The sequence below is a fragment of the Ostrea edulis genome, chromosome 4, assembly GCF_947568905.1.
Source record: "Ostrea edulis chromosome 4, xbOstEdul1.1, whole genome shotgun sequence".
Lineage (NCBI taxonomy): Eukaryota > Metazoa > Mollusca > Bivalvia > Ostreida > Ostreidae > Ostrea > Ostrea edulis.
In genome coordinates, this window is record NC_079167.1 from 74,884,945 (window position 1) to 74,945,091 (window position 60,147).

Sequence of the window (60,147 nt, forward strand, 5' to 3'; positions counted from 1 at the left end):
CGCGTGAGAATACCGTCTTTTTATATATAGTAACACTCCCTGACTTTGGCGTGATGAAAACGTTCCTTTGCTAAGTTGGACAATATCAGGTTCTGTATTCTGCCCGGAAAGTAACCTCTCGGCCGAGGGTGGCATTACCCTGGTCTAACTGTGAATTGGGACCATCGACATCCCTAAACTTTGGCAGTAACTCGGTGTTTTTGATCTCACATGCTTTCATAACCCGTGAACTGCCATCAAGGTCAAAGAAGAAAGTGTCACTGAGGTTAATTTCATGAGATAAACCAACCATGTCAAAGGCTTGAACATGGTCAGCCTCGATTGCTCGTATTCTGTTTATCGCTTATCTAATAACACAAGCTAGATATAAGTCGTCTTCATCATCGGTCACAATATTAGAAGTGCTTTTCTCTCAAACTATGGGCTCTGGAACAACGTTTGCCACTAGCTAAATTGTTGCATAGCAATATGAAAACGCATTGACCAGGAAGAGCAAGAGTAGGTCGAACACCTACGATAACTGGTCCAGCAAAAAATCTGATTTCAAATAAATTCTTTGTAGGGGAACATCATGACGCCTAGCTCCACACCCTGTAAGAAAACTGACCCACCAGTAGAAGTCTGTTCATACAAAGCCAACACATTGTCAGGGCAGCACCAGTATCTCTCAAAATCTGAACAGGTTTAAATTCACTGAGCCATTGAGTGAAACAAATCCGTGAGGCTATGAGCTTATAATCATCCATGGAATAAACAGTACTCTACGTTTAACCCTGAACTTAGGAGTGCCAGAAAAAAACCCTGAAACTTAGGCTTGCTATTACTAGTATTTCTAAATGCTGTGCAAGCATGTGACTGGTTTTTCAAGGTCATTTCTTCTTTTAAGTTTAACACACCCACTAATCAAATGACCCTTTTCTTACAATAAATACAAGTGATCCTACAACAGAGGAACCTTCAGAACATCTTGACCTTGGACCAGACATAGCATCACTACGAGGTGGAGACTTAAGCAAAGGGAAGGCTGAATCTCTGAAGCACTCTTTTTATCGGAGTCTGAACTTTTCGATAAACTACTAGTTTGAGATTTAGCCAAAAAGGTCTTTTTATGAGAGAAAGTGTAAGTGTCTGAAATAATCGTGGCGTCCTCAGAGTTCTTTTAATGTGTTCTTGACGAACTGTTCTTCTAGGATGAGTTGACGGAGATTATTGAAATTTTCATTGTTTTTTATCAAATGAATCCTCTTTTTCTCTGGCTTCGACAAACATTAGATTATCACAGATTTTGTACTTTCTTCACTTTAGTATGTACACTTCGGGTACTAATTCATAATATATCAAGATGGCGGCCTTGACCTTGTTATAGTCTGAACTCTCAGCTTTGAGTACACCTCAGCCGCGTTGCCAATAGGCACACTTTGCAACGAAGTTGACCAAAGAGCTCGCGGCCATTTCAATTTTTTTTCCCGACTTTATCAAATAAAGGAAAATATATATCCCTCAAAGGCGATTATATTTCACTTACATAACCGCCATAAAATAGCTGAAATATTACCAAAACGGCGTTAACCCAAAACAATCAATCAATCAATTCTTTCATTTTTGCAAGTTCAATTTTGAGTTGTAGATTTTTTTTTAATTAAAAAGCACATGTCTCAGAAATGTTCTATACGAAACATAATCTCTAACCAAAAGTGTACACTTAATGCAATCAACTCCTTTTTCAAAGCATCAAAAGTTTCAACGGCGGACGAGTCAAGAAAATCTGAGACCGACAACACGTTGAATTCTGCTGTATCAAATTCAATCAATCAAATAAACTCAATTCAACTCTGCAAAAATGCAATAATTCTTTATCTTGGACGAGCTCCCACTCTGTCAGAATAAGCCCAAGCCAGCAAACATCAAGGACACGATTCAGGGATTTAAAAATTTATTTGCAATTATTTACAGTAAAATATATCAATGAAAACATACACAATAATCAATGAAGGTGTTACAATTGCCCTGAATTCAGTTGAATGCATAATGACCATTTTTATTATTTCTGGTCAATGATGATGTGAATCAGAAAATCTATGGTATCATTTTAAAGGTTCCAACAAAGGAAAATGATTCACCGAGAGGTGTTCCAAAATTCCTAATTATTCCACAGATTATCACTCAATTGGTATGGAATTGAATTACATGAGAAAAGCTTCATTTCTGCGAATATATCAGACAGTTGAACACAAATTTATCTTTCCGTGAATAGTTGCATAGAAATATTACTTAAAATGGGAAAGTCCTCTCACAAATATAGGCAAATTTCAATTCTTATTTATTCATTTATTAAGGTTCTTTTCTGTCAAGGGTAGAGAACCCAAGAAAAAAAACATAAATGAAAAAAAAACTTGACAACAAATAAGACTAACACTCATACTATGACGCCATTCAGATTGTGAACCGAGAATCGGGACAAAAAGTGTGACTGTCTATCGGGAATATTCTAATTCAGTTGGTTTGAAGACCCAATACACTTTGTTTACCTCACCTGATAGCTATTGTCTGTTTTACGGTGTGTTTGGTTATTGTATGTACATGTGCGATATTTATTTGATCGTAACTGGAAGACTATTACAAATAGCTATATGTGTGTCTCCCAAGAAAACAAATAACGAGATCTCCGGTGCTAGAAATGGCACATCGCGCTCTGATTTATCTTTATTTGTTTAGCGTGTGTGTTTAATGTAAAAAAGTATTTAGCGTTTACAGAATGTCATTCAAGTCCAATACATAAATCTTGATGGCATTTCAGAATAAAAATGACGAAAATTTGGGTTCCAATATTGATTGTTTCCCACGCCGGAAGATTTCGGAAGCGCCGTGCCAGCTTCGTCGTTTTCTGATAATGATTTGCTGGGAACAGGAAAAGCGTCATCCCACAGACTCCTCAAGTTAGCTTTTGATTTTTGCTTAAGACGTCTCAGAAATCTGATCGTTTGACATATGTGTCAAGGAAAATTACTGAAATCTGGCTGCAGATTCGTTTTGGATTTAGAATGTTCTCATAAAGCTGAAATTTAAAAAAAAAACGAAAATGGGTTTTGAAAGAACAATAAAAATCCCCTAGGCGCGATTATTTTGACTTTCAGATTTGGTAAAAAGCACTTAAAAGATTAAAATGATAAATCAGATTTGTTTACAAATATGGCACCGTATGTACTCCTGTGTTGGGTGATTGTGGCCTTCACCATTTCTAGTAAATTCTTCTATATCATTAGGTCAGCCACCGGTCGTGATAGCTCAGTAGTAGAGCGTTCTCAACGTAACCGGGAGGTCGTGAGTTCGAGACCCGTTCATGTCATGACCGAGTCAAACCTAAGACGTTAACATAGGTAAGTGATTGCTCCCTCGCCAAACGCTCCGCATTTAGATGTGAAAATCACGGGTCTTTCTCCGCCATAATACATTCTTTGTCATTCTCCGCCATAATAGTTTCTTTGTCATTCTCCGCCATAATAGATTCTATGTCATCCTCCACCATAATGGATTCTTTGTCATCCTCCACCATAATGGATTCTTTGTCATCCTCCACCATAATGGATTCTTTCTCCCTCCCTAGCGATAGCTCCTTTGACATCATTGCCTCCGCCCATCCTAGTGAATCCTTACCGTCACCCTTCTTAAAATAGATATTTTGGTACTATTATCTTTATCTTTCCAAGTAAATCCGGTAGGGATTCGGGCTAGAATAGGTCCCCAGTTCCCCTTGCTTGTCGTAAGAGGCGACTAAATGGGCAGTCTTTCGAATAGGCCACAAAAACCGAGGCCCCGTGTCACAGAAGGTGTGGCACGATAAAGAACCCTCCCTGCTGAAAGGCCGTAACCGCCAAGCATAGGCCTAAATTTAGCAGCCCTTCACTGGCAATGATGAGTAAAGCGGGAAGTTAAACAATATACAATCAATCACAAGGAAATCCTTGATATCAATACCTTCACCCTCCCTATAGTAGATACTTAGTACATCCTAAATAATATGTCCTTCCTAGTAGATCTTATAATGATCATCTTCGTCCTCACTAGGAAATCCTTTGATATCATTATCCTCACCCGCCCCAATACATTTTTTGATATCATTACCTTCACCCGCCCCAATACATTTTTTGATATCATTATCCTCATCCTCTCTGGCAGAGCCTTTGGTTTCATTACCTTCACCCGCCCCAATACATTTTTTGATATCATTATCCTCACCCTCTCTGGCAGAGCCTTTGGTTTCATTACCTTCACCCGCCCCAATACATTTTTTGATATCATTATCCTCACCCTCTCTGGCAGAGCCTTTGGTTTCATTACCTTCACCCGCCCCAATACATTTTTTGATATCATTATCCTCACCCTCTCTGGCAGAGTCTTTGGTTTCATTACCTTCACCCGCCCCAATACATTTTTTGATATCATTATCCTCACCCTCTCTGGCAGAGCCTTTGGTTTCATTACCTTCATCAACAGGAAAAGGTTATTCTGAATTTTAAATGTTGTCTGAAAGCAGTCGATATTGGCTTCAATTTGTCACACCACGTGTTCATCTCCGTGTTTGTATAACGTGACAGAATATGGAGATATCGAGAGATTCCCGAGTAGTGTAGCTGAACCATCCAGGCCTCCACAAGTATGACGTCATGTCCATTACTGAAGTGATGTGGCAGGTGTAAAATTCTCGGTTCCAAGTAAATTTCATTACAATTTGAAGTATGTTAGGTCAACAGGCGTCTATTGACATTTACGTATAATCACTTTATTTGATATGCATGTAACAGAAAGTGTTAAATGTACTTGCATGTGATAGACGGAAGATACCTCGGCTTTTTAAGGTTCTTGAACTTTGGGTTTTTTTTCTTTATTTTGTAAAGCACTTGGTTTGAAGAATGGTGATGAATTATATTAGCAGACCTATGGTAGAGGGGTGCACCCAACTTCTGTGGTTTAGAAATATCCGGTATTTTTGCTAGATGGGGGACCCAATCCTTTTTAGCAAGAAAAAAGACCATCAAGTTTGCATTCCTCATCCCGTTTTTAAAATTTCTGGATCTTTACTGCTATAAATCTACTAGATATATGTATAGTGCAAGGGTTGTTGCTAAAGGATAGCAATATGCAGATTGATATCCTTTAGCAACAATCCTTATTTCATTTATGTGATTAACATTTAGAAGTTCACCTATAACAATGTGATGCAATAGGTCATTTGGGCTGAACCTACCATCAAGAAAGAGAACCTCACCACAAGGATTTTTCAGTGGGTGAATTATTAATTGTAGTTCTCTTTGGGGAAATAGCATCGTATATAGCTGCAAACCACAATTATCAAGGAAAGTCTAACTAATATTGCACAGAACCTTGAGGTGCTCATCTAATTACCAATGGTGACACACTATTTGCAAGACTACATGGTTTTAGAAACTTGGTCAAGTGTCAACTGCACGAACACATTCATGCAAAGTAGTACATGAAAAGAAGAGTGGTAAGACAACCTTAAAATATCTTTATTTTCCCTCTACAGACTATATACAGGTTTATAAATACAATTTATCTTCACTTGCCCCCTCAAAGCTATATACGGTTAAACTATCTTCATTTTTAAACTGTTAAAAATATCTTCGTTTTTCCTCTCCAAACTAAATACGGCATCAATCCAGATTCTATACGTTATCAATACAGACTCTATACGGTATCAATCCAGACTATATACGTTATCAATCCAGACTCTATACGGCATCAATCCAGACTCTATACGGCATCAATCCAGATTCTATACGTTATCAATACAGACTCTATACGGCATCAATCCAGACTCTATACGTTATCAATACAGGCTCTATAGGTCATCAATCCAGACTCTATACATTAACAATCCAGATTCTATATGTTATCAATACAGACTCTATACGACATAAATCCAGATTCTATCCGTTATCAATACAGACTCTATGCGGCATCAATCCAGACTCTATACGTTATCAATCCAGATTCTATATGTTATCAATCCAGACTCTATACGTTATCAATACAGGCTCTATAGGTCATCAATCCAGACTCTATACGTTAACAATCCAGATTCTATATGTTATCAATACAGACTCTATACGACATAAATCCAGACTCTATACGACATAAATCCAGACTCTATACGGCATCAATCCAGACTCTATACGGCATCAATCCAGACTCTATACGTTATCAATCCAGATTCTATACGTTATCAATCCAGACTCTATACGTTATCAATACAGACTCTATACGCTATCAATCCAGACTCTATACGTTATCAATACAGACTCTATACGGTATCAATCCAGACTCTATACGGCATCAATCCAGACTCTATACGGCATCAATACAGACTCTATACGGCATCAATCCAGACTCTATACGGCATCAATCCAGACTCTATACGGCATCAATACAGACTCTATACGGCATCAATCCAGACTCTATACGGCATCAATACAGACTATATACGTTATCAATACAGACTCTGTACGGCATCAATACAGACTCTATACGGCATCAATCCAGACTCTATACGTTATCAATCCAGACTCTATACGGCATCAATCCAGACTCTATACGGCATCAATACAGACTATATACGTTATCAATACAGACTCTGTACGGCATCAATACAGACTCTATACGGCATCAATCCAGACTCTATACGACATCAATCCAGACTCTATATGGTATCAATCCAGACTCTATACGTTATCAATCCAGACTCTATACGGTATCAATCCAGACTCTATATGTTATCAATCCAAACTCTATACGTCATCAATCCAGACTCTATACGGCATCAATCCAGACTCTATACGGCATCAATCCAGACTCTATACGTTATCAATACAGACTCTATACGGCATCAATCCAGACTCTATACGACATCAATCCAGAATCTATATGGTATCAATCCAGACTCTATACGGCATCAATCCAAACTCTATACGTTATCAATCCAGACTCTATACGGCATCAATACAGACTCTATACGGTATCAATCCAGACTCTATACGGTATCAATCCAGACTCTATACGGTATCAATACAGACTCTATACGGCATCAATCCAGACTCTATACGGCATCAATCCAGACTCTATACGTTATCAATCCAGACTCTATACGGCATCAATCCAGACTCTATACGACATCAATCCAGACTCTATACGGTATCAATCCAGATTCTATACGTTATCAATACAGACTCTATACGGCATCAATCCAGACTCTATACGGTATGAATCCAGATTCTATACGTTATCAATACAGACTCTATACGGCATCAATCCAGACTCTATACGGTATCAATCCAGACTCTATACGGCATCAATCCAGACTCTATTCGTTATCAATACAGACTCTATACGGTATCAATCCAGACTCTATACGGCATAAAATGTTAGGTACAGATCCATTCAGACTCAATTATTACCAAAAGCATAAAGCAGATTCTATGTTAACTTTAGCTGATTCTGATTCTGAATCCTAAGTATTTGTTGTTACCTTGAAGAATTCTATCGAACTGTACAGTAATCACGCACTTGTTATAATGGACGAAACCGAATTTTCCTTCACATAAGAAAAAATTAAAAAAAAATTGACAGTACAGATACACATATACATCATGTCATGTATAAGATATCTTTATGTTGATATACATATGATATGAAATGATAAAAGTGCTTTCTTCTGATTTTCATTTTGATGGTACATGTATTTACATCCAGTAACGTGCTTTGAATGGATATTGCAGGTCTAAAAAGTTAGTCTGAATAATTTTGCAAGTTTAGTATGGGCAACTACTTAATAAGGTAAATACCCTAATGCTCTTTCTTACGCCCATGTATAATAATCCAACCAATCACATCCATCGTTTGAAAACTGACATGCGCAGTATCATTACAAGACCGACATATTGCTACCACGCTAACCCTCGTAGAAGGCAGAACAAGGTGAGTTGAATGGAGTTCATATGTCACAATACACCTGTACATCATATAAGAGTGGAAATTCCCTCCGTTCGGTTACAACTCGGGTAGCTCGAGTTCGTACTGTGGTATGAGTCCTCCAATCCACTCCAGATGCAATCGAGATCCACTCATCGTCTGCGCCTTTACTAATCCACGCATTTTCTTTATACGCTATCATACTGTATATATATTTTAACTATCTGAAGACCGTTGAATTTAATGAATATCTGGCTTCACATGTTTCATCTCCGTGCAATCAGTTTTCTGGCACTGGTGAACATGTTGAAATTACTATCGCAGTGTACATATACATGGATTAACATTTGCAAGCCTGCTGTTTTTCCCCATGGCTTTACACCTAGCTCTTGAAATAAGACAAGACCCGTACCGGAGCAAACTATACAGTTATAAATATCGACCCTTCAACCAGAAAAGATACAAAAATCGGACAATTCGATCACAAAAAAATAATAGCATTATTTCTGCATAATGATTTTCAATTTGTACAACTCGTGTATGTAATTTACTCTGTTGATGATTTCTTTGAATAACAATTACTTGTTATATTCAAGGAGAGAAACGAGTAAGTTGTGACAATTTGTTTTGAATGTACATCAATAAAATATGTTCAAAACAGATAACATATAGGAAGTTCGAAGTCACGCGAAATTATATTATGATGTTTTGTACAACACGTATGTAATTTTACTTTGTAGACAATCATTGGTTATATTAGAACTAACCTGTTATTTTCGATAAGACAATATAGTTAAAGTGTACTTAGTTGTGTTTGATGACAATATAGTTGTGTTTGATGACAATATAGTTAAACTGTACTTAGTTGTGTTCGATATTGTACACGTATCAACCCAAATGTACTGAAATTCCCTGAATCAATGTCCAATGGGAAATCAATTTAAAAAAGTGGTGTGTGTTTATTTTGAAGATATACAAATTAGCCTGCTGTCCGCCATTTATCACTTGATCAGCGAGTTTTCACATCATTTCTTTCTATATTCAATATATTCCCTCTGACCTGTACAATCTTTACTGTTTTGTTTTAATTTGATTAGCTGTACCTTATGTACCATTGTATTTATGGTTTTGGTGAATAGATTGAACTTTTAACTTCTTGTACTGTTTCCTGAGGCTATCGAACTTAAATGTGGGAGTCCCACATACTGATTAATCATTACAGTGTAATTAAAAGTCTAATCGCCCAAGAAAACATATGTACACAAAATAAGGGGATATTTTGAAAAAAGAAATTCCCCCGACTCGACTCTCGTCTGGTTAAAATCTCCGAAACGGGAGGACAAGTGCGAGATTTTTTTTTTTTTTTTTTTTTTTTTTTTTTTTTTGCTAACAATGCGGGAGGCTGTCGTGGAATACGGGCCAGTTGGCAGGCCTGACAATGTGTTGTGAAATTGTATATGTACAAGGTATATATGTATAGTGTGTTTTAATGCTTCATAAATAACTGTTGACTTTGAATTTCAGACCGCGTTCTCTTTAAACACACGCCGCATTTCAAAGGTCTCCAATTTCAAAGAAAAACCAAAGGTCGAGGACACGGTTTTGTTTCAACAAATGCATGCACTTTAATTTGAATGATTGACCATCGTCGTTTTATTTCATGGACACTATCCATTGTTCGTTGACGGTCCAATGACCACGTGAATAGTAAGATGCACAATTTTTTTTTATATTTTTTTTTTTTTTTTGGTTGATATGGATAAAATTTTATTAAGTTACATTGTATTTGAAATAGATACATGATATAAGAATAAATCAACATGAAACTATATTCTATTCAAACAAGCTGTGTTTGATACTTTTCCACAGCTAGAGAGCTACCGGATCTACCGGGTCGTATACGGTAGTCCAGTGAACAATATCAAGGTTAAAAAGGCAGCACATGAATTCATTACCCAACACTTTAAAGCACCTTCATTCTGCGTTGAACCTCGCCTTCTCTCTCGAGTCTACAGGCGTTGAACCTCGACTTCTCTCTCGAGTCTACAGTCCTTTTCAGCATTTTGTGTCTGTTCTTAGTCTGCTTTAGCAAGGTCTGGTTTGCTTTTTGTTAGGTTTATATCTGACTGGGAAAGTAGGTAGGCAGACAAACTCTCCCTCTCCTTTATTTCTTTTTCTTCTTGTTATTATCATTTATTCCGGGTTTTTTTGTAATTTATCTGAACTCTTATTAACAGAGACAATTTGTTTCTTTGAAAGCGAGAAAACTACGACATAGATGCCGAGAAGTTCCGAATGATATCGGTTTTAGAAATTTGCATAAAAAAGTGTGAAATTTCAATCGGCATGAGAAATCAATTCTAGTCTGACATGTATATATGTAACCATAATAGTGGTTAGTACTTCTAGTCTGACATGTATATATGTAGCCATAATAGTGGTTAGTACTTCTAGTCTGACATGTATATATGTAGCCATAATAGTGGTTAGTACTTCTATTCTGACATGTATATATGTAACCATAATAGTGGTTAGTACTTCTATTCTGACATGTATATATGTAGCCATAATAGTGGTTAGTACTTCTAGTCTGACATGTATATATGTAGCCATAATAGTGGTTAGTACTTCTAGTCTGACATGTATATATGTAGCCATAATAGTGGTTAGTTCTTCGCTTTTTCAATGTACATGTAGAATTCATAGTTTTCTTTATAGTCACTGCATCAATTTAACAGTCTTATCTATAGCTCTACATCCGTACATCTCTGTATCAATATATCTATAGTTCTACACTATATCTATAGTTCTACAATATATCTATAGTTCTATATCCGTACACCTCTGTATCAATATATCTATAGTTCTACAATATATCTATAGTTCTACAATATATCTATAGTTCTACAATATATCTATAGTTCTACATCCGTACATCTCTGTACCAATATATCTATAGTTCTACATCCGTACACCTCTGTATCAATATATCTATAGTTCTACAATATATCTATAGTTCTGCAATATATCTATAGTTCTACATCCGTACATCTCTGTATCAATATATCTATAGTTCTACATCCGTACACCTCTGTATCAATATATCTATAGTTCTACAATATATCTATAGTTCTACATCCGTACACCTCTGTATCAATATATCTATAGTTCTGCAATATATCTATAGTTCTACATCCGTACACCTCTGTACCAATATGTCTATAGTTCTACATCCGTACACCTCTGTATCAATATATATATATAGTTCTATATCCGTACACCTCTGTGTCAATATATCTATAGTTCTACATCCTTCGTTATGCTCTTTGGAGAATTTTTCACTCATTGGGAGACGTCACCAGTTGTAGGTGAAGTACCACAAATCTAGACCTATGTTTAGCGCTCAGGGCTTTAGCATTGAGGGCCCTTTAGTGTGCCAACGCCTGCCGCGACACGGAACCTCCGTTTTTATAGGTCGGTATTATGGTATGGCGTCGTCCGTCCGTCTGTCTGCATCTTGTGTAGAGGTTACAGACCGAGCCGTAAGCTCAAGGATTTTACAACTTGGTACATTTGATCACCATGATGAAAGGAAGATACCTATTATTTTGGAAGGTCAGAGGTCAAAGTCCAAGGTCGTAGTATCACTTAGTAGTAAAACCTAGTAGGAAACTCGTGTGGGCAGGATACAAACCCAACAGTAAGTTCCAGGATATTACAACTTATAATATTTGATCACCATGATAAGAAAAGATGCCTATTATTTTTCAAGGTCAGAAGTCAAAGGTCAAGGTCACAGTATTACTTAGTAGAAAAACCTTGTAGGCAGGATACAAACCCAACCGTAAGATCCAGAATATTGCAACTTGGTACATTTGATCAACATGATAAGAGGAAGATGCCTATTATTTTTGAAGGTCAGAAGGTTATAGGTCAAAGGTCAAGGTCGCAGTATCACTTAGTTAGAAAACCTTGTAGGCAGGATACAAACCGAACCGTAAGCTCCAGGATAATGACACTTGGTATATTTGATCACCATGATGAGAGGAAAATGCTTATTATTTTTCAATGTCAAAAGTCAAGGTCACAGTATCACTTAGTAGGAAAACTTTGTAGGCAGTATACAAACCGAACTGTTGGGGCTAGGACCGTCAAACTTTGTACACATACTTTATGCCAAGCGGAGGATGCTTATTGTTTCTTAAGGTAAAAGGTCAAGGTCGTAGTAGCAGGATGCAGACCGATTCGTTGGGGCAAGGACCATTAAACTTGGTACACATACATCTTATGCCAAGTGAAATTATTACATAGAGAGTACATGATTTGTCTTGTTTTTTCGATGCAAAGAAAGTATGCCACACCCTGATGATTGCTGATACTACTTGAAGGCAAGTTCTACAAATCACGGTGTAAGATAAACGCCCTATATTAGCTTTTCACGGGCGTATTATGTACCATTGGCGGTACTCTTGTTAAGGTCATATCCGTGATTTTCATTTCTAAATGCAGAGCGTTTGGCGAAGGAGCAATCACTACCTATGTTTACGTCTTTGGTTTGTCGGGCCCATGACACGAGTGAGGTTCGAACTCAAGACTTCCCGCTTACGAAGTGACAGCTGAGCTTCCGCGACCGGTCAATAAACTGAAAACATGAATAATGGGAATATTGCAAAAATAACATGAAAGAAACGGTTAAGACAGACGGTGAGCTGGCTGAATCTGGGGTCCAATGTCAACTGCTCCGGAGATTACGTGTAACCTATCATAAGAACTAAGTATTAATAGCTAACCTTCAGGAGAATCCCTGTGACGCTATACGTAAAATCTTGATATGATTGGGTTTTAACCAATGAGGAAATCGTCACTTCTGAGTGCTATAAACCCGCTGGTTTACGCGTCACTTTATTAGTGATTGGCTGCTGACTGGTTTACGCGTCACTTTATTAGTGATTGGCTGCTGACTGGTTTACGCGTCACTTTATTAGTGATTGGCTGCTGACTGGTTTACGCGTCACTTTATTAGTGATTGGCTGCTGACTGGTTTACGCGTCACTTTATTAGTGATTGGCTGCTGACTGGTTTACGCGTCACTTTATTAGTGATTGGCTGCTGACTGGTTTACGCGTCACTTTATTAGTGATTGGCTGCTGACTGGATTACGCGTCACTTTATTAGTGATTGGCTGCTGACGAATTGCTACGAGTGAGTGTGTGTAAGGCGCAGGGTCAGGCAGGGATTTCTCGAAAAAATCTCAAACTTAAGTTAGAGATTTCTTTTATTTGAGCAGTCAAAATTTGAGCAAAATCACAGACTTAAGTCCAGCTTTTGACTTTGGTTTCTAGGCCAGGTCATTGCTAGATATCTAGGCCAGGTCATTGCTAGTTTGCAAAGGACAATGCGTTTTACTGTCAGTCGGTTTTGAAAAAATTATATGAAAAATTTGGGTAATAAATTTGTATTTCTACAGGGAAACGTATTATGAACTGAAGATGCCGTAACAGCATGATTAATATCCTCGTCTGTATAGGAGACCGATCATTGGAGTGTCAGACGAAGTAATAATGAACGACTGGTTCACGACGATGCATATCCGCAAGCTTAGGTAGCAGGGGACATTTTCGCACTATAGGCCCGGTCAACTTTTTAAAAAAAAAAATTGGAAATACCCCAAATTTGAAGTAATATTACATGTGTAAAAATATATACAATAATTTTAGGATGCATGCCAAATGTAGCTGAGTGCTTAATAAAAATGTTGATATACAACATGTAGGTGGCACCATGATTCCTAGCATATAGATGGATGCAAATACGAAAGTAAGACACGTGGTCAGTTGCTGAAGAAATTCCGGTGAAAACATGCAGGGTCCATCAAAAGGTCTGTAGCTGCGAGGGAAGGTGAATTGCCCCATATGAAAGGTAGATTTTTGAGAGGGGCAGATAGGGTTCTTGATTGTGCATAGTGTCTAAATCCCCATGTTTGGTACTGTGATGGTGAGGATTAGCCCAAATGAGAGAAAATCAAAGCAAAAATGGGGAACCTGCTCAGAGCATGTTTTGTGCACCAACACCAGTATTTATAAATTACATGTAATTTAGGGTCATAATTTATTAACTACACTAATATGAAATACAAGTATTGACATAAAAGGGAAATATGATTTTTCATTAGTCTGTCATAATCTGACTTTGATGTATACCCCCTATCCACATGTTTCAGAACCAAAGAAACTGTCCCCTGCCACCTTAAGTCCCACGCGAATCTCGCGGATATTTTACGCACGCGTATAGAAGTCGATTCTACAGTATAAATGTGCGTGTTTACCAGTATGGGAGAACCATCTAACACAATCTCTGACCTCTGTTGATCTGAAGCTTAACCCTGGGAATTTAATGCAATAACTGATAACTAATATAATTATTTAATAAACCAAATCCTGCCCTTTGTACGATGATAGCAGTATCATACTCGAATTCCACTATCTAGTTGGAAGAGCATTGGCATGATGGTATCACTGTAATGGGGAAGTCACGGTGTTTGAGAGGGGAGATGGAGAAACAGATATTATTGATTCGACATATATCGACATGAGTTGTTAAAAATGTACTATGATAGGGGTGGGGTTCTGTTAAGGCGTTTGCACTTGTATAACAATTGTATATCATCGTGATTAAACAATATTGTTGTCACTGTAACAACTGCTTGTAATATTGTGGATAAAGTTTGGTTTGTATTTGGGGGAGGGGGGGGGGTAATATGTTTTGGGGGGTCTTTTGGGGAGGGGTTGTATTTTTTTTTATCATATAGGTATGATATTTCAGAGTTCATATTGCAGATAAAATTGTCTTTTTGGATAATATAGGTAAAGATATTTCAAAGTTCATATTGTACATAAAATTGTCTTTTTTGGATAATGCAGGTATAGCAGGATTCATGAAGTCAGATACTGTTTTTTGGAGAATTTTGTCGTCTACAAATCTTAGTGTATTTATTTCGTGCATTTCTGTGTTTGTTAAGCTGTATAAAAAACAAGAACAATTCTGTATTAAACAATGTCAATTTTTTAATGTAATTGAATGGTATTTTTCAACTCAAGGAAGTCATACAAAGTGTGCTAAAAAGAAACTGAAATGGATCAGAATACGGAAATCGAAGAACTCAGCAAAATGGAACAAATCTCAGACAAATACCCAGCAAAGTGGAACAAATCTCAGACAAATATCATTACCTTCCACCTTTTTGTATTGAAATTTGGGAATAAAAAAGAAAACAAAGTTTTATGCACTCTGATACGATTTTGATAAATTGGGATAAGAAATGTGGCTTCAATCTTATATGCACGGATGGGCCTTAACACACGAATGAACAAACGGACAAGTTATAAAAGGATAATAAAACAATACATGTACTTGCAGGAAGAGAAGCATAAAAGGAAAACCAGTCAAGTTTATATATTTGTTTATTTCTTTTAAGTCCCGTAGAGAATTTTTCACACATTTTGAGACGTCACCAGGTATAGGATTTAGACCTATGCTTGACGCTCAGGGCCGTATCAGTGAGAGTTCTTTATCATGCCAATGCCTACCGCGACACGAAACCTCCGTTTTTAATATCGTATTCGAAAGACCGTGATTCTAAATGCCGTGTGTTTGGCGAATGAGCAATCACTACCTATTTTAACGTCTTAGGTTAGACGTTGCACGAGTGGGGCTTAAACTCATGACCTATTGGTTACGAAGCGAACGCTCTACCACTGAACTACCGCAACCGGTTACAAATGTACCTCAGGTGAACATTATTTATCATACCTGTATATGATGTTAATAATGATTATCATCTAGTTGTCATTTTGTAAATTTTGAATTAACTGGGTAGCAGTGAATGCAAAATTTTACAAATCCACAACTATTGCCCCCCCCTCTCTCTCTTCTCTCTCTCTCTCTCTCTCTCTCTCTCTCTCTCTCTCTCTCTCTCTCTATATATATATATATATATAAATGGGAACTACTAGTATATGAAAACTGATAATATATACGGTGTGACCGTTGGACCGAGCGAAGCTTGAAATGGTCATTGGCGTTCATAATTCGATTAAGTACGGTAAATTAGAATGCACTTTAAAATATATATTTATTTTATACATGAAATTCCCCTTGTGCTAAACACCCATGCAGTAAGATCTAATTATTAAAGGGAGAATGTATGAGAATAACTACAGAATCCGCCTATTCATTTACCGTGGGAAATATAACGCTAGCCAACGTAAACCGTGCATTGTGATGTCACGGGACTGTTTGTGAAAGATACGTATTCACAAAGTCTTTACATCACGGAGATGTGTGTGAGAGGTACGTACTGTAAAGGGGGAAATATTCGCTTGGGTTTTACTTTCGCTATATTAGCGATTATATTAACGATCACGAAAATGAAATCATCGCAAAGTGCTGTTCAAAGTATTTGTAAGTAAACACGAACTATTCGAAGGGGTTTATCCGCGGATATACAAATTTGAAATTTTTGAAATATGGCACTTGGCCCATAGACCAGTTATACACGAAAATCAAAAGTATGAATGATCTTTTAGATTTGATAGGCAACCAGAGTAGATCAAAGGTAACCATTCTACTAATCGATAGTCAACTAGGCTAATGACAAACTCAGAATAGCGAGGCAACAGCAATCAACATGTCGAAAACGACCAAAGCCATAGCAGTATTATTAACACGAGCTTCAGGATTGATAACTTTATGGGGCATGTGTGTATTGAATGGTAACTATTATCAATGCATACAACGTCATAAAAAATAATAGAGTGGTTATAATTATGGAATAAGTCTTTTTTTTCCAGTGAGTACTGCTTTCAAAGAGTACATGTAAGTACAAATATAGCTTCGGGACTATTAGTTAAACGCAACTTTGAAATTAACTCATCATTTTCAAATCAAAAATATATATTCTTGCTCAGATGTTTTAACAAATTTATCAAGCATGTTTTGAAATAAGTTAGATTATGTTGGTAATGTGGTATGGTATATGTTGTCAAAGTATTTACAAAACATTCTGAAATTCAGCTTCATTAACATATAATTCGTTATTCACAGCTTTTGGTGGTGTTCATTTATTAAATCATAATAATTTTACAAATTTTTTTTTCAATTTATTTTAATAGTGTGCAAATAAAGAAAACTCTGTCCGGCGTCTGATTAGATGGAATAACTGTCTGGCGTCTAATTGGATGGAATAACTGTCTGGCGTCTGATTGGATGCAATAAGTGTCTGGCGTCTAATTGGATGGAAGAACTGTTTGGTCGATTTGGTATATGGCGTCTGATTGGATGGAATATCTGTCTGACGTCTGATGGGATCGAATAACAGTCCGGCCTCTGTTTGGATGGAATTACTCTCTGGGGTCTGATTGGATGGAATAACTGTCTGGCGTCTGATTGGATGCAATAAGTCTCTGGCATCTGATTGGATGCAATAAGTCTCTGGCATCTGATTGGATGGAATTACTCTCTGGCGTCTGATTGGATGGAATAACTGTCCGGCATCTGATTGGATGGAATAAGTGTCTGGCGTCTGATTAGATCGAATAACTCTGTCCGGTGTCTGATTGGATGGAATAACTGTCTGGTGTCTGATTGGATGGATTAACTGTGTGGCGTCTGATTGGATGGAATTACTGTCCGGCTTCTGATTGGATGGAATAACTGTCTGGTGTCTGATTGGATGGATTAATTGTGTGGCGTCTGGTTGGATGGAATTACTGTCTGGCTTCTGATTGGATGGATTAACTGTCCGGCGTCTGATTGGATGGAATAACTGTCTGGTGTCTGCTTAGATGAAATAACTCCGTCAGGCGTCTGATTGGATGGAATAAATGTCTGGCGTCTGCTTAGATGGAATAACTCTGTCTGGCGTCTGATTGGATGGAAGAACTGTTTGGTCGATTTGGTGTATGATTGGATGGAATGAATGTATGGCGTCTGCTTGGATGGAATAACTCTGTCCGGCGTCTGATTGGATGGAATGACTGTCTGGCGTCTGATTAGATGGAATAACTGTCTGACATCTGATTGGTTGGAATAACTGCCTGTCGTCTGATTGGATGGAATAAGTGTCTGGCGTCTGATTAGATCGAATAACTCTGTCCGGCGTCTGATTGGATGGAATAACTGTCTGGCGTCTGATTAGATGGAATAACTGTCTGGTGTCTGATTGGATGAAATAACTCCGTCAGGCGTCTGATTAGATGGAATAACTGTCAGGCGTGTGATTGGATGGAATAACTCTGTCTGGTGTCTGATTGGATGAAATAACTCCCTCGGGCGTCTGATTGGATGGAATAACTGTCTGGCGTCTGCTTAGATGGAATAACTCTGTCTGGCGTCTGATTGGATGGAATAACTGTCTGGCGCTTGATTGGATGGGAGAACTGTTTGGTCGATTTGGTGTATGATTGGATGGAATGAATGTATGGTGTCTGATTGGATGGAATAACTGTCTGGCGTCTGATTGGATGTTTTAATTGTCTGGCATCTGATTAGATGGAATAACTGTCTGGCGCTTGATTGGATGGAAGAACTGTTTGGTCGATTTGGTGTATGATTGGATGGAATGAATGTATGGCGTCTGATTGGATGGAATAACTGTCTGGCGTCTGATTGGATGGAATAACTGTCTGGCGTCTGATTGGATGGAATAACTGTCTGGCGCTTGATTGGATGAAAGAACTGTTTGGTCGATTTGGTGTATGATTGGATGGAATGAATGTATGGCGTCTGATTGGATGGAATAACTCTGTCCGGCGTCTGATTGGATGGAATGACTGTCTGACATCTGATTGGTTGGAATAACTGTCTGTCGTCTGATTGGATGGAATAAGTGTCTGGCGTCGGATTTGATCGAATAACTCTGTCCGGCGTCTGATTGGATGGAATAACTGTCTGGCGTCTTCTTAGATGGAATAAGTCTGTCTGGCGTCTGATTGGATGGAATAACTGTCTGGCGTCTGCTTAGATGGAATAAGTCTGTCTGGCGTCTGATTGGATGGAATAACTGTCTGGCGTCTGATTGGATGGAATAACTCTGTCCGGCGTCTGATTGGATGGAATAACTGGCTGGCGTCTGATTGGATGGAATATCTGTCTGGCGTCTGATTAGATGGAATAACTGTCAGGCGTGTGATTGGATGGAATAACTCTGTCTGGCGTCTGATTGGATGGAATAACTCTGTCCGGCGTCTGATCGGATGGTAGAACTGTCTGGCGTCTGCTTAGATGGAATAAGTCTGTCTGGCGTCTGACTGGATGGAATAACTGTCCGGCGTCTGATTGGATGGAATAACTGTCTGGCGTCTGATTAGATGTTTTAACTGTCTGGCGTCTGATTGGATGGAATATCTGTCTGGCGTCTGATTGGATGGAATAACTGTCTGTCGTCTGACAAGATGGAATAACTGTCCGGCGTCTGATTGGATGGAATAACTCTGTCCGGCGTCTGATTGGATGGAATAACTCTGTCCGGCGTCTGATTGGATGGAATAACTGTCTGGCGTCTGACCGGATGGAATAACTGTCCGGCGTGTGATTGGATGGGATAACTCTGTCCGGCGTCTGATTGGATGGAATAACTCTGTCCGGCGTCTGATTGGATGGAATTACTGTCTGGCGTCTGATTAGATGGAATTACTGTCTTGCGTCTGATTGGATGGAATAACTGTCTGGCGTCTGATTGGATGGAATAACTCTGTCCGGCGTCTGATTGGATGGAATAACTGTCTGGCGTCTGCTTAGATGGAATTACTGTCTGGCGTCTGATTGGATGGAATAACTGTCTGGCGTCTGATCGGATGGAATAACTCTGTCCGGCGTCTGATTGGATGGAATAACTGGCTGGCGTCTGATTGGATGGAATAACTGTCTGGCGTCTGATTAGATGGAATAACTGTCTGGCGGCTGATTGGATGGAATAACTCTGTTCGGCGTCTGATTGGATGGAAATCCTCCTAAAATGGAAACTACATACGTTTTCATGATATATTCTTGTTTAATATTTTTATGACATACACTGTAATAACACATTTATTGCCAATTCTTTTCAGTAATCATGGAGAATATAAGAACTCTACATCAATTTGCCATCTGACGAGGAAAGTATGTGTTCCTGTCTTTTGCGCTTTACCATTTGCATTTGGTGGTATAATAACCTATAAATGCATTTGGTGGTATAATAACCTATAAATGCACCTGCTGGTATAATAACCTATAAATGCACCTGGTGATACAATAACTTATAAATGCACCTGGTGGTGTGATAACCTATAAATACACCTGCTGGTATAATAACCTATAAATGCGTCTGAAAAGATATTTTTTTGACATAGAAGATAGTCGTTATTTATGGGTGGTATTTTTTTAACAAAGGCATTTCCATGATTGAAACAATCTTGTAATATGCAGTGAGTTCCTCACTTTCATTAGACTATTAACAACGGATGATGTGTAGATTTCATCCATTGAACTTTATTTCACCTTTTATTTACTCTAGAATTTGCAGTCTCACAGCCACTGAATCTATCATGTATATGCAAGATATTGGGCATAATTTAAGTTGAAGATGCAAAAGGTCGCCACCAACCGCATGACATAATGGTCACTGCGAAAATGCACACATGCATGTGTTTCCATTACAGCGTGAATAAAACATGTCGCGAGTATAGAAACAGAGAAATCATCAAAGGATCAATTTTTACAAAAATATCAACCCTTTTTAGCCAGCAGACGAGACGAACGGTATAAAACTGTACACAGTAAGAGGTTTGTAACCGTGTTACGACAACCTTCTAGTATATTACACTCCCGTGGGGATCGGGGTTAGAATAGGTCCTCAGTGCACCCAGCTTGTCCTAAGAGGCGACTAAATGAGGCGGTCTTTCGGATGAGACCACAAAAACGGAGGCCTGTGTCACAGCAGGTGTGGCACGATAAAGATCCCTCCCTGTTCAAAGGCCGTATTGCAGAGCACAGGCCTAAATTTTGCTGCGGTGAGCCCTTCACCGGCAATGGTGACGTCTCCATATGAATGAAAGATTCTCGAACAGGACGTTAAACAATATACAACTAACCATCCAATCTCTACTACAAATTTATTTTGTTGTTTTTTTTATGATTTTATCTATTTTATTATAATTTCCGTTCAATACAAATCGTTTTTGTGTTCGTTGACCCTTGGTACGTTTTGGTTCATGGCACATATAAATAAACGTAATTATCCTAGTTCTGATTTATGTTTTATTGCACATAATTTTGGAAATGAATTTACTGTAAGATTCGGTCATTATCGTTTGTTTTGTAGTTTCATATCCTACTAAAGCGAATAAAAATATCTCTCTATAGAAAATTTGTTTTGATGTTTTTCGTCATCGACGATTTTACTACGAAAAGTTTCCAATCCAATATGTATAACAGTTTCTTAATTTGATACAAATGATATGTCCTCTCTGTGTGGAGAAAATTAAAACTCCACAGCAATGCATAAAAAAATATCAATGCGGATGGGTAAGGGAAGTGATGCAGCTGTGGGTGATCTAACTGTTTTAGTAAAATTGTGAGCATTTCACTTCATGGTACAGAAAACTGAACTATATTTGATAAACTATGAATCTGTCAGTGAGCAGCACTCAAAGTAGCTGCGGAACTGTAGCTCTCTGAAAAAAATATTGTGACGGACCAGAGAGCTACAGATCCACCCCTTATTAAAACCTTCGATTTACGGCGCACAAAAAATGCGCACGATTGAGGCCTGATATCCTATTCCTGTATCACCGTCTCATAAATTTAATGTCAAAAAATTCCTAACATATTTTCCTACTATACTTGTGTCCAAACATACCTTCAAATATTCATTCAATCCCCATACGACTCGAAGACTCACGGTTTTTAATTATTTCGTCCGTTGACGTAGCCACATTGGGTAGCCAGTCAATTCGAATCCCGGTTCATTTCCATACTTACAAAATAACGTATAGATGTTGACCAATATCCCCACATATATTTTTAGTTAAATATATTAGATAATAAATCATCCCAGTTGGGGTAAATATTAATTATTCAAATAGGTAAACTCAAGGCTACGTGGTTTTCGTTAGCTGGTGCGGTCCAATTTCAATACATTTATTCACTCAAAATCAGATCCCCATCCCTGTCACACGAGTGTAAGGAACCCAAAACCAGATCCCCATCCCTGTCACACGAGCGTAAAGAACTCAAAATCAGATCCCCATCCCTGTCACACGAGCGTAAGGAACCAAACCAAAACCAGATCCCCATCCCTGTCACACGAGCGTAAGGAACCCAAAACCAGATCCCCATCCCTGTCACACGAGCGTAAAGAACTCAAAATCAGATCCCCATCCCTGTCACACGAGCGTAAGGAACCAAACCAAAACCAGATCCCCATCCCTGTCACACGAGTGTAAAGAACCAAGCCAAAACCAGATCCCCATCCCCGTCACACGAGTGCAAAAAACCAGATCCCCATCCCTGTCACACGAGCGTAAGGAACCCAAAATCAGATCCCCATCCCTGTCACACGAGCGTAAGGAACCCAAAACCAGATCCCCATCCCTGTCACACGAGCGTACGGAACCAAACTCGGCTATTGCAGCATAGTCAATTATCAAAAGCTTATTGTACCTTTAAATAAATTATATTTTTCAGTTTCTATTTCAAATTATTCGTATTTGCAATGAATTAAGACCGAATACACAACTTTTAACGAATATTATGAATAGGTGTCAATAGCAACAAAGTTTGAATTGACTGGCTACCTAACATTGCCAAACTCATTTGAAGCTGTGAGTTTTCGGGTATTATTGGGCTTTAATGAATATTTGAAAGTATGTTGGGACACAAGTTTTGTAGGAAAATATGTTAGTAATATTTTTATATTAAATTTATGAGACGGCAATGCAAGAATATAAGCAATATAAGGCCTCAACTGTAAGCATTTTTTGTGCGCCGTAAATCGAAAGTTCTTATAAGGGGTGGGTCTGTAGCTCTCTCATCCGTCACAATATTTTTTCAGAGAGCTACAGTTTTGCGGCTACAAGCAGTAAACATTCTCCCCAACCTCTGTTGAGAAAAATGGTGTGAATGCTGCTGCCGATTTGTGTGTGTCTGAGATTTATTGTTGCTTAGTGTCGTTTAATATCGTTACAATATTGCTCTTAGAATGTCACCAAATCCCAACTCGTTGTTTGTATGGTAAGAATTTCATGACGCACTACATTTCGCACTCAAAATTCTTACATCAGTCACACAATATGCTTTTCCCTCCTTTTCGTTCTGAACGCATGTATAGATGCGTACAGACGTATGTACCACTTGTACCATTGCACACGTAAATGTGACGATTAACATTTGTAACTATGAACATTATGATGATATATGAAAACAATATGCCGCGATAAAAAATAGCTTACGTATTTTGTACCTATGACGAAAAGTTCAAGGCCAGTTTGGAAGGTCAACTAACAAAAATTCGTCGGATTTAGTAGCCATCTTCTCACTGCACATGCGCAAATAGAACACCACCTTCGAATGGCACAGGCGTAAATAGTCCCCTTAAATCTTTGTGAGGAGTGGAGGTGGGCAACAGATGTGCCAGAAAACTATGCATTCCAAACTGCACGAGATGTGAAATACACACAATAATAAAAACTGTTAGAATAGAAAAATACTTTATTTACTTTCATCATTTTGGTAAAAGAAATAAGATACAATATCGTAATTCCTAAATAATTTATCATCTAGAATTCTTTCCAAGACAAAAACAATAATATATATTTGTAATGATAACATTTTTTTCAAAAATATCATGATTAGGAGCAAAGAGATAAATATTGTTCCCATAAATCAACAATGTCGTGGGTCATCTTCTGGAACTTGAGACAAACTAATTCATGTATGTATTTTGATTTGCTTATTAGCAAGAGACTACAAACTTTAGAACGGAACCTTACTTATCAATCTGATATAAGCTAAGAAAAACATTTTATTGCAATTCTCACAATTAAAAAAATGAAAAGAAAATGCAATGAAGCTAAACATATACAAAGCGAAGCATATATGCAGAAACATGTTAAAATACATTCTCGAATCATTCAAAAATGTCAGGAAGCACATTCAATTAATTCATCATTCAAGATATACTTCAATATTGAAATAAGAATATATTTTCCGTGCACCATAAGGATTTGCTATATAACTGGCAAGGACATTGTTGCGTGTCTACACTAATCAACAACTACAGCGAACCTCCTCGGGAGTGCGGTTAATGTCTGAAAAGTTTCTATTCATAACGCTACATTGTATCATCTGAATGGAATTCTTCGGATCACTTCTATAGTAAAAAAAGTTTTTATCAACATTTTCATAAGCATTTTCTTAAAAAAATTAAATACATTTATCAAAATAATCAGGTAACAAAAATAAAGATATTCATGAGAATGCTGAACTTTCCTCTGTGGAAAATCGTATAACAAGTTCACAACCATTGATTAGATTAACATTTGTCCTTAATTAATCAGTATATCTAACATCTATTTAATAGTACCTACTCAAATGAAATTAAATGTTCGTAATCTCATGAAAAGTCTGCGACAATAATTCTGAGGGTAAAATTTAAATAAAAAAAACAAAACAAAACAGAATACAAATTACTATTCCATATTTTATCACTTAGTCCAACTGTATTCAAAACGAGGGTGGATCATTTTTATAAATTCTCGAGAATTTTTTTTAGAAAAGAGATGTTTTACTGAAAAATACATGTTCTTACTCAAATGGAACCTTTTTGAATAACATCTTAAACTCGGCATTGATGACAGATAGCTTCATAACGGGCTCTTATTATTGTTAATGTCTAGTATAGATTCCGAAAAAGTTTGATCCGCCACTGAACACTCGGAAGTAGCTTTAAAATGTGTCAATTGAATCTGACTGTTGACGTGGAGATATTATGTCGTATTACATTTATTTTGCAAGTGTTAAGCGCTACCATAAAGCCGGCCCAATCCTTGACGATGTATAAACAACAAACCGCTAGAACCAGGACACGGTATTCTACATTAAGAAAACTACTGGCAGATTACAAAATAATGCCTCGATTTCCTGAAAACCACATATCCTGCTACAGAGGAAACGCGTTTTAAACGGATACATAAAAAGATTACTGGGGGTACGCACGTACCATTACATAGGAGAAAAACAAAGGCACACATGAAAGAATTAAAAAGGCATATATAACCAAAGAATGACATTGATGATACACTTAGCCAAAATAATCATGTTTATGAATACACGGTATGGAATATATAGGTTACGCACATATACATGTATAATGATATACATCATCTGACCAGTATTCATATACATCAAAAATATAAGTTCATCTAAAAGGAGGGGATAAATAAATGGGCCTTCTCAGAACCTTCACCACAGTGAATAGTGATAAAACAGAACGAAAACCTGGAGGGCGCTGTTAAAGTCCACCACTACGCCATAGAAACCGGGTCCCTTCTCGTCCCCTAACAATGAAGGGGGGGGGGGGGTCTGTGAACTATTCTAACTGGTAGCGTTAAGCAATAATGCTGTAGCAAATATAACAATTTCATCTCTAGTTTAACAAATAGTGAAAAAAACTCCCACGCCATGAGACGTTATACTAGTACTACTTATATATACAGTATATATATAGAGAGAGAGAGAGAGAGAAAGGAGGAGAGAGAGAGAGGGAGAAAGAGTGAGGAGAGGGGGTGAGTGAGGAGAGAGAGATGGGGGAGTGATACCCAGCTGATTAGAAGTTATTGGAAACAAGAGCAAAATTTGTCACCAGAGACAGGTAGTTTATCAGCTTAGATTGTAGACACACCTTCGCAGGCAATAATATTAAGATGTTGAATAACACGGGGGATGTTCCTATAATTACACCGACCACTGGTCTTTCCTACGCAAACACATCGAACACAGCCCCAAATGAATGAAAACTTCAAGCGGAATCAATAACATATCGACTAACAAGTCCTCATTACGGGATAAAGAATGCGATTATTACTTCAACATTTAATTATTCTACTGAAATCAATGAAAGGAAAATGTGAAAGGTGACGCACTTGTTTTTAAGGATTCAAGAGCTCGGGGGATGATTTACTATTCCGCCGATCAATGGTCTATTGTATTACACCTTACGACAAAATGTTATACTTTTCTTAAAAACAGAACAGAAAATACATGAATAAACAAACAAAAGTTATCTCGAGAACGTTTTCCTACTGTACTGACACTCTAAAGCCAATGATTTCGGGCCGAGAGCTGTATATATACATAGCACCGATGCTTTGCCACGCATGTGAACGTAAACGGGATAAACCAGGTGACAGAGCGGACCCCATGCAATCGTGAGAGTGGCTTGGCATAGTCGTGACCCACAAGTCCCCAGATTAGATATTTACACGATTAAATAAATAAAAATATGTACAGACGTGTAATAACAATAAAACTCTCTCTACACGAGTTGAATTTCATACTACGGAAGTTATTAAAATAATTTTGACATGCTTCTAGGTAAAATATATAACTATCAGTAACTGTCTACATTATTCCATATACATGGTAGAAAATGCTAATTTGAGTATTTCGATAACGCTGAAAAATAGATTTCCTCTCCCTAGTATTCCGAGATTCATTTTGTATACACTTTAACTAGTTGTCAATGTTCGTGACGAAACTTGTAAACGATCGGGAGTTTTGGTGATGGAAACTAGCATGCTATTGGAATATCAATGAATTCGTTTTCCTATTGGCTGATGGAATTAGAATCCGGAAACCAGACGCCACATTTCTCAAGCAAATAATTTACAAAAAAGCAGCAGAAGGTCCACGTGCCCAGAATATGGCATGACAGTAAAAACGCCGAACACAAGTTGGAATTCATTAATGAGCTCAGAGTGATAATGTCACATATCCTCATTTTGAAACAATCCAAAATCCATGAACTTATGGAAAACGTTGACATTAGCACAATCATCAGTATATGACTTATGGAGATGAAACATCAAATAAGGAAGAATCTTCATGTGCGTTTTCTATGTCTACACTTTCCACTGTTCCCTCACTAAGAATACTCTCAGTTTCATCTTCGTCATTTTCTGATTTACTTGAGCTGTCAAAGCTGTAAGGAACTTTTTCGCCACGCATTTCACATATCACATTTGTCAGGGCTTTGATGTAGTTCTTGGCTAAGGTCAGGGTCTCTATCTTGGAGAGTTTTCTGTCTAATTTTATGTGTGGGATCACTTCTCGCAGATCCCCAAAAGCATCATTCAACGAATGCATTCTTTGTCTTTCACGTTCATTACTTTCAAGACGACGTAGATTTCTTTCTCTGGCGTTGAAACCCTTCCGACGTTTTGCGGATTTTTTCGGGCTTTTCACTTTTCTCTGATCACTATCGTCTGTCGCATCTGTTGTAGAGCTGGTTCCTGAATCTGAAGGTGAGGCTGGTCCTTCACGCCGCGCCCTTTTTCTGATTTGATAGTCCGTGGCCCTCAGCCCGGGCAAATCCCAAAATCCATCCGCAGTCGTCTGTTCGCTGTCTTCAGCGAGGTCGTACTCCAGCCTAGAACTCATGGCGCCGTGTTTCCCTGAACGCATCACCTGCAAAGATAGACAATGTTATAAGGAAACTGTCATTCTGCTTTCGTTGGTAAATTACAAAATTGTAAACCAAGATCATTTAAACTGTGATTTACCTACAACCTGCACTTCAAAAAAGGTTAATCAAAGGTAAATTATCATAATTTCGATACTTTTTAAAAAGACAGACCTTTGACGCAACTAAGGTGGAAGGGCGAGCATTGTGTTTCCGAGTCGTGCTGACGTTGGAATAATTAGATTGTACGCTGACACTATATTTACAGAGTTTTCAAATAGAAGTTTACATGAAGTGAATCCCCGTGTTTGAGGTCTCCCTAACAAGTGCATGTCTCCTGTAGATTATATTTAGCCTTTCTATTGATCGACGGAACAAAACCTTCGTCATGCATACACTTCTCACGACAAAGGTAATGCCCTTCATTGGAATCTCACTGTTTATTTCATGACGATTTAGATTATCAGAGAAACTTCTACAGAAGTTTAAATGTATTTTTCTTTCGTACAGTATACATCGTTTCCTCGTGTTTTGACCGACGTAGTAATAGACCAAGACGTATTTCTCCGATCTAAATTTAAAATCCCATTGTACACCCCCGCACAGATAATTTTATCTCATTTACGCCAATTAATCGATCCATGAAGGCGAATCCATTTAAATTGTTGTTTTGTAAACCCTTCTGCTCTCTGAATGAATTTGGTCTCGGCATGAAATGTCAAAGTTTATTATATCATCCTAAATCTTTTATCCCTAAAGGTCCGTGTCATACAAACATGCAATTCTATTTCACCTATTTTTGGTGGGGGGGGGGGGGGGGTGTTTTCTTTCTACTTATTCTGATACTGTTACTCAATCGTCATCAAAGATATACTATTGCATGTATCAACAGCATGCGTACAGAATGGATTGTCTGGTGATTAATGGACGTGCATTCTTTCCATGAGACGGACAAAGCCGAAGTGACGAGGTCTCGAGAAAACGAAGCTATGACAAAATCAGAATAAAGGCTGTAAAAGCTGACAATGTGTCCCATTCATTTCAAATGACATTTTATTGTCAAACACCGGTGTTTTACTAGGAGCAAACGATCAATCAAAAAATTGCTCTGCAAAACTAAATTATTTGGAGTTTTTGGTTTGGGTCTTCTGTGACAAGTACCTGATATGGTTGTTAAATTCAAATGATTAATTCCAAAACAGGAAAACAAATCTTATTGATTCCTTAACCGGTTATAACATAAATTTTCTTTAGTCTTGTGTCATTAAGGACGAAATGACTAGAAATATAAAACATGTCATGTTCATCGCTACAATCATATTAAGCTGAAAGTGCACAGTGTGATTTCAGTATAGCTTCCGTCTAAATGAAACAAATTGCTGTCATTGTAAAAAAAAATATTGATTACAATATTTAGAAAAACTGATTGAATTTGTAGGGTCTTTGAATTTAAGCAAACTACCACTATCTGGTAGACGAGAAGGTAACCGGTAAATTACCCGGATGTATTAGTATACACTAAAAACGCGGAAGTCGCCTGGCTGCGGAGGAATGTTGCAGCTCCGGGCACCTGCTGGATACCTCGGGAGGTAACAACAAAAGTCCATATCGGCAACTTTCTCTCCACTAACTCGTATGAAAAGATCCTTTCTCGCTCGAGTACCTACATAGTAACAATCTGACCACTGAAAACAGTAAATCGGTGCATTTGTATCTAACGCTACAATGACCTTTAGCAAAGTTGGAGTGATTCCATAAGTTTATATGATATGACCATTTCTCTAAAATCATTTACCAGTTCCAGGAAAAAAATTCAATTGATGATAGTGTCAAGTGAAGAAGAAATTCCTGTTTTCCCTTGTGTGACCACAACTTACTAAATAGTTTTCTTTTCACGAATATTGTATTTGTGTTCTGTCAAAAAACTGACAGAAACTAACGAGAGATTGTCCTCCCTGATGACAAGCGGACAAGATTTTGTCACCAACTTAATTGCGGCGAGGGGATCGATAAGCTATTGTCACTTTCCCCCCCAAGACCCCGCACTGTAGAGCGATTATCGGGAGGTAGGTCGTGCAGTTTACAATACTACGGTACTGTTTTATCCCTGTTAAATATTCGTTTTATTATAAAGTCAATTTTATTGATGCACTTGTTCCTCTCTATCAAACTATAGTGATCTGGTAAATCAATCGTGAACAGTTGTTTTCCCATGTATCAGCAAATGTAGTTTTTTTTATATCACCTAAAACTTGGAAAGACTACTGCTTTTTTCTTAATGGCGATTTCCAGTACAATTTATGGTGCAAATAACAGCACTTTTTTGAAAAACGATCCCTGAAACAAAGATACGTCAATTACGAAGAAAAAGAGTCGTCCACAAGGGGCGGCTATAACTCGCATTATCCTTCAAAATGAAGATGGGCAGCGCTCAAACTAACTTTCTCGAATGAAAATTGTTTTTATCAAAGTACATCAAACGAAATAAGTAGAACATCTGAATGGAAAACATCTGAGTTTACCTATATCATAGTCCTATCTCTCCAGTTGACTGCCAGCACAATACTTGAACTTGTACACCACCAGGCGTGAGCTCCAATTTGTAGCGTTATCGGGATGAGCACAAATACTCTTATCTTTGTGAATTAAACCCAATTTTTCAAACACTAACGTTTTGCTATGTTTTTGATTTAGAGACTAGACTAATTCTGGATATTTACACGGGTTTTTATTCTTGTGCAGGGTTTCTAAGATCTAAAAACTAAGTCTGAAAGCCACTTATGAACACGTCAATTGATTCTGTGAATGCAAAGTCAGCGTCCTAATGACTTAGTATTAGAAAAATAACAAGGCCACTTAAACTTTGCAATGTAACGTAGATATAAACTATGATATGAAAATATCACACAATCAAACTAATTTTACCGGGAAAAAACGCACATATAGCAATTGAATCTCTCTGAGATATACATATATAGATATATATACTTACTTAATAAATTTATAGTAGAAATCCTTTTCGATTTTATTTGAAGATACTCCTTTTATGTGGCGACAATGCTCTGATTTTTCGTAAAATCATACGGCTATCTGTGGAAATACTGCTGTCCGTATTCCAGTCTTTCACTCTTTACTGATGTCAACTGCTTGTTATAGAGTTGTCGTCTGCTGTGTAAAGGGAATTAATATCCTGATGATAACACACACATAATACGAGAGTTTGTAGTAATTATCAATCGATCCGAAGTAGCCAATGAAAATATGACGTTGTCTCGCCCAAGTCTCGGATACTATAACGAAGAGTCGGTGGGTGTCAACTGCTGTGGCGCTGTAGTTAGCTAGTAACTCGTGTTGATTCCGGTGAAGCCTCCGGGTGCAACGCAACGCACTGAGCAGAAAATCTGTAAAATATTGAAAAAAAAAGAAGTCTTATAAATGACGTGGTTTCGGGGTATATCATGACGATAATTGCATAATTAAATGAATAAAAACACTCCAAGCGCTACCTTAGATCAGCATCGGTGATATACTGAAATAAATATGATTGAAAACAAAATAAAACCTACTGTTTGAGTTGGCACATATACGTTTTGATGCACGAGATTGATTTTGTTCAATGGGGCGGTGCAAAATCAACGCTGTCGTTTGAATTTGAGTGAATTTCACACTTTATTGTTAGAGATCAATACAAGGAAGATATTCGCTTAGATTCGTATTTCACTGAAGTCATAATTATGACAGGTACTCAAACTGTCACTTTATGGCACGTGTGATTAATTAACTTGATTGAAAATGAAATTAATTTGTCACTTTTCAATAGAATATCCTTTTTACAATATTTTCCATATCACTGGTAATTTTTTTGCAGAGTGAATCGATTTCAGCACTTGTAAACTTTATTCATATTGCAGATAGACGATTCATTACACAATTTACTGCGTAAAATTCATAACCGCACACGCACTAGCGGTAGATATAAAATCTCGGAATATTAGTATACAAATGAGACTACATGTCACTTTCATCTGTTCCATGATCGTATCGTGAAACTTGATGGAAAATTGTTAGTCCAATTATACCGTTGGGTAAAGCCAGATGCCGAGCTGCTGACACACACAGTAGAACATCTATTACCACACTGTCAGCACAACATTGACAAATACTTAAAAGTGTGGACACCACGTGTTAAATTTCCTTGAACAAAAAAAAAAATGCCAGAATGCCAGCTAATGATTGTGAACTTATCATAGGTATCCTGCTACTTTGACAAATTCGGTCTGAGTCTTTATATGAAATATGGACCTTACCTGTTGATTTTCCACTACTTTATAAGTTTTACATGCTTTATTTTACAACAAGAGTACATATTATCGATTGCTTTTTATTTCAATTATACCGCCTATGAACATGTGTAAAAAAAGAGCGAGCTGTGTATTAAATGATGAGTTAATACACTTCTATATAGCGTGTGTCTCCCATTGTAGCACTATCAAGATTGGCAGAAATCCCTCACAAGGCCCCATTTCACAAGAGTACATTGCCTTAGAAACAAATTAAGCAGATCAAAAAGCGATAAAGAGAGGATTATGCTCTCGAAAATTGATATTACTATTGAGTAGATTGGTGGCCGCGGGTATACACTGCAGCTCGGACAATTGATGATAAACTTACTGATGGCCTGAAGCACCTACAGCGACAGGTGTGAAGATACAAGTAAATTCTACACCGTGACATGAGGGAGCAAGTCTGCACTATTATGGACAATTTTGTATGAATTAAATCAAATTTGCTCAAAATGGAACACCTCGACGTAGCCTTGAAACCCTAACGACTGGAGGATACGATGTCCTGATTTGTAATGTTTTCCATGAAATTTAGTGATATTGGCCAAATCACTCCCATTCATCATCCCTACTTCTGTGTGTATTAATGAACCTAAACTTTTGCAAATCTGTCTGTACACGTGGCAATCGCTCCATTTAAACCAGGGGAAAGGAAATGCTACGAACAGATGGTAATCTGCATCCTTATAAAGTCGAGACATATTTAGACGATTGCCTATACTTATTTACAGCGTTTTATGCGATCAGAATTCGCCGTCGATAGTCATAATTCTGAATACTAGGAGCACATGTGCGATATCATCTTTCAAATTAATAGGTTTCAAAGGTCTTTACAGACCGGTGTCAAATGAAGGTAAAGATTTACGATTCGAACCCGGAACCTTTCTTAGCTGCCGTTTTTATCTTGTCAAATGATGTTGTCCCTCGGGGTAGAGATCATCACAGCCGTATCGGCAAAAAACAGGGTTATTTTACATAGCTTCCGTAAAAATTGTCAACAAAAACAGAAGCAGACCTTTTAAACTTTAAACACAGGTAAATAAATTCATTCCGTCAAAACTAATAGTGGGCTATACCTCAAGTCCCGGATATCAAATATCAGAATCACTATCATGGGCTATACCTCAAGTCCCGGATATCAAATATCAGAATATTTGTCATGCTTTAATTTTCTATTAGTTGCCGACACATCGACATTATAAAGTGCCTATATGAGTTGTTTACAATTGCAAAAATTAGCATAGAGTCGGACAACGGAAATAAGCCATATTCCTCGTCATTGTTCTAAACAGACATTCCAAGCCGTTCACTCTCTTTAATGTACTGACAAGACGATGTATTTACAAGGTGGAATATTGCTCAGAACAACTATAATGTTTTTCCACATCAACAGAACGCCCCTACAGACACGCATTAATCAAAAGGACACCTTTGCTTTTTCTGATCATGTTTTCGGGTCCGATTGATCGCATACGTTACGTTATAATAACCCCTTCCTTCCCCAAAATAAGGAGTTTTCCCTCTTTTTCACGGAAAACTAAAATATCATGATCTTGAACTTCATACATATCTTGATGACAAAAAAATATCACATCCTGCATACGATTACCCAATAAAATTTGTACATTGTGGTTTTCTATAACAACCTAATGATATTCTCATTTCTTGTCAATGATATCAGGCACAAAGACAATGAAGAATTAGGCATAGTGTCATTAAAAATCAAGCCTCTGGCGTTAGTCTGTGTTTTGTACCACGGCGCGTCCCCCCCCCCCTCCCCTTCCTTCGATATTTTGATCTATATCCCAATTTACCACTGTCTTAGTTTGTGTAACAAGAATCGCGAACCTAAATCATCGAGTACGACAATCTGATGATATATTTATTGACAATTATTGAAAAAGGAAACGTCGTGAGAAAATATTTGGTTAAAAATAAACGTTACAAATTTGATTTTAAATCCGTCGGTATTTATCGATACAGTTTTAGGTGCGAAGAATAAACAGTAGTTTTGAAAACAGTACAAAAGACAGCCGCCATTGTAAGCCTTTTATTCAGAAAAGTGTCCCTATTGATTTCTGTAAAGCGACTAGTTTTGGTCTTTGCATAAAGTAATGAAGATTGATGACATCTGTGATCTACTCTTTGATGGTTATGAATATCAAAGGAATACTACTATTTTTTCTTATTATTGTTTTATATATTATATTTTTTAAGTAATAACATGGATCATTTATCTAATGGTTAGAGTTTTATATAAAATGATTTGATTTTAATTGGACATCATTCCACGTCTTTAATCCTATACCAGAGACGTGTTCTGCATTTCTCAACACATTGTTCGCTCGCTGGGACGAGGGAATATGCAAATCTAGCATTATTATTTTCAAAATACGATCAACAGTATAGGGAAATGAATGTCAAATTCTGATTAATTGACATAAAAATAGGACTTTCCCTCCGTGCTTTTGAAGACTATAAATTACTGTGTACTAAACAACTATGAAACGCCTTCCTAACATCTGGAATGTGGTTGTGTGTGTGTGTTTTGTTTTAGATATATATATATATATATATATATATATTCAGGAAATTAAATAATTAATTATTATTCAAATTGAACGTATTACTAGCCATTTAAAGAGAAAGCCAATTAATTACAACTTAGGTTTTTTATGGATCCGCGGTCGTGGTGGCATTGAATACGCCATGCAGCAAAAGCCGACAGGAGGTGCTCATTGTACAGATTCCAGTTTAATTGTCATTAATGCCTCGCGTTCCCACGAGAGATTAGATGTGAAGATAGCAGTATTTCGCGATTTGTAGTAACCCATCCAAGTAAAGTACACACTGTTTCTCATGTTCATACTCGACAAATTGATGACTTTTTTCCTTCATTTGAAAAATGAGACACGAAAACCATGAACGTCATAACTGTTGTAATCTCCAGGGTGTGCCAAAGATTCTCTGGTAATGAAAATTTCCGTGACCTGCGTGAGGGCAGTTAAAATCGGCATCGATCCTATATCCGTAACTACAAGTCAATTAATCGCTAAAAACAACCTATCTACAGTTTCTGTTTTCAAGTTTTTAATCAATGGATCTATCAAATGTTTCCCGGGGTATGGACGGCCTCAATTGGCCTGAAGTATGCATTAACTCGGCTTAATGCTGAATCAATTCATTTATCCCACTAACTTGCTAAATACTTGAACCGTATGTGCTCAGCTGTTCAATTGTGCGATTGAAACATTCATCCGAGCGCATATGTCGCAGACGACATTTACAGCAACAAGTGAACCATCGATAACGCTTGAAGAGGCAGGGTTTAAGCCTGGGCAGGACTCGCGCAATTCCTAGGTTTTCACAAAGAAATATAGCGACGAAATATTAATTCTCTTGAGTGGCAAAGGATCAATGCCGATTCCATATTTAGACGTTCGGAAACATCATCTGCAAGGAGTGGTCCGAACGTCACATCCGTGGGTGCCTCTTTTATTCAATATAAGGCGGCAAATTAAGCACGACCTCGGAAACCTGAAAACGAAGGATATCGGTTGTCTCCATCATTATCCAGTAAACAAAAAGATTCCTTAAAAGAGAACGGAGTAACCTGGCTTTTTATTAATTATCCGGTAAACAAAAAGAGTCCTTAAAGAGAGAACGGAGTAACCTGGCTTTTCATTCAATACTGTGAACTAAGGGAAACCTCGTCTGAAGATTTTTGCGTTGTGTAAGAATGTACATATTATTTCCAAAGACATTTATGGTTACTCTAGCCTACGCATTTCCCTAAAATTAGACAGACGACAGAGAATATGGTGGTCGACTGATAGTCATTGAATAATTTTGTTAACTTTGATGAAATCGATATTTATCTTTTAATCCAAAGACTGCACATATATAACTTGAAAACACGATATTTACATTCCATTCTTTAGCAAGAAGTACCCCGTCAACCATAATTTTTATCAGTTCCAACACCCCCCTCCCTCCCCATTTTATTCCCCCGTACTCGGAAATTCGGTGGCGTATAGGTTTTGGTCTGCCTGTTTGTTCGGTCTGTTTGGCCATAATTTTTGAGCGGTTGGTGATAGGGTTGTCATATTTCACATATGTATTCCATTTGGCAAGATCTTCCTTTACGTACCAAAAAATATTGACATTGTGACCTTGGGGTTGACCTACTTTTGAAAATCTTTAACCTTGGCGATAAATTTAGAATGGTTAGTGACAGGATTGTCATATTTCGCATACGTACGTATTCCTTTTGACAAAACTTTTCCTTCAGTACCAAAATATTTGACCTCTTAACCTCTTGACTTTGACCTACTTTTGAAAAACTTTAATTTAGGCTATTACTTTTGAATGATTAGTGATATGACTTTCAAGTTTCACATGAATATTCCTTGTGACACTTAGAGCTGGTGGCATCTCAATATGAGTGAAAAATTCTCGACGGAACGTAAAAAACCAATCAATCAATCAATCCTTGTGACTAGACCTTTCTTTGGCTACCAGAAGTACGTTGCTGCCATACGGGGGCATCAGTGTTTCACACATACACACATCGTCATATCTACACGTACCGCAATTAGAAAATGATAGACCGGTAACGGAAAGCGTCAAAGAAGACAGATGCCCCTGCCTACTTTATCTTCATTACATCTGCATACCGTATGTCATATATATATATATATATATATATATATAATATATATATATATATATAATATATATATATATATATATACATACTGTGGAATCGTTAATCCTGATCGCCAGCAGAAGTCATGTTCTTACACAGTCAGAGGCACTGAAGGAGGTAAACTAGGTTTGATCATCGGCATCAACAAGATGTGTTAGTGAAACACTGATGCCCCCGTATGGTTAAACTAAACTCTAAGGTCAACGTAACGAGGCCAAAATGTTTTGTACGAAAAGAGAGGTCTTGTAACAAGGAATACACAAGTGAAATATATAAGCCCAAGCACTAACCATTCAAAAGTTATGGCAAGGGTTAATTTTTTTTCTCTAAGTAGTTCAAACTCCAAGGTCACGAGGTCAAACATTTTGGTCCCAAAAAAATGGTCTTGTCTGAAGAAATACACACATGACACATGGAAGCTATATCACTATCCATTCAAACGTTATGACTAAGGTTAAAGTTCAAACGTTATAATTAAGGTTAAAGTTCAAACATTATGACTATGGTTAAAGTTCAAACGTTATGACTAAAGTTAACGTTCAAACGTTATGACTAAGGTTAACGTAAGACAGACGGACAGAAAAAAAAAAACCCATATGCCCCAGAATCTCTCATTACGGGGGCATACAAATTAAAAAAATTCCGAATCGTGGTCTAGTACATAAATCTATTGTTCACAAAATTACATTTTTAGTTAAGAAAATCGATGGTAGATGTCTACGGCTAATCCCAGAATTATTTCAAGTTGACGAAAAACAATATTGTGAATTAGAATTGCTTTCTGAAAATATTGCACTTGATATCGAATTATTTCCCAACTGTTGCTCAGCACGGACTGCCTCAGCCCAGTAGTATCTACTAAGTACAGAAATATGAATATGATAGTCAGTAAAACACAGTATGTGCCATATAACCATTTAAAATCGATTGATGGACACATATGTATGGTCCGGATGTAAAATACAGTATAAAAATGTATATGGTACAAATCTGGTGAAAAGAATAGCTGCACTGCAGACGCCATAATGCTGTGTTGAAGTGCCTATGTAACAATGTCTATGGCGGGAAGGTGGTCTTGAAAAGAGGAGACGTGCTAGTATTTTGCAGTAGACAGGATTAAAAAAGACAACCAAATGATTATTGATAATAGAATTTCTAGAAAGCATATTGACGTGATAGCTTTAATAGGTAGAAATGGGTAATTTCCAGTCTTTAATTTCACGCTGTTTTGCTCTTCCATTTGTCGTTATGATGATCTCATTTTGCTGGAGATTTAAGATTAACTTAGCAATTAACAGTTCCGTTTAAGAAGAAACCAATGATTCCTGAATTGATGAAAATCACACTATTGAATTGCAAAAGAGAGGGGGGATAATACATGGAGTTGAACAGATTCGTCTTTAACATGTATTTAGGAAATAAAATTCACCTTTGAAAATACATATATATTATTACTACAGTAACGTGATCCGAAGAGTCGGATCACGTCGAGTTGCCAGGCGCGGATCATCAGATCACATGAGACGCGAAGCGTCGAGATTGATCTGATGATCCGCGCCTGTCAACGAGACGTGATCCAACTCTTCGGATCAAGTTACTGTAGTAATGATAAATTTATTATATACCCCTTCTGCATTTTAAATCCACATTTCTAAGATAATAAATGTAATCCAAACTATCAAAACCACAGACATACCATGAAATTATGTTTTGTTTACGCAGTTTTGTTTGTGACGCGGTCTATATTTTCCACAAATAACGTTGCGTTGATGCATTGTGACGTCATCAGTTTCAGAGGATACCGATACGAAATCAGAAAACCACAGTGTGGTGATCCGGAAAACCGGATCACACGCTGTGAAATCCACAGTATCTAAGAACGATACATTGATGGGTATATAATAAATGAGGGTATGGACTGCGACGATTCATGTTGGTAAACCGGCATACTTCATGAAGTGCGTTTGTAATACAGGTACACGAGGTATAAACTGCGACGCTTCACACTGGCGTACTTCGTGAAGCGCGTGTGCTCGCGTGAAGCGCGTGTGCTCGCGTGGAGCGCGTGTGCTTGCTTGAAGCGTTGCAGTTCATACCTTCGGGTATTTTCAAAACTATAATTTATTTCTTATAATTACATTCTACTTCCATTTCTACTGGAATTTCCAGTCGCTGGGTCTACTTTTATTTGTCAAGTATATTTCTGTATTCATACGCGCATTATGTTTACAACTGCGGCACATTCACGAGGCAAAAGAGCAACAACATTGGAATTGTAAATATTAAAGAAATGCGAGTCCTCTTCTCTTGTTTTACTATCATTCATCCGTTCAACTACCATCGCCTGAAATAAACTTGAATCTTTTCCTTGATTTTGCTAATACCATATTGTGCTGAGCAAAATCTAGGTCACAATCAAATTAAAAATTGATGAAACATTGCACAAATTAAACTTAATTATACCACGATCCGTTTTACACACTACATCTACTCCACATATCGTCATTAGAAGTTGGTACTACCGGTGGGAATAGAAGGAGAAGACGTATTCCATTTGTCATTAATTTGTCGCAGTTTACCGAAAATATTCCATCGATCCTCGCGTATCTGACTTTCATTCAATGTAGTTTTGTGAACCACGACCTAAAAAAAACTCCGATAATTTACACTTAAATCCCAAAGAGAATACACACGAGAAAGGGGAGCTGAAAACGTTTATAGGTCTTCTGGGATGAAAACGTCGCGCCAAAACGTTATATCGTTGTTTTTGGGGGGGATTCAAAACTTTGTCATATTAAAAACTACTTTTCTAAAGCGCAAAATTAGTTTCCTCGGGGAAAAGTGTGCAGTATTTCTAGTTTGCAAATCGTTTGAGTTCTATGCAATGCATTTTTTAAATATAAAACTCTTCATTTTACAGCAGTGATTCATAGAGAGGACGTGTCGTTTTCGGATTTTTAAAGAAAAATTTACTGAAATTCGACTAACTGCGTTATATAGCGTACGACATAAGATAGGGGGTTTAGAAAAATTTACTGGGATTCGACTAACTGCGTTATGTACGGTACGACACTGAAATGATTTAAAACGCCAAGCCAATAACAAAAGGCATTTGCTGTGGTTTTAAAAGATCCATTTTGTAAATTGGTCTTTTTTGTGAAATGTAACATACAAGAATGGGTATATTGCCGATCTGGAGACCTGTCAAAGTTAAGCTATAATTATACCATTCTCAGAGTGTGGTTGTCTTCCTTATTGACGCTAATTGAGGAAAAATGGAATAAAAACATTTTTCAAGGAAAAGAGCTTAAAGGTTCTTAGTATTTAACATTTCTCCACGTCCGCAAAACTTTTTTATCAAAGTAAGAAATATCAAAAATCATTTTACAAGGAAAACAGCTCAAACGTTCTTTTAACATTTATTTCTCCACATACGCAAAACATCTGATCGAGGAAAGACGTTTAAAACAAATATTATTTAATAGAAGACAATATTGAGGACAATAAGCCTAAAGCTGACGTGCCTGAAAACTGGAGCAGCCATTTAAATCTGCGGTTAATGAGTGTCGCGGGATTTGGTCTACTTGCACATCGTCTGAATAACTAGATTCGCAATGATTCATTGCAGCTGACGTCTGCACATCGGGTGAATCTTAAAGTACAGACGACAGTTCAAGAAAGAGTATAATTACTGTTCTATCTTTTTATTACAACAGGAAACAATAGTCCGGGGTTAGGGTAAATTTTGTCATTGTCAACTAACGTCTATCGAGACTAATTAACCCTCGCGTATTGCAGTTTTGAGTCACCTGTAACGAGTACTATGTTTAAACACCGAGACGAATGCATATTAATTAACGAATTATGCACAAAAATAGACTATTTATTTGGCTTTAATGATAAGAGGGCAACCATATTTACATCTATACTTCATAGTGACTTGGTGTTTCGTTGCATGCCTTTTTCCTTTTTCGTGAGAATATGAATAACCACGGCTTCAGTAAAAGAAAGAAAAAAACCCGCAGTAAATGACTCTCTTTTTGTTATATTACCCGCAAATGACTTCGAGTTTCAGAATTGATAATAAAGTAAGCTGCCATGGAAATAGTTTCAAATGCCAGCAAATACACTGCACTTACAAATCAATTTTATGAGAGTTGCATTACATGACCTTATTTTCTTTCCACCAAAACTTAAGTGAAACTTTAACGATTTTTTTCTCTGGCTTAACCACCAGAATTTTCTCATCACGGTTAGTTTGCTGCACAGCATGTAAACATTGTTTACATATATTTGCATCAATTAATTTACATATCTTTTTTTCCCGAATCGGGGAAAGAATTATTGATAACCGGCCTAGTGTAAAATCTAGCACTATTTGTGGATTGTTTGGAGGCAAATGAACTTTTATGTTCATGTAAACGTACTGCATTCGCAAAGGGAAGCAAAAGTCTGAACCAGATTTTTATGAGGCCTTGTTAAGGACGAATGTTGAGCGAAGAGAGCCCATAAAGCCTCTGTAACTAGCATTGACCGGTACAACGACCGCGTACAACGGTTCTATAAATCAAGAAGAAGAATTAAAAGCAAATTCCTGATCCCATTAATGATTCTTAATTAAACCCAATACGATGGATTTTCACACGCAGGATTTCACCGTTCTCTTCACCTGCATCTTTACGGTCCCCTGTAATGTGAATATAGTCGATGGACAGGCCACATTTTTCAGAACATTGTTTTAAATTTATATACCACCTCCACCCCCGAGATCGACGGATGGGGTGGGGTGCATATTGCTTTCGGTTTGTCTGTAACTTTAATCGAGCTCATAACTTCTACATGTATATCAATGAAGATTGGGGCTCCATACTTTGTGAACTATAAGGTCAAGGTCATTGCAATAAAGCTGCTGTATCAAGGTTAAATTTCCGACAATTGAACGTGGTCATGCATTGCTTCTTGATTATTTTTTTTACACGTGATTCCAAGAAAACATTTGTTGACTTTTCCTGAAAAGACACGCATAATCAATGACGAGTACGCATAATCAGTGACGAGTACGCATAATCAATGACGACACTCTGATCATTCTTTTTTTCCATAAAACAAAAATAGATGTGAAATAATTGAATATTAGGAGTTTTTGGAAAATTCAGAAATAAACACGCGGAATATACGGCAAATTAAGATTGATTTGTCAAAATTAATGAAAGAAACTTATCGCCGTGCCAATGACGGATTTCCCGTACCCACTCCTGCCCTCAAGTGAACTCAGTTACAAGATTAATCATATTTACATAATATTAAAACCTCGACTCGTTTATTATCGGCATCACAGAAAAGAACACCGCATAAATGACATGGCTTTAATTTATTAAAAACAATCGCTACCTTATATAATTGGTACAACATTAATTGTCTGTGTATGTCTTTTAGTTATTCATACAGCAATTTGATTAGAAGGGGGATGGGAATTGTCGAATTTCTTTCCCGAAATTGAAGTCTGGTTCAGTCATTTCTGGGATACAGACGTGCATGGACTACCTATACAAGTTTGAGGTGTTCTTGTTTATGTCTTCTCGTGATTTAATACTATTGACAAGCGCGAACTTTTAACCTTACAGTAAATTATGTAGTCTATTCTGTCATAAGTATAATGTATTCTAAGAGACAATAGACAAAAAGAAGTTTCGTTCTCGAGAGAGAAAATGAAATTAATTCTAATCTTTGCATTATGATTGTATGGTAATCATGAAAAACATTATGAACGTAGGATTTGAATTAAACATATACGGAGGACCTTGGTAGGGTTTAGCTGTTACATGCTTAAGTGTTATTGTTGTTTTAAAGAATACTATTTTATCCACACGAGAGGAATGCTTATACAGCATTTTATTGAACTCTACGCGTTATATTAGTATTGGGTATTTTTATCAACATGTCTGTAAAGGACACAGATATGACAGGAAGTGGAGACAATAAACCCTCACCCAGGTCTCTGTAGACGATTGAGATCTGACTAAAAGTCCACTACCGTACAACATGGAGAACCGGAAGCATGCCGAAGGTACATACCGAAGCTTAAATTTGATTACATGCTAAGCCAAGACAAGCCTTTCATGCTCTAACACCCTGCACTTCGGTAGGTAATCTCACCTCTCAGTGGGACTACAATATTCGTCTATTGATTTTGTTTTGGGTGACAATTTATTCCTGGATGTTACACTTTCTACGTATTCAGCTGTTGATAACAGATAATATAGATCAGGTTAGATTAATTATTAATTATCATCTGTTGATTCAGTCGTACTAGTGACAAAACGGCGACACTACAAAGCTTTATTCATGTATGTATAAAAGCCTAGAATATCCTCTTTCATTTTCTACCAATATATGTAGCTTAAATGAATTAAAAATCACAGATATTATACTGCACAATATATATATTCAATTATAGGCCTAACAAATTTAGACGGTTAATTTCGTTCCGCAAGACGCTTCTCGAGTAAAAGACGAAAACCGGAAATGTTCCGATGTTCAAACGGACGTAAGATTCGCGACCAATGAAGTTTTCATGATGCAAAACAGCAACTAGGTCATCTGTCAGCGCACGACAGTCAAAGTGTGATAAAAAGGTAGCAAAAGCAATAGGCATGAAAGCCGTCACCGATCTTAATAAAGACAAGGGGTTAGAACACCGTGTGTCGGATTCATGCTTGAAATTGCTGCCGTGTCAAAGAAAACCTATTTTGGTGTACAACCAAATACGATGCAATTAAAAGAAGGAACATCAAAATAGAAGGGAAAATAAAAGATATGGGAATATGAAGCTTACATAACACGGTATAATTACAGTGAGGGGGTACATTTGTACATGTAATTTTGTAAATGATTTATGTTGTCACGTAGTTGCCATGCTGAACGGATGTATAAATTATCAGTGAAATTTATAGGGTGAATTAATTTAAGGAAAGAGAGAGAAAAATGTTAAGAAGTCGTCATCTTCCATCTACTTATCGTTCAAGTTACACTTTGTGCACCGTTACACAAGGAAATGGAGATTTAAAGCTGTGATCGTTGTCTTCGGAGCAGGATGCATGTCGTAGTTTGTTGGTTTACCTCAGAGAAGATAACACTTTTATGCATTTTAATTTTGATATTTCCTTTAACTGTTTCTTGTTTAAATAAGTCAACCATGGATGATAATGTGATTTTCTGTTGTTGTTCAATCAAACTAAATGTCAAATTAAAAATGTATCAGTTGATAGTATACATTTCGCTTTTATCATTACATCAAAACTCTATTCACGTAGTTATACGTCCTACATTACAGGGAAAATAAATTAAGATTGGTAATCAATGGCAAATCATTTTTTTATGTTCTCGTACTTTTTCGTGGGAAATTATACAATATCCTAAGAAGGATATTGGACGAAAACGAAGTTTCATGAGAAAATGTCAATGAAAATAGGACTTACATTAAATCTGACAGTTGTCTTGGAGGAAAAGGAAATAATCCACACCGTGTCACTGGTTCCTGCGCATGGATTAACTTTTCTTTCACATTACACCTGTCAGTTGGTCGTCAGATTAGAGCTCGAGGGGGGCGGGGCGCAGCGTCACACCATCAATCAAAAAATGTCCTGTCTTATTTCCCATTCATAGTAAGTACTAACCTTTGCCGCCGGACCTTCTTTCGATTGATTTTCTATCAAAAACTATCAGAATGATCGTTTTTGTTTCTAGTTGGTTTTTGTTTCTTTGGTTGGGTTTTTGTTTCAGTATTTTATATTTAGCTGTGGGGTTTTTTTTTGGGGGGGGGGGGGGGTAATTTGTATATTTAATTTATTTATTTTTGGATTATGTTTGTTTTTATTTTTTTTACTTTCAAAAAGCTTATACCGATGTCCTAATGATGATGGATTGTTAATTATTAATTGTTAATTATTAATAATCCAGGTTCCTGTATTAGTGGGGAATTGAAAATAATCAAATGAAGTCATTGGTTATTATCATGGGGAAAAAACTGTTGCAAACATGATCTATACTACCATGACTAAAAATTAGGTTATGACAATCCTGTTTTGTTTACCTTAACAGAAATGGACAGATAGTACTGGCATTGTACTGGGTGATAAATGTAACCTCTAAACGTGTCACTTATACTAAGTGCTATGTGGTTTAGGTAATACAGATCCACATGTCTTTGTATTATCAACCAATGGCGGATCCAGTGCCAGACGCACGAAACCCCTTCCCCAACCCCCAACCCCAATATGATCCAATTTTTCATATAGAAGAATGGCCCAAAATACTAAAATACATACATTTTACTGTGTTAGAATTCAGTAGTTTCGCCCAATGTACTCCCATTGTGGGTCTCAAAATAGTTTGCAGACAATTACCACCACCCCGGTTAAGAAATTCCTGGATCCGCCACTGTTAATTTCTTCGCAAAGTCACTAAAGTAACACCAGGTTCTAAATACCATACACGTGTACTCTTTTCGAAATTTCAGGAATGGCAGAACATATCCAAACTTTGTTTATTTATGAGGTATTATGCACTACGCTTATCAATGTCGCACCTTGCAGAAATGTAAGTCTTGATTTTCAAGCGCGCAGCAAAAACAAAACAAAACCCCCAAAAATAAGGGTACACTAAGAAGAACACTTTGAATTTTCTGCTCCTAATGAAGTGCTTATATAAAAAATAAAAGTACTCTTGTCTGATAGTGAGATTGACCTTGGGTTTTGAAACGTGGACGCCATTATAACAAGTGCGGGGCACGAGCTGCAAGAACTCTGCACTCTAGAAGAATTGTTTCCTTTAAAATTCTGTGTATCTGAATTACTTTCTGTAGTTGACAGATACTAGTATTAAATTCCTACTTGGCATAGCATATTCATAAGTGACTGTTTCACGATTTATGCATATGATTTCTATAAAGCTATTGTATAGAAGAAGATTCCTATTCCAAACCTCTGTTTACATAGAAAACATTGTCAATGATAAATGATTAGACTAGTTTCAGGTAGTAACTTTTTCACCTGCTCCTTCCACCAGGCTTGTTTGTTTGATTGTGGTCTTTTTGCTCCGCTAAATTAAAACTTTTTGATGTCTTTTTAGCAGACTAATTTGCAACTTTTTGAATGTCGTCTTTTTATCCCTGAAATATCGACTTGGAACTTTAAGACTAATTATTAATTACAGTCCATTAATAAAATCAAGATATGTGTCACTAATGGTTAACCACACAAAACCTCCTTCTGGATGCCAACCCCAAAAGGGGCAATGAAGTCACTATTTGGGGGACCCTAAGGCGCGCTCAGAGGACCCACCCACCCACCCACACCCACCCAATGAACTCTACAATTCTGGTTGACAGAGCTCTAGGCAGCACGATTGGTACCAAGACTAGAAACGTATGTCATTTACGTTAGGCCTGTGCTCTTTAGTACATGACGCCTTCTGAAGGGCAAAAAGGGGTACGTAATAAACCCCTATTCAGCTTTTCAAGAATAAATGATAGGATGTTTCGCGCCAAAAATAGGAACACGCGATGCCTTTTAAATATTTTCAATGGCGGTAGGGGTGCCAACGTAATCATCTTTTCCAGGCCCCATGTTCAGGGGCCGCAAAACTTCAATGAGCTCACTTTTGATCGCAGTCTCACTTTTTCAGTATTCCTTTTCTTCTCTAAAAGTAAGAGATAGATCAAAAGTGAGCTCGTTTAATTTTCATGGTCATTTTGCATGTGATCAAATATACCATTACATAGTTGTGTTAGTCAAAATGGCATTGGTCTAAGTAGCGCGCCTGGATTCAAACTAAGACCTTTGTCACTCTAGGATAGACTCGAACGTGTAACTCGGAATCTGTAGATTGCGCCACCACCATATAGAAGTATAGTGATATATCTATACTGTGGTAATGATATCTTGAAAATTCCATTTCCCTCGTTAATAGCCTTCGATGCTTCCTTGGAAGCCCGATGTTCATTCAGTTTCTACAGGAACCTCGGATTTTGAACTCAGCGACTAAAGAAGGTACCGTATTTTAACAGTAGTGATATTTGACAGGGGTAACTGGATTCTGTAAATTTCGTTTCCCTAGAAAGAACCAATGAATTTCAGATCCCTATACTTTATTACAAACTAAGATTAGACATTGAACTTGGAACTCGGAAACTAGATTTATTACCATCACCATTTTTTAACATTAGAGATATATAACGATGGTGATGATATTTTGATAAGTTAAGGAACTTCGCTGTTTCCGAGCCCGATGTTTATCTGTATACATGTATATATAGGAAATTAGGGATAAACCTCGGACTTGATAGTCGGTAACCAGAGAAGCATCATTACTATATTTAGCAGAAGTGATAAAAAAAAACCCACTGTTGATGATATCTAAGGGCCTTCGATGTTTCCTATCCTGATGTTTATTCAGAATCAGAATCATATATTTCAGAATTCGAACTCGGAAACTAAAGATGATTTCATCACATTATCAATAATAAAAGATGTAAGTTTTCATTTGCATCTGGAGTTTTCTTTTCTACTTGGGATTTTGTGTGTGTGTGTGTGTGTGTGTTTTTGGTTGTTGTTTTTTTTTGGGGGGGGGGGGGTTTGGGGGGGGGGGTATAAATTAGACGTGTGACATTATTTGTAATTTTTTAATAGTGAACTGTTGTCTAACTTTTTGATATCATATCCGTATTCCGTTATCTTCCGATATTTTGGTGCGTAAATCTAATTAAGGACAATTTGTGTCTTCTCGCCCTAAGAGAACCAAAAAAGACAGCACACCACAAATAAGCCACCAAACATTACATGGAAGACAAATCGGATCTTGTAAACAACAAGTATAGCAGTACAGAGATCGAGGGGTCTATGGCCACATTAAAGCCAGATACAAGGGGAATTATAGTTGACCTGATGGCTATGGCAATTTTATGAGTGCTAGTATACGGCACATTTGCTCTAAATGGTAAACAGTAAATAAAAAAAATAAAAAAAGGCGGATTAGGGGCATCTTCTTGGTAGCTGAGGATAGGTTGGGGATCGCAAATGAAATCAAACATTCATGTCGCCACTCTCTCCTTCCTGTCTCACCCTCTCGCCTCACCACTCTCTTCTCCCTGCCTCACCCTCTCTTCACCCTGCCTCATCCTCTCGCCTCACCCCTCTCACTCTCTTCACCCTGCCTCACCCCTCTCATTCTCACTTCCCTGCCTCACCCTCTCTTCTCCCTGCCTCACCGTCTCTTCTCCCTGCCTCACCCTCTCTTCTCCCTGCCTCACCGTCTCTTCTCCCTGCCTCATCCTCTCTTCTCCCTGCCTCACCCTCTCTCCTCCCTGCCTCATCCTCTCTCCTCCCTGCCTCACCCCTCTTACTCTCTTCATTCTCTCTCCTCCCTGCCTCATCCTCTCTTCTCCCTGCCTCACCCTCTCGCCTCACCCCTCTCACTCTCTTCATCCTCTCTTTTCTGCATCACTAACGCAGTGTCCTGAGCGCCAAGTTCAAACTTATTCATAACACACTCCCGCATACTGATTTCTTTCAAACCACCAACACAAGAACAGCTCAAGAATGAATGTTAAACAGGGGGAAAATAGGCTAATCAAGATAGATATGCCCGTTTGTACGGCAATAGACAGTACCGTCACGATAGCCCCGTGGGTATCCATCGTTTCATTCACCAGATTCCCACTACACCGGGTGTTATTGCACTTAATTGTATAATTTCCTATCCATCACCTACGTTACACAGTAGTACCTGACTACCAGTGTACAGCGTATAACGATTATGCACCGTTTCTGGCCGTTATAACACAGAGGTGTACACCGTACCGCGTAATGTGCAGACGTGTTAATGGTGCGTATATATGGCGAGGAATTTAATTGAGAAAATCAGTAGCCCTTTACCTTTGACATCTACCGTTCATATTTCATACTTTTTATCGGTCAGTGATATAATCAATAGTATATAAAGATGAAAGGTGTACCTACCTAAGATTTTACGTATAGTTGGTTTGTACATTCCCATGTAGTGTGTTTGTTTCTAGGATTTAGAAAGATCCTTGACACGATAACACTATAAAACTCTTGTTTTAATAATAGCGTGTGATCCGCCGATTCTTATACCAAAGGCTGTAATTCAGGATGACGTCACGTTCCTCTTAGTGTCCTTAAGATGAGATGAGGAGTTATATATGAGAACCATCTAAATACCTTTTTTTCTCCACACACACCCTAAAAATTCAGAAAGAACGTTGAGAGAGAGAGAGAGAGAGAGAGAGAGAGAGAGAGAGAGAGAGAGAGAGAGAGAGAGAGATAACCTTTTCAATTCTACTCACAAACAATTTTTATAAGTTACATGTTCCTTTTTTTTTTTAGACACAACTATTGATAATAACAATGGTGTTCAACCACATTAACGTCGACTGTACCGATCGTGTACTACACCTCTATTAATCCTTATATAAAATATCTACACTTTACATACCATTTCTTTGCATAATAAAATTTCAATCTGTATTTCAACAGAAATTGATTACTAATACATAAAAATAGAGCAAAAACAAAACAGGCACTATTCGAATATATCAACCCTCGTCTGGAAACTAAAATACTAAGTAGTGGGTGGTCAATAAATATTTATAAGTTTAGTGTTTGTGGTAATCAATAGCACACTTCATTTTTTCCCAGCGTATAGACTGGTTAGAAATGTGACTTGAAATACACAGTAATTAATTGTTTAGCGTGAATTTAGGAGCGTACGTAAACAGATGCACCCCTATAAGTACGTCGGGATTGAAATACGGGTATCTGATTCGATAACGCCCACGGCTCGAGGTGTGTCTCGCTTTACACGAATCTCACTCTGAAATCTCAGATACTTACACGTACAAACCAGGAATAAGAACGTATAAGAGTTAAAGACGAGGCAATTCTCTCTGAGAGTTAATTATTGAATTAGAAATAGTTCATATCTTTGCAGGAATTGTATTAGCATTGGAATTACGCGTTTGTAATTGTTTCCTTTAAATGCGTTACAACATCAAATGTATTTTTCAAAGAATTCATTAAACATAAAACGTATTTTTTTAAAAATCCGTTTATTTCATTCATGAGAATATTGAATAGGCAAGGTTACAGAAATTGAAAAACAAACAAACAAAATTAAAAAGAGGCGGATTTAGAGGGGGCGCAGCCCCCCCCCCCCCCCCCCCCCCCCCCCCCCCCCCCTAAAATTGCGTTATCTTGTTTCGGAAAATGTACTAAACGATAAAAGAAGCAATAATTTCTTCCACTCCCGGAGAAATAAATGACAAAATCCTTTGATTTCTTGAATTACTTTATTGGAAGAACTTAATTTTTTCCAAAAACCCTTCAAATTTGGGTAATTTTATTAATTTCACCTTATTGAAATGATAGAAAATAGTACAAATGACTTAATAGGAGAAATATTTCAAGCCCCATAAAATCTGTAAAATCCAGGAGCTTCCGGGGGCTTCGCCCCTGGACCCCCATCAGGGCTTTGTCCTGGACCCACTGTCTCATAAAGTGGCGCCCCCCGTAACCACAATTCCTGGATCCGCCCCTGGCCACATCGCTCACCTGAGTCACCTTGGCCCCTATTTAAAGATTTCCCTTACATATTCAAATGTAAAACTTTGATCCCTATTGTGGTCCCAGTCTACGGGGGTTGTGATGTTAACAAACTTGAATCTGCATTATGTCAGGAAGTTTTTATGTAAATTTAAACTTTTCTGGCATGGTGGTTCTTGAGAAGAAGATTTTTAAAGATTTTCCCTATATATTCCCATGTACATCTTTGATCCCCCTATTGTGGCCCCACCCTCCCCCCGGAGCCATGATTTTAACAAACTTGATTTTTCACTATGTCAGGAAGCTTTTATGTGAATTTTAGCTCTTCTGGCCCAGTGGTTTTTGAGAAGATTTTTAAATTATCTAACCCTATTTTTGATTTTTTGAAAGGGGCATGGCCCTTCATTTGATCAACTTAAAAGCCCTTTACCCACGGATACTTTCTGCCAAGTTTGGTTGAAATTGGTCTAGTGGTTCTGGAGAAGAAGTCGAAAATGTAAAAAGTTTACAGACGGACAGACAACAGACAAAATGTGATCAGAAAAGCTAGCTTGAGCTTTCGGCTCAGGTGAGCTAAAAACATGAAATCTTCATCCATTCTATTTGCATAGTTATATGTTATGTAAGATATATATACAAAAGAAGCAAATAAAGCAAAATTCACAATTGTGCATGTAACAATATACTGACTGATATTGAATTTGTACCAATATACTGACTGATATTGAATTTGTACCAATATACTGACTGATATTGAATTTGTACCAATATACTGACTGATATTGAATTTGTTTTGTGTTTCTTCATATAGACATGTTGTTATTCAGCAGATTGTTTATGTTCAATATAATAGATCTATATTTTAAACTGATTTCTCCCCTTTGTTTGTTCCACACACAATGCATTTTAATAATGAAAACATGACTGTGATTTGCAACAAATTCGGTATGTCCTCTTCACTGTCACCTAATTCCGCTCCCTTCCAACACCTGACAAGTAAAATATGTTCTCCCACTGCTTTGTCTTTCATAATTAGTACTTGTAGGAATCAATACATAAGGTATTGGTAGGCATTGGCAAATGCCTAGCTGCTTCAAATTTTAATAACACTCTACAAGTCTAGGAACATCCTATGAAGTATGATATGTAGAGTACAAAACACAGAGGCTCGGTTTATTAAAACAAGGTACCTTTAATGACAGTAAAGATCTCTTGTTTGCTTTTAGTGGAAATATCATCACTTTTCGGTAACAATCACATTCATTAAAAAAGAACTTATCTTAAATTTGAAGCCTATTCTCTTTAGAGATGTTCCAAGTTCATCAACTCAACTGCCTTTTACCTCATATGGGCATGTATAGAAAAAAAATTTAGAAGGGGTAGGAGGTGGTGATCAACTTTCTTTCTCCGGAAAGAATAAATTTTTGCTCTACACATGACAAGTCCTTGAAGAGATATTGGGCCCTACCTTGTTTACGTGGTGTTGTTTACAAAGTTCAATTGACCGTTAGTGTTGATAAACTACACATATTTAACAACAAAATGACATCTTCACTACAACAGTTGGCAGAAAACGAGTAAAAAATCGTCTGTACACTCGTGCATTCTCTACCCAGAGTTCCGTGCGCTAGTGAAGCTATAAACTGGTACCCTGTTGACCTCGCTTCTCTCGTGTACAACAGCAGGTAAGCGCCAATTTTTGACAGCCATGGACAATCGGAACACCTCGCCCTTTCCTCCGTTCCTACGTAAAAACTTTTTATGACGTAAAGGGCGAGGGGTACCGATTGAGCCATGGGCTGTATCGTTATCTCACGCGTATAACGAGAGTTCCTTTCAAAACATCAACGACGCTAACTTTGACGTCACAGTCGACTACACTACGTTACAAATATACAGTGAAGTAGGTCTATGAAGCGCGAAACTTCGTAACGTAGCGCAGTCTACTTTGACGTCATAACTAGACTACAACGACTCTACCATTTGGAATCTCTCTAGTGAGATATAAAAATCAACTGACCAATGAAATCGGCTCATTTGGGCTAACCAAAGTACCGCTTACCCGTTGTTTGTGTGTAGCACTAATCAGCGGAGAACCAGTTTATAGTGAAGCTTGCGTAACGCGCCCTCTGGTGAGAGAATGCCACTCGTGGTGAAAACCAATTGGATCACGCGCTCGTCTTTGTGTGAGATATTGTCACTATGGCAACGTATAAAGGACAGAGGGACTTTACTTGCTATTGTGTATTTTTACAATTTAATTAAAATTAAATCCTAAGATACGCTCGCAATCGCTACAATAGGATCTGACATAACCCCATTGGGAGGGGGGGGGGTCATGTCTGCATGACCTTTCGCTTTGAATATTCATAAGAACTATCAGCCAGTCAGATTGCGCCATACAAACAATGATGGTTATTTAGGCGGTTCCCGGCAATTCGTAAATAAGTTGCAGTAATCTCTATCCCACAAAGTTTATTCCACAGTATAAAATTGTTTATTCTCACAAAAGGAATTTTAAACTTTCGCAATAATGCCTAATCTATTCCGTTCATTCAAACAACAAATCGTACGATATAAAATACACCCAAATTAAATTAATTGTGAAATGCGATTTATGTATGAATAGGGATGGATACGATTTGAATAGTTTTCAAGATGGTTTACTTAATTAACGCGAGGAACATAACGCCAGTCGACGTAAACTGTACATTGTGACGTCACATCTAGCTGCGATGTGTTTTCTTTTAAACCAAACAATCGCATCCATTCTCCCAAACTCCCCGTCGAGGCCTCATTACGTCACCTATGTGACGCAGCACAATATACAGATCTGTATATTGTGAGTCCGCGATTATCACGCAGGCAAATAACACTAAAGAAGTAGTTCGCAGTTAAAAGTTTGAAGATATTGATATTAATAGCATTAATATAAAATTGTGGATTTTATTTTAAACATAAAATGATCAAAAGATCATTAAAAATTAGGGAGACTCTGTTCAAATTATTGTGTAAAGTAGTGAACTTGATGTTTACGTTCTTGTTTTGAAAGTTGTTTACGTTTGACGTTATGTTTTTTCGTCATTCTATAGTGACGTCACAGTATACGCGGCCTAAGAAATCGCTATCCCATAATGCCTAAGTGGAAGAGTTTGGTTTGTGAGCAAACGAACTCTGGTGGAAGTTTGTCCATTCTCCTTGAATTGTGAACACCGACGATTTCATTGGCGACTCGCTGATTGGCTAACATAAAGTTCAAATGAACAGGACCCCTAGTCGGATTATGTCAGATCTTCTTACGCAGAGTATACGGTGCGGATCTAAGAAGTATGATTTTAATTAGATTGTGTATTTTTATTGGTCAAAAGGTATTGATAATTTTCCCTATACTGATTAACAATTCCATGCCTATTTTATTAGCTACTTTGGGTTCGTTGTGGGGACAATCTATTTTTAGTAACATACATATGTATCTCTGTAGCGATGCGTCAGATGAAAAAATAATACCACATATAAAGCTCATACGTATAGGAGTAAAGCATATATAAGTATTAGCTCAATCCCTGACAATCAATGTGCCAACTGCATTCTTACATGGAAAAGCACTTACACTGTAAAACCTCAAGCTTTGAAGAAAGTAATCGCATATTTACATGTACCCTTTCTCTTATATTCCTAGCGCATTAGTTCATTCAGTAAAATCGCCCACCTCCCCTCTCTCAGTTCTAATACTACATATGTACTTCTTACTTAGGGATGAACCAGGGGGAGAAGGGGAAGTAACCCTACTTTTAAAAGGGAGGGGACTGATATATGCTTGTTTGTGCCCCCCACCACCCCCGATATCGATATATAATTGTATATTGATTGTATATTGTTTAACGTCCCTCTCGAGAAGGTTTCATTCATGTAGAAACGTCACCAAAGCCCATTTTGGGCCCGAACTCTGTGATACCATGTATATCAAAGAGTTCGGGCCAAAAACGGGCTTAGCCCCTGTGGTTCGGCGCTTACGGCCTTTGAGCAGGGAGGGATCTTTATTATGCCACACCTACGGCAACAAGGGACCTCGCTTTTTGTGGTCTCATCCGAAGGACCGCCCCATTTAGTCGCCTCTTCCGACAAGCAAGGGAATACTGAGGACCTATTGTAACCACAGGCACTTATATCGCTTGGGGGCCTTATTAGTACTCATATATAGCAATTAGGCCCCCCAAGCGATATAAGTGTCTGTGGTTCTAACCCTGATCCCTACGCCCCAATATCGATACATAAGAAAATTTGAAGTCTTTATGAAGTTTTTTTCTCTCTCATGGTTTTCACAGATTCTTTTGTATGAAAACACATGTCCCACTTTAGAACGCCCGGCTTCGTTGCATGGTTTGATTTTAATCATTATTACATAATTAGATTAAAACAAGGACGGCAATGTTGTGCATTGTTGATATAAACAATGGGGGAAATTTGAAATATGTCAACCGTTTTTATGAGAAAGGTCCGACCTAAATGTTTAGGTCCCAATTTTACAAAATATTCAGGTTTGTGGTTCACGAAAACTTTCATTCACACACACATTGTTTGAGATATTAAAGAACTATTTGGTCAATCATCATCACTTACCTGACGATGAAAGGATGAGTGTGTGTGTGTGTGGTGTCCTAAAATCATCGGATCATTTTCTTCTTTATCAATTTCCACTTTTTCTCTTTCGTGTACTTTGAATTAATTATGATAAATAATTAGCTGTTTAGGGTATCTGCAAAGTCATTCAGTGATTGTCTTTCATTCCATTGGTGAACAGACTTTTATTTTTCACAAAAGTAAAAAAGATACTCTTTAAAATGGAACAAAATTCATATTTTTAAAGGTACATACAACTGTACTTTGTCGAAGAACATGTCTCATGAGATATAGACAGTGCCAGTTTTGGTTGATCAATATAACAGCTCCGTTCAAAATAATTTGAATGATATTTTGCATCCCTTACTCCACAAAACCTCTTATACTGCAGTTTGAAGAGCTATCTGCAAATGTCATATATCCAAGTTTATTTTCACCTCGCACAGACAAATTATGAAAAAAATTGTCATTGACGTCGATTTTTTAAAGATTGGTAATTGTGATCGTTTAGAGGTTTATTTCATTTTTTATTTATTTTTAAACAAATCTTGAATTGTTCGACTATTGATTATTATGTTTACGTGTTTAAAATATGTTGCCTCTGAATCGATAGACAAGTTTCCTTTGGCATCATCCGTCTGCATGTAATCAGCTGTTCGAACTTAATGCAACTTTATGTTGATATAAGATCTCGTGTTACACTTGTTACGTTATCCGGGCCTTCTGGGAATAGAACTTATTGTCTACTTAAAAGGATTACTGCTATTTTAGTAAAGTGACCTTTTGTTGACATGAAAACGTTTTGTTCTATTCCACGTCGTACGTACTAGTCGCTCACTTAAACCAGCAACGTGAGAAGGATCACAGAATGATGAAGTGAGCATGCACAATAGAGTTGTAGGGTGAGAGATAAGCTACGCGCTGTAGTAAATAAAAAAAAAAGTTACAGATGAGATACCAGAGGAGATGTATTGTATAACCCATTACAAGATTAAAAGAATGTCCAATTAACCCAATCATTTATTTCCAAATACCAGTATGTGCCCAGGAGCCTGAAAGATTTTGTATTGAATGGAACGGACAAATGAATAACGCTACGGTATTGGTTTTGTTTCGCTTTTTATTTTGTAATAAAATGGATGAACAGCACAAAGTTGGATGCTCAATTACAAATAACAGATTCTTCAAAACGTAGGATCATTAATTTTTATTCAAATTTTCAACATTAGATAAGGATTGTAATTAAAGCACCAATGTTGTAATGAATTTACTGCACCGCAAAAGAGGGGATACAATAATACGCGCATCCAGAACGGGAGAGGGAGGTCCGGACCCTGATTACACGCGGGGAGAGGGAGGTCCGGACCCTGATTACACGCGCATCCAGAGCGGGAGAGGGAGGTCCGGACCCTGATTACCCAAAGACACATATCTTCATGCAGTTTCAGTTGTATCATACTAAGGGTTACACCCTAGTGTGGGTTTAACTCCCAGGAAAATTGTCTGAGATGGACCCACCTTGGAATATTTCTGCATCCGCGCATGTGGTGATTGGGTGAGTGAGTAAAAAGGCATCAGGTTAGAAATACATTCACTTGTAAGTGGTGCTCAGCAATGCTCTTGTTCCAGTTTAGTTAGTCAATTACAAATGGAGGTAATAATTAGTCGTCAGGCAGCTGGGTTAAAACAAAGTCTTCAGTCCATTTGGAAGCAAATTTCCGGATTGCTGGGAAAAAACAGCGTGCTGTAAATACTTCTCTGAAGAGAATGTGATTGGTACCTGGATCACTGAGTCCGGATTTACAAGACAACACTGTAATGGGGGAAAAACAACCAGTGGAGATGTATTGGTTTCTACGCATTGACCCTGTGATTGATATTTTCATGTGAACTTGTGTTGTATCTGCTGTCTTATACATCTTTGTTATTCATTGAACAAACATTGTATAATCGTGTATATCTTTTCTATGTTTCTTGTAAAAATGAGACTGCGACACTGAAATGCTATTCTTATCTACTTGTAAGAGTAGTGCATTTCCGCTCGCTAACATTCAAACGTCGGTTTGAGGACAAAAACTTAGCGGGACATGAAAAGAAAACGAAATCGTTCGAAATGTAGAATGAATCATGTGGTACAAGATTTTCTTGACAGATTAGCTGAAATATAAAACAACGGCAAATGATGGAATATCGAGAGAGAAAATATTCCGCTTCAAATTCATTAATTTTTTTTTTCAATTGTATGCATGATTTTTAACACTCGTACTTGAATCGAACGTCTGGAAAACAGTTTAATCTTTAATAGATATGCTATGATTTATTATCAATTTGTTTAGAGGAAATATAGACAAATATAATTGTAGTTTTTATTGCTCGTTTTGCATGACTGATACAACCCTACAAGGGATGATCGCCCGAGATCTAACAAATCGCAAATTCATCATTAATGCAGCCTGATTTATAACCGGACTATGTTTGATGTGCAATCGATGAGCGTCGACTCAAAGCGTATCCAGGATGTTTCATGAAAGATTATGATATCAAGATGGGGAGGGACAATTTATATCAAACTTACCTATCTATATATTACCTATCTACCTACCCATCCATCCACCCACCCATCCATCCGCCTGTCTGTTTGTCTATATAGCTATCTGTCTATCTACAATATATATATATATATATATATATATATATATATATATATATCCAAATTGTGTTTTAAAAAAAAATCACAGTGTCCGGTATAAAATATTAAAAGAAATAGAATAAACAGTACACAAAGTTAAATTTTTTTAACTTTGTGTACTGTTTATTCTATTTCTTTTAATATATATATATATATATATATATATATATATATATCCTCTATCTCTCTCTACCTATTGCGTTTTTGTTTTGACGGTATTACTTTGGTTTTTTGGGTTTTTTTTTTTAAACCCACTTATATGACGGATTATATATTCGATATGCGACATTGGCACCAGATGTTCAAGATTTCACAACTATAAATAAGAGATCTACAAAACAGGACATCCCCTAGCAACATGACATATGGCAAAGTAGCGTCATTGTAGTACTATCAAGTTTAGAACGCAAAGGATTTCGGGTGTTGTCTTCCAATGACCTTGAAAACCAATAGGAACCTAAATATTAGCATGAAATAGTATTGTAAGTGCCATTGCAAAATGCACAACAAAAACTAGTTTTGCAAACAATTCAGAACCAACCTTTAGAGTGACCTTGACCTTTCACAACTCCTTTTGAACACTAAGAGAGAATCAGGTCTTCATGCATGATTTCATGATTTGATGTTTGATAAAGGACATCTCACAATTTGCCGCCGGGTGATGTAAAAGAATATATGGAAGTTTTGATATATATGTAGCGTGCAATGGTTTGGACAAGCCTAAGACGCAATTGCTCTTTGGCAAAACGCTTGGTATTTAAAAGTGAGAGTCACGGGTCTTTCGAGTGTGACCGGCTTAAAATGGAGGTCGTGTATCGCGACAAGCGTTGGCACGTTAAAGAACAATGCTACGACCTTGACCTCCAAGCATAGTTCTAAGTTTGTGGTACTTCGCCTACAGCTGGCGACGTCTCATGATTACATATTATAATATCATTTGTAAATACAACATGTCGTTAGGTCGAATGCTATCTTACATGTACGTGTTTCATATAGGGCGAAGCCCTCTCACGGTCCAAAAGGCCATGGGAGCGGAGCTTTCCTTATAGGTAACACGTGTATACATGTTTAAAAGGAAAATATAGAAAACTAATGAAAAATCAAACAATACCTAGGGAACTTGAACATTCTGGGCAAAATGACGTTGATTCGAATACCAGCGCGAGGACGTGTATTTCGCCATTCTGAATCTCTTCTTCACAAATTCACATCGTTCTGATATATTACATAAAATCCGTAAAAACGTGTAAACCATATCTTTCCAATCATGAAATCACTTCTCGTTTGTACCAGGTCTCCTATCTAAACGCACTTTTTACATTAATTGCATAGGCGGATCCAGGAATTTGTAAAAATAAAAAAATATATATAAAAGGGGGGGGGGGGTAGCACTTTATCTTTAAGTACTTTTCACAACCTGCACTTGATCTTTAGGTACTTTTCACAACCTTCACCCCTACCCCATTTACAACCTTTGCTTGTGTGTATAACATCTTAGGGAGATAAACCTTAAAATGCTTAGTTTATTTACTACTTGTTTCCAAAGTTCTAGTCATACCAATCGCCATACTCAGATCTGATTAAACAATGAAAAAAAAAGCTGATTTAAAGATTACTCCCAATAGGCCAGGGATCGGGGGCAGCATAGGTCCCCAGAAGCTCTGCGGTAACTGCTGCAAAATCCTGCATCTTGAGCATTTCCTGGCACTTCTTTTTCACTTTTAAATTAATTTCTACTTCTTTAACAAAATTTTATGTTAAATATACTTTTTTAATAATTCTTAAAGGGACGTGGACATGATTTGAGCTGAAATTTTCAAATTTTATTTTTCCATTTTTACTGCTTACAATGCGTAACTAAAGTATTTCTAATGGTCAACCAATATCAGCTGTGGAGTTATAAGTGAGGTACAACACTCATGTGCAATTCTTTGTTATGTAAACAGGGCTCGTGTCATGTTTTTGTTTACATATAGATTGCTCAATAGAAAATAACAAAATGAGATGTGCGAAACACTAGAAACTATTTAATTGTGTTCAGAATTAACTTGAAATTAAAAAATTGATGTAAATGAAACTTTTAATAGTGTACATGCATATTTAACCTATGTAAAAAAAAAAAAAAAAAAAAAAAAAATAGCACGAGCCTTGTTTACATATTAAAGAATAGTGACATCTCTAACTCCCACGTACTTCGACAACTGACACTCAATTTTTGCTGACCATTAAAATTGCCTTAGTTAAGCATTCTAAACATTAAAAATGGAAAAATCAAAATAAGAAATCAAATCGTGTTCATGTCCCTTTAAGTGATATCCGACGAAAATATCGTAAATATATATCAGTGTTTCGTCATATCTATCCTAGAATTAAATGATATACTGGTGTTGATAAATTTGAATGATGCAATTACATGTAAGTATCAACCTTTCGTGTCATTTTAACTCAAAGTCTCGTTAAAATTGAAT

General features: G+C 37.3%; 1 protein-coding gene across 3 annotated transcripts; it reads right to left on the reverse strand.

The window, feature by feature from the left end:
• Positions 1-23,712: 23,712 nt before the first annotated feature.
• On the reverse strand, positions 23,713-45,532 carry LOC125671239 (protein dimmed-like). 3 transcript variants are annotated; one of them, XM_048906774.2, is made up of 3 exons: positions 44,230-45,532; positions 30,693-31,101; positions 23,713-27,705 (listed from the first exon to the last, which is right to left on the reverse strand). In XM_048906774.2, the coding sequence occupies exon 3, from the start codon at positions 27,700-27,702 to the stop codon at positions 27,088-27,090; it is 615 nt and encodes a 204-aa protein (XP_048762731.1). In that variant the 5' UTR covers positions 27,703-27,705; positions 30,693-31,101; positions 44,230-45,532; the 3' UTR covers positions 23,713-27,087. The 3 variants fall into 3 exon arrangements, with proteins under 3 accessions (XP_048762731.1, XP_048762732.1, XP_048762733.1); XM_048906775.2 differs by lacking the exon at positions 44,230-45,532 and having other exon boundaries at positions 30,693-31,531; XM_048906776.2 differs by lacking the exons at positions 30,693-31,101; positions 44,230-45,532 and adding an exon at positions 27,875-28,013.
• Positions 45,533-60,147: the final 14,615 nt, after the last annotated feature.

Bases quoted from the DNA above. Each gene is read 5' to 3' on its own strand.
- LOC125671239 (XM_048906774.2), bottom strand. From the start codon at position 27,702: ATGCGTTCAGGGAAACACGGCGCCATGAGTTCTAGGCTGGAGTACGAC.